General features: G+C 35.2%; 4 protein-coding genes across 8 annotated transcripts; 2 read left to right on the top strand and 2 right to left on the bottom strand.

The window, feature by feature from the left end:
- Positions 1-11979: 11979 nt before the first annotated feature.
- On the top strand, positions 11980-13657 carry LOC132175275 (transcription factor MYB41-like). The gene is made up of 3 exons (XM_059587161.1): positions 11980-12206; positions 12337-12466; positions 12730-13657. Exons 1-3 carry the CDS (start codon positions 12074-12076, stop codon positions 13478-13480), a joined length of 1014 nt encoding a protein of 337 aa, XP_059443144.1. The 5' UTR covers positions 11980-12073; the 3' UTR covers positions 13481-13657.
- Positions 13658-17028: 3371 nt separating this feature from the next.
- Positions 17029-27576, top strand: LOC132173497 (uncharacterized). 5 transcript variants are annotated; one of them, XM_059585011.1, is made up of 6 exons: positions 17031-17368; positions 19037-20375; positions 21215-21484; positions 22176-22331; positions 25473-25595; positions 26152-27576. In XM_059585011.1, the coding sequence occupies exons 1-5, from the start codon at positions 17361-17363 to the stop codon at positions 25590-25592; spliced, it is 1893 nt and encodes a 630-aa protein (XP_059440994.1). In that variant the 5' UTR covers positions 17031-17360; the 3' UTR covers positions 25593-25595; positions 26152-27576. The 5 variants fall into 5 exon arrangements, with proteins under 5 accessions (XP_059440998.1, XP_059440994.1, XP_059440996.1 ...); XM_059585013.1 differs by having other exon boundaries at positions 26173-27576; XM_059585014.1 differs by having other exon boundaries at positions 26454-27576.
- An 84-nt stretch (positions 27577-27660) lies between these two features.
- On the bottom strand, positions 27661-30682 carry LOC132173498 (cytochrome b6-f complex iron-sulfur subunit 2, chloroplastic). The gene is made up of 5 exons (XM_059585016.1): positions 30505-30682; positions 30160-30407; positions 28874-28991; positions 28010-28192; positions 27661-27921 (listed from the first exon to the last, which is right to left on the bottom strand). The coding sequence occupies exons 1-5, from the start codon at positions 30541-30543 to the stop codon at positions 27820-27822; spliced, it is 690 nt and encodes a 229-aa protein (XP_059440999.1). The 5' UTR covers positions 30544-30682; the 3' UTR covers positions 27661-27819.
- Positions 30683-32247: 1565 nt separating this feature from the next.
- Positions 32248-46774, bottom strand: LOC132174742 (ubiquitin carboxyl-terminal hydrolase 14). Its single transcript, XM_059586400.1, has 20 exons — positions 46502-46774; positions 45313-45484; positions 44612-44724; positions 44184-44520; positions 39854-39948; positions 39321-39454; positions 39192-39248; positions 39015-39092; positions 38616-38670; positions 38491-38532; positions 37993-38073; positions 36459-36657; positions 36325-36382; positions 36129-36251; positions 35728-35816; positions 35521-35610; positions 34009-34179; positions 33722-33855; positions 33465-33597; positions 32248-32704 (listed from the first exon to the last, which is right to left on the bottom strand). Exons 1-20 carry the CDS (start codon positions 46607-46609, stop codon positions 32526-32528), a joined length of 2448 nt encoding a protein of 815 aa, XP_059442383.1. The 5' UTR covers positions 46610-46774; the 3' UTR covers positions 32248-32525.
- Positions 46775-51185: the final 4411 nt, after the last annotated feature.

A 51185-nucleotide genomic window follows, 5' to 3' on the forward strand; every position in this document is an offset into this window, starting at 1 on the left:
ATTCTCATAATGCCGGATTGAATATCTTTAATTGGCTTCGAGTTTCAACTCAAAAGTAATATTCAATCTCAATCTAGTAATTTGTACACCAATGATTCTATCATGACATCCAAGAAATGACACAATATGTTGACAGTGAGCATAGAAAATATGCAACCAAGTGGTCCTCTTTTTTCTCTCATGCTATTTAATATTTATGCAATCGTTTTCTCAACCATGTCCTTTTGGACCGAATCAATTCCGTTTATAGGTAACATGTCAAAGTAGTAGTTGTCAAGCCTCGACCTTGTAACAAAATCAAAAGTTACAAAAGGCTTGATAAGGTCAACAATACCCATCCATAGAATTCACATGGTAAGGAAATAGCCAAATAGGGATCTTTTTCCTCATCTACCTAATTTGTTAACAAGCACTTATATAGTATGAACTGCATTTGTCTATGTTGTTGTCCCAATGTGTTGCACAAGTATAGCTTACTAAGGAAGCCAAGAGAGGGTCCAATACTTCGTATCATATATCATATATCCCATATCACGTCACGTTAGGCAATTGGTTAAGCCGAGCCAAAGGAGACCATCGATTCCATTAATGGTACATCGAGAAGCCAATTACCCACAACTTAGGCAGCCAAGGTCAACCATTTGGTAACAACTCTTGTGCAAGGCCGAAGGTCCTATCAACACTTTGTCATCAAATTATGAAACATGAGGGACATGGAGCTTCGTAAAAGGACCCAGCTCTAAATTGGGTGGAAGATCCAAGAGGCCTTAGGGCGATCGGCCACCCGTGTTATGATAATTTTTTTTCCCCATTTTTTGGGTGTAAAAAAAAAAGGGGTTTTTTTTTTGAGAAATAATTTTGGGGGCTTGGGTATTTTAGAAATTTTGATTCAAAATAATCATTTTATTCTAACTTCTTGTATTTTCAATAATACTGATTCCTATTGGGGGCGGGGGAGTATTTTAAGAAAGTTCTAGATTTCTCGTCAAGGACACGTATTAAATTTCTTCTTAATTGTATTGGTATAGATGACCCAACTTTTTTGCCCAACAAAAGTCTAACTTTTGCCTTATTTATTTTTAAAAAATAAAATAAAATAAAAAATGAAAAAAAATGTTTGAAGCAACCCTATTTATTTTTTGTCTTTCTTTTATTTGGTATTTTTTAAAAAATGAAAAATTGTATTTTTTTCATAATAATGTCATTTTTTTTTTAAGAAAATGTCATTATTATGAAGAAAAATACTATTTTTTCATTTTTTAAAAAATACTAAATAAAAGAAAGACCAAAAATAGATAGGGTTGCTTCAGACATTTTTTCCATTTTCCATTTTGGTTTTTTTAGAAAAAAAATAAAAGGCAAAAGTTGGACTTTTGTTGGGGAAAAAAGTTGGGCCTTTAGCATTTCTCTATGAATTAGTAGTAATTAATTCCATGCTATCCACACAACTAGGATATCCTATTCGTGGCAAGCCTTTATAAACAGAAACTAACAAAATCCACCAAACTTGTGTGCATCAGCAAGTCAACTAAGACACGTGGGCAGCTAACTTAATCGGGCGCTTATCAGCGAGATAGTCCTAGATTTCGTGCAGCTAGTTAACTAATTAGCTTTCCCTAATTTAAGTATTTAACGGTAGATTTAGGACGTGGCTTCATATAAACAAAACGCCTAAAAGTTTTTTTTTCTTTGAATTAGTTATCAACTTTTCAACCTGCATGAGTCTTAGTCAAGAACAAGCTAAGGACCATGGGAAAAAGTAGGAGTTGATTAATATATTTAGTGTATTCTTGTTAATTTCCTTTGGCTCCAGAAATGGAGACACCAGGCTTTTCTTAATTCGAAGGTAATTTTATAATTATGTAGATGTAATTAATGATTAAATGTGGGCAAAGAAGGAGCCAGCATAATTTTTAATTAACTACATTTTTTTTTGTTCATAACTGGCCTTACAAAATCGAAAAAAAAAAAAGTGGGTGGATGTAATACCTGTATGATTTTCAAGTGTGCCCGATCATATATATGCAAGTGTTATTAATGTGGTTTAATTAAATATAAATTGAAAGTGTTTAGTGATTTATTCTAATTATAAGAAAATTATTAATAGAATTCTAATTAGAATTAGATTAATTTTATTTTTTTGATGAGAGGAATAATATATAGTCAGTCATATGTTGATCATCTGGAAGGGATAGCTTAGGAGAATCGTACACGTACGTTCGTTGTCATCTGACACGTATAATGTTAAATAATCTCTGCATGATCAGCTTCTGATTTGCGACAATATGTTTTGGTTAACAAACTCTACAGTTTTAGTTTGACTTGATAATATTATCAGTTTCTCTGTCGGTAATACTTTTACTATCGTTTTTTAATTATTAACCTTAAACCCACAATTATCAGTTTGACTTGATAATTATCATTGTCTTTCTTTTTCTTTAATTTTTTTAATCTCATAGTTATAATTAAGATTATGTCAAATTATATTTGTTCTTGTGATGACGTACCACATTTTAGAGGACTACCAAACTAATTAAGCATTCCACTTAACTGGTACATATTAATCATTAATCCCTGCATCAGCTATTGCTTTGCGACATATACTTTGGTTAACAACCTCTGCAGTTTTAGTTTGACTTGATAATTATCAGTTTCTCTGTCGGCACTTTTACTGTTTTTAATTTTTAACCTTAATTATACCCGTAATTATCAATTTGACTTGATAATTATCAATCTTTCTTCTTCTTCTTCTTCTTTTTTTTTTTTTTTTGTTTAAATCTCTTAGTTATTATAAGATTATTGTTCTTGTGATGACCCCATTTAAAGGACTAGCAAACTAACACTTAACTGGTATATATCTCTAAAGGACCTTTTTTTTTTTTTTATTTTTTTTTTTAAGAGCCATATCTTCTCTAGTACGAATGCACGCCAAAGAATTATAAATTAGTTGATCTTCTATATATCGTATGATGCATGCAAACTAGATCAGATAAATAATTGCATGTTAATTATATATATTATAGCCCGTGCCATCATGGATATATATATATATATATAGCAAATAAATATATTTCACGCATGCCACAGAAGAGAAAAGGGCAATTTCTTGTCCACAAAATGAACATGATATCTTATCAATAAAAGAAAAATGAGCATGATATCATGTCCATTAATTATTAACGTTAAAATATATATACAAAGCATGCATGCATGTAACATATTCATGGATATATTAATAATCCTATGGAGAGAGTAAATGAATATATATTTCATGCATGCCACAAAAGAGAAAGGCCGCCTAGGCTTCATTTCTTGTCCACAAATTAAATGACATGATATCGTGTCCATTATTAACATTAAAGTATACAAAGTATGCATATGTAACATATTAGACAATCGTCCATCATATAGATCAACTAGTTGAAGCTATTGCACACATCATATACATAATTAATTATTTGATAATGCATAGGTGGTCAAGATACATTATGTTGGTGAGTCATGCTCAGAATGATCTGGATGTCTGTTATGTTTGAATAATTCTCCACAACGTACAAGCCTTAGGTTTACGCCAATTGCTTACCTTAACGAGTATATATAGGATGTCGGTCTTCGATGATTTTAAGTATATATTGAAACCTCATTAGGAAACCATCATAAAATAATTAATTAGCTAGTATATGACCTAATTAGCTTTCTACTGTTTGAAGTACATCTATATATATATATATATATATTAAGATCTCTTTGCCACCAAACTTAAAGATGTGATGTTATGCGTTAATTAAATAAGTAAATTTACTTTTTCTTATCAAGTTAAACTTTTGAGATAAGTAAAGATAGATTTAGGACTTATTTGGGATTGCGCTTAAGAAATAGAGTTTTTAAGTCAAAAAAACGTTTTTTGACAAAAATTTTATTTTTAACATTTTGCCAAAAGTGCATTTTTGTCATTTTTAAGCTTTTTGAACCCTTAAAAACGCTTTTAATTTATTTACCAAACGACTAATTTTTTCTTCAAAATGATTTTTTTGAGTATTAAACGCATTTTTATGCTCCTCAAATACAATCTCAAACATGCCCTTAACATGATATATGAGGAAATGTCTTAAGTTCAAATTCTGGCTTCACAGTTTACTATCATTTTAATTAAATATTCAACGTGCAGTGTTAGGCTTCACTTGTTAATAAAGAGTTTAACTCCACATATAAGGGAGAGTTTTAATTAAATGATTAAATTTACTCTTTCTTACCACCTTAAACTTTTAAGATATAAGTGATGATTTATCATTAAGGTTAGATACATGTGAGTTCCATAAATTTCATGGTGGATTTGCAAGAATTGAACGGGAAGAGGACCATTGGGGAGGAAAATAATCATTTCTCTTAAGGTTGTACGTGATCCTTGGATCATTGAAACTTTTACAATGTAATGTTTTATAGCTAAGGATATTAATACAAGTTTGTAAGTGTGTGAAAAGCTTCAAAAAGAAAAGAGGGTTTTGTATTTAGTGAAATATTTATTAGTTTAAGGCACTACTTAAAATTAAGAAGAAAAAAAATGTTTAATTGGCCCTTGAGGTATGGGCTTTTATCAAGTCACTCCCTAAGGTTCAAAAGGTATCAATTTACTCCCCATGTGCCACGTTAATAAAAATATAAGAAATATTAAAAAAATATATAAAAACAATATGTGTGTGTGTGTGTTAGAGTAATCTAACTAGTAATATTCCTATTAACTTCAAATAGGGTTTTTTTTTTTTTTTTTTTTTTCTTAATTGAAAGTGTCAGTAGCTAATTATGTGAGTTAATCTCTTTCCACCCTTAAGGTCTATTGAAGGAGATATATATAAAATGAAAGCTGCCGTCGTAAATAAAAACAAAAAAGGTTTTCTGAAAGTCAAAATTATCAATGCCACTAACGAGTTATTTTCCCCCCTTTATATATTAAAACTATATAGGGTTGTTGAGATCACAAGAAAAAGAAAATCCCAGTGCATATCTTAGTTAATCCATAAAATAATATTTGACCAACTCCTTGTCGTATATAGCGATTGAATTATTGCTTCTTAATTGTCAACATAATTACGCTTAAGTATCTAAAGGGAGTACAATTATTAATTACTCACACCTTATCCATATATATATGTACGTTGGAACAAATCTAGAGCATTCAATTACAATGCTAGCTGCCTGAATCATCAACAGATCGGCCTTAACATTTTAGGTGCGCTGGCGATCGATCTCAATCGAGCTACCGGCGGCCGACTTGGTTCAGTTCACTGTACTGCTCCAGTGGTCCATCAAATACATGTGATATTTGTCTGTAACAATTGACCATATGTACCGCGTCACATGTATATATATATATATAATAAATTAATAATTTAATAATTTAATTATTATACTATATATGTATGAGACTGCAAGTCTCATAAGCCAATTAAGGCTTGTGGCCCTTGAGCCGAACCTGTAGGAGCCATGGCCTCAGTTCTTCATTTTTATTTTAAATTAATTTTATTTATTTATAATTATCACTATTACTACGATCTGTTTTTTAATGGATGCTTGGATCCTCGTTGGATTTTGTTCTTAGAAAATTTTTGTACCTAAATTAATAAATTATAGGGTGAGAACTGATCATTATTGTGTTTATTGGTTTTATTCATAGGGAGGAAAAGGGGGATCAAAGGTCATGATATTTGATATTTCTAATGCATAATAATAATAATAATAATAATAATAAAATCTATTTTTACTGAAGAATCAATTGATCGGGTGTGAATGATAAACTTAGAAGATTGTTGAGTGGTGATAAAATAAATGGATAGTCTTGGCTCGTTTTCCTCATGTTATGGGCTCTCTCTTTTCTACACGAGTCCTGACTTCTGCCAGGTCCACCTCTCTTATTGGGTAGCGCTTTGACTAGGCATAATGTTTGTTTACTAACCCTGGCGAATCACATCTTGGACCATACCTCGCCTTTCAGTGCATACGGTTCTGGCGAAGTAGTGGTATTGAATTAAATGTTACTTTCTACTGTTGTAATACCAAGGCGAGACGTCGTCTAATATTCAGCTGAGAATTTAGGAAGTGACTAAGTAACATAGTTATATACTCTTGAGTACACCATCACTCTTTCTCTTTTCTTCTTATTAATTAATTTTTAATAACTACCATCAAGGATGATTGTTTAATGACCCAAGAGAATCTTTAAAGTTGTTTGATAAATACTTGGACATTGGTTTGAATCCTGCAATGAAAATCTCTATGCTTGATTAGTGTAAATCACATTGATTCTCATTGATGGTCGGGTAAGGTTGGGTCAAATTATGATTCAGTCGGACTTCAAAAAATGTATGCGGTTCTCGCTGTTTAGGCCTTTCATGTGCGGCTTCTAGTGAGTATGTGCTATTATAATCACGTCTAGATATTATATATAACTACAATTGATCTCCCCGTTGCCATTATATACGCTTAGAAAAAAGAAAAAGAAAAAGAAAAAAAAAAAAAAATCTAACAACCATTTGATGGGATTGAGGTATATAGAAATGGAATCTGACACGCGGCTTCTTTTACTAAAAGGATGCATTGCATTTTCCACTGTCCACGTGATAAATTGATGCAAGTGCTTGCCACTAATCATCCATTTATGGACGGTCAATAATCATACATTCTAGTCAAGGGATTCATATTGATGATGAGTCAATGATTGAAAAGTAAAACGTGGGCTCCGTCCTAAACGTTAGCTTAGGAAAATTGTGACACTTTCAAATCTAGCTAGATGCATTCACCCTATTACAAAGTGCCAGGATTTTATTAGTAAATAAATAGTACCAAATTTTATTCAAATATTATATCCGCAGTCATTTTCATCATCAATGCTCCCAACAGTTATTTCATCTCATTAATCTTTCAAATTTTCCAAATTTTTAACTTCACTGAATTATCTTAATTAAATAATGGGAAAAAAAAATCATATTTAGTTTCAAAGTTTTTATTTGATTTGAATTTAGTTCTTGAGTTTTTAATTTCAAGAATAAGGATTCTCAGGTTTTGTCCAAATTTTAAATTGGTTCCTCTAACAGTTTTCTATATGTTATGTGTGTCTCATTTAACATGTTATGGTTCATCTCAACGTCTAACATTTTTTTTTTAGCTCTACAAATCTAGAAGATTAGGATGACGAAGACTATTGTTTTTGTTTATGGAAATGGGTCTTTTGTTTTGTTTTGGGTTTTTATTTTTTAATTTTATGGATGACTTAACTCTTACTGATATGTTATTGATATTAAAGGCTGATATGAACGATGGCGTGTCAATTAAAACATATGTTACATATGACAAACCATTCATTTTAGCGGAAAAGTGAACATATTTAAAATTTGGGCAAAATCTAAGGACCATATTCTTAAATTAGAAACTTAATGACTAAATTCAAATTTGATAAAAACTTGAGAGTTAAATATGATTTTTTTTTTTTTTTCCTAAATAATGGCATGATTTTTTGTTTTTAACATTTCCGTACAAGGGGAGGAAAATGGAGGAGAAATATTCAAACTAGTGACTTTCACTTCATAAAATATGGTCTTCAATTGATTGAACTACCTCTTAGAGACGATATGAAAATTATTGAGCTGCTACATATATAAGATCGGAAAATGGGACTTGGGAAAAAGAACCACTTGTATTTTATTTTATTTTTGAATAAGAGACGGCAACTCATGCCCTAGAAAGCAAAAAGACAAAAGAAAAAAAGAGAAAAAAAAAAAGACGGAAACAGCTATATATAGATAATATATATATCATCAGTTATTGCCCGGCCGGGTAATAACTGTCACCACCCCATTAGATTTCATTGCAATGTTTCAAACTTCTCCCAAACTTTTGTTGACGAGAGAAAACATCCAATCCAATGGCATAAACAGTGACAGGGAAAACTAGTGGAACCCAGTAAGAAGAATGTGATAGGACCCAGATATGATTGGTGCTAGCTTTAACAGGTATTAGTGTAAAGGAAACCTGACATTACGGCATATATATAGTTCAGTTTTTTATTTTTTGTTGACTTTCGATCAAGAGTTCGAAATACGTTAGTTTTTATGCCACTGGAGGCTAATCCATTAAAATCACAGATCGTGCAAATTTGTGAAGATGAACAAAAGATATTAGCTAGGCTCTTCTTGAAATTAAAGCATTAATATTGTTACTTTAGGCAACTGGTTTGCACCCGGCCCAGTTCAATGCTGAAAGTGCTACGGTTTTGGCGTTTTAAACGTAGGTCTTAGTGTTAAACCACATAAATCTATGTGTGTGATTGCTTGTTTTTTATTTCTTCTTATGTTTTGCAACTCACAAGCTTTTTGTTTTTTTTTCCTGGAGCATTAAGTAGCTAGAGCGTAAAATTCAGATATAATTTTTAAAATTTATTTATAATAGATAAAGAATTATGACCAAACAACCATGAATGCAAACTGTACTTAATTATTCACTGGATTAATATTGGTCAAACACAAGAAACAAAAAGCACGATTTTTTTATTTTTTTATTTTTTCTGTTCAATGTGGGAGAGGGGAAATGGGGAATACAAAAGGCACGATTGAATTTGATGGTCAGACACTTAATAGTCACATGATTATTAGTTGTGTTAAGGAATCGAGTGGTTGGGGGAATTCGGAAAACTATGGTCACTGTGATGATGATGAAAGCCACTAATTATACCATTCCTTCTCTTCGCTCTAGAATCATCCTTCCTAATAGTCTAAGACTCTCACCTACGATCTGTCCAAATCAATTCCATCTGATAGCCAATATTCATGCTAAAAAAAGGTGGTCTTTTTTTTTTTCTTTTTTCTTTTGTTCTTACTCTTTGAATTTCTTTCGTTTTCTATGCATTAATATCTCATTTTGAACATGACCAATACATAGTGAAAATCTATGACCGACAAGAGCCTTTACATACCGATCCAATGCACGGGGTGAAATATCAGGTAAGGTTTCTTCAATCTTCACGCAAACATCCCATGATTGAAATGGGAACCTAATGTCCATGCCACGTACAACGTTTGCCTCTCGTTAGAACCCTATAGAGTACCAGCATATATACTTTTTGCTTTGGCATTTGTAAATGGACAGAAAAATAGACTCATTATCTTGAAAAGTATATAGATTTTTTATGCGATTAATAATTGTTGGATATCTTTATCAGGAGAAAAGACGGGATTTAATAATGCACGTTAGGACGAGACCCTTGGGTTGACTACAATTTTGTTTGAGGACTGAAATTTTGGATTTTGTAATGGATCCAAAAAACTTTGGGGTTTGTTACTAATTATGGATTAGGGCATGCTTAATTATATAATTAAATTCAGCTGACTGCTCATGCGCTGCTTATTGAATTCCCTCAGCTGATTGACTGAATGTAAGAAAAAGCACTAGGATAAGGTACTTAAAAAAACAAGTAATGCATGAGAGAATAACTTTCATATCCACACATAATCCCACGACATCTAGAATTAATCGATCACTAATCAAAATCAATTTTCTTGCCAATGATTTTCAGTTTAAATGATACTTCCTAGATTTTTTTGTAAGAAAATGATATTGATAGCGAGTATATTAAAGTATTGATTAAATGATTAAATTTATGTCTTCTTATAAGTTTAAACTTTAAGGATAAATGATGATTTAACATGGTATTGGAGCTATAAGTGAAGCCCCACATGTGAAACTCTAATTTAAGTGAAAGGTAAATTGACAAAGTCAGAGTTCGAACGTAATTTTTGGTTCGAAGGTTATCAAAAAGAGTACTATGAGTTGGTTTAATTTTTTTACGATGAGTATACACATGTAAGTGTGAAAAGATTGAGTCTCACATTGAAATGATCGATGACATAAGTACGAGTGATTAATATTGTATAGTTGGCCCAAATTTATAAGCTTAAATTTTTGGGTAAATTAATGTCTCAATATGCTATTTATACTATGATCTCATTAAAAAAAGCTTGATCTCCAAAGTATTCTAATCTCTCTAAGACGTGGTTGTTGGTGGAGTTTCAACAATCTAAGAACGTTTCTTGGATAATCATGTGAATGAAGATGACATTGGAGGTACTGCAATTGCTAAAGCAGCAAACTCATCCGATCATGTTGCTAAATCAAGGCGCATGAGACTCTACAACGGGCATCTACCCTGTCCGGATGCAGTGAATACCTTGAGATAGCAATTTTCTTGTATGAATATTTGTAATTCATTTAAATTTTGTCAGCTGTATAGCAGGAATAGTTCTCCTTATTGTCTCTCCTTAGCTGTACATGTTGGGAACACATTATTTCTCTCATTTTTGTTTGGTCTCTGTGTCAGTTACAAATGACAATACATTTGCTCTGTTTTGGTATAAGTTGACCAAAACAATTTCTTACAAATCGGTTCATTAATGGCACTAGAGTCGATAGTGATGTACAGTATGATGGTGGAGTGACATACGTGTAGACAGGGGCAGACTCAAGATTTATATTATGGGGGGACGAACTTACCTGAATATATAAACACATAGATACATATAGTATCTCTTTATGTGTATTTGTGTATGTTTATCTAAAATAAATATATATAAGCCTTAAATTTAATTTTATAGTAAATTGTAAGTCATTATTGCATACAAAAGTTATGTTTTAAAGTAGACTAAAAACGATCTATAGGATTAAAAATTTTAGAAGGGGGCAAAAAGACAATTTTGGAGGGACAAAACTAAAAGAAAATTTTTAGAAAAGGGAAAAAATATAATTTTGGAGATAAATATATAAAAAATTATATTTTAATAACATTTTCAAAATGTTTGGGAGGACATTCATCATATCCTAACCATATGCCTGCTTCTGCCCTGCGTATTGACAAGAGTTTCTGTAGTAAGTGCGAGTGACTAATATAATATAGTTAGATCCAAACTCATAAACTAAAGTTTTCAAGTTAAATTATGTCTTAACATTTTATATTATATTTTTAATAATTAAAAAAAAAAACTCCTTAAAATGTTAATCTCCCTCAAATCATATATGATTATCTCACTAGTTACGTACCCAACGGTTTGAACTGTCCAAACAAGTCAATTCGCTACGTGCTCACCACAAAAACAATTAATGAAGCGTAGAAGGAGAAAAGAAAAGTAAAAAAAAAAGATGAGAAAGAGAAACAGAACAAGCAAGCCGAATCCACATGTGCACAGTACACAGTGCACATAACTCGGTCAGCTTGGCGGCTTGGAGCCATGCAGTATGGAGTATGGACACGAGAGGTCCCTGTTACGCGGTCTACGGAAGCGTCACTCGGGGATTTACGTGGCGAAATAATATTGGTGCCAGCTAATTCCAAAAGTAAAATAGGGGGACAGCGGCTTGCCACGATTTGTATCATTTGATTTTGATGACAGCGAATTAACACAATTTTTCAAATAATTTTGTATATTTCATATCCACTGTTCAACAATCTGAGACAAATACATGATGGTGCATGCTGAGGAGTGAGGAGTACTGAGGAGGGAAGGGAGACAAGACAGGGAGCTAACATCTGTGGGTCTACGGCTCTTTTTCACTGGATTCCTAGACAACCAATACCATGTTGCCACGTTACACACGTTTGACTGCCACTTTCGGAGATGATTAATTAACAAGCAATTAGACTACCAGATTTATGTATGCATTGATTATGAGGGTTGAAATTGTTATACATTTACAGTCGGACACAGAAAGATAGAGAGAGAGAGAGTGTGTGTGTGTGTTTGTGAGAAATTGACTGTGCCTGTGATTTTTTTTTTCTACACAAGAAGACACGTCTCTTGAGTGTAGCAGGGGCGGTACCGAATCCCATTGACTTAAGCAATTTTTCTTAGCATGCCTTATTTTCTCTACTATTTTTTTATATATATATATACGCACAGCAGTACATGGTTTTCAATAAAAGCTCATCATCCCCTATTTCTCTCTCTCTTTCTTTCTCTCGGTCTCTCTGTCTCAGACAAACACACTCTTCTATATATCAAAGCATTAATAGATCACAAATTTTTGTGAAGATACGATGGGAAAATCTTCTTGTGGTGACAAAGATGGGTTAAAGAAAGGTCCATGGACTGCAGAGGAAGATCAGAAACTGATTGATTATATTCAAAAGCATGGACACGGTAGATGGAGAATCCTTCCTAAGAATGCAGGTGTGTATCTTTTTTTTATACGTATATATATTTCTGCTTGTAACTTGTTTTTTCTCGCTGTCATGTCTGATTTATATAGATTGTGATCAAAATAAAGGCTTTTCATCCTTTCTGTTTTGTTTATTATCAGGTTTGAAAAGGTGTGGAAAGAGTTGCCGGCTTCGCTGGACAAACTATTTGAGACCTGACATCAAGAGAGGGAGGTTCTCGTATGAAGAAGAAGAGACCATAATACAATTACATGGTGTTCTGGGAAATAAGTGAGTACTACTGCATTCATTTGTTTTTTTCTTACTCATTTTCCTTATATTATAAGCAATAAAGGTGCACCATGGATGCTAATTATGCAAAAGTATGTATTGATAATTGAAGTATACCTAATTCATGGACTTCTTTAGATTTGTACAAGTCAATGATGTTACAGGAACGTACCCATTGGTGAATATTTAAAGTTCAATTCCCCACAAATTTAAAGAAAATATTGAATGGTGTATAAATCTTTCTTTTCACTCTGTCTCATCAGGTGGTCAGCTATTGCTGCTCACTTGCCTGGAAGAACAGATAACGAGATCAAGAACTATTGGAACACCCACATCAGAAAGAGGCTATTGAGAATGGGAATTGATCCAGTGACTCACACCCCACGCCTTGATCTTCTCGAACTCTATTCGATTCTGAGCTCATCTCTCAACAACTCATCTCAGCTTAATCTCCCCAGTTTGCTAGGAATCGGGCCTATTGTCAATCCAAATCTCCTAAGTCTAGCCACAGCTCTCTTGTCATCTCAATGCAAAAACCCTGCAGACAGTGGTTCTAATTCTCAGTATCTTCAGCAAAACCAGCTTGACAATATCCCAATTGATCAAAATCAGTTCCAATCCACCCAACCAATTCAGCTAAACACAACTTTTTTCTCCCAAGCAAACCAAGATCAAATTCAACCTTTTCAAGGTGAAACCCAGCTGACAGAAGCCAAAATGGAGCAACTCTCTTCAGACCTTACCAATTTTAGCAGCTGCCAAACTTCTTTGCCAAATTTATGGCAAAATAACGTACATCATCCTGCAGGTTTAGCTATGAGCGATATTCCTTTACCAAATTTCAGTTTTGGCTCTCTTATGTCGACAGCTCCATCAAGTCCCACTCCCTTAAATTCAGCATCTACTATCAGCTATGCCAACTGTAGCACTGAAGATGAGAGGGATAGTTACCGCAGCAATTTTTTGATGTATGATATGCCAAATAGCTTGAATGCCCGTGGATTGCATATGTAAGACAGCAGGCGTACGTCAAGATTCAAGAAGCTGATATTTTCATATAGATTTAAGCTGTGTCCTTGAGTGTTTAACGTTCAGATTTAGCTTGGGATTTTAATTGTATAATCTGCATGACTTCTACGTACGAACTATATTAATCATGCATTAATTGATCTTTCTCCAACATTATGGTTTGTTTCAAATCGTTTTATATTTTATAGACTTTTATATGGATATTCTAGTGGTTGGTGTTTCACCTCGTCCTTCCAAACTCCATGAGCATGCACCTAATTAACTTCGAATGTTTAGGTTGCTTTTCATAGTTAGGAACCTTAAATGGTTAACAACATTATTACTTCATTTTAGTAAAATCCAACGTCCAAAAATAAACTAAAATAGATACAAGGTAAAATTATGAAATTGAAAAAACCAAAAAGACGTGCATACATGTATTTATTGGGAACAATGTTATTTAGTAAACTATTATAAGATCGTCTTATAATTAGGATTACTTGAAAATTAAAATTAGCACTTGATTTTTATTGTCATATATGTTATTCTACTTGTATGACAATCGTATAATAGTTTATTAATTAGTAGTAATTATCTGTATTATTCAATCACCTCATAAGAGATGAAGTTCTAGGAATACATCAAAGCTGGAAGACAAAGAGACAGGAAAAATGAACACCAAGGACACCTTATATAAACACCGAAAAGATAGAAGCGAGAAAATTCATAGTATAGTACATTAAGAGAAAGTAAAAGTGGACCCAATGTAATTAACTGCTAATTAAAACACTGAAAAAGAAGTGTATAGAATACAGGGGAGTTCCGTCTACGGTTTAAACTCTATGCTCGTTCGTTCAACTCATGATATGCTAAAGAATACCCGACAACATTGTTAGTTTCCGCAGGCTATGTAGCCGGAACTACTGGAGCTTACAGTAGCCCGCCACGTGTCCAGCGACGCGAAGGTGGTCCAGGTCATTCCTGAATGATGGTCCATGGCCTAGCATAATGATCAGCAGTGACGACCTCCATTAATGCACTTGGAAGGGTGCTGCCGTGCTGGACTAGCTATGGTTTCCTCATCGTGGTGGTCCTGCTGGTGGAATATATATTAGGATTTCTCTCCTTTTAAAATAAAATGTTTATTTTGTTAAAATAAGTGTTGATAGGGTGTCTAAAAAATTCAAAAAAAAAAAAATGATGTATATCACCAAATGCACCAACTTTAAATTTTGATCGTAAAATAAATACTATCGGATCCTATATATTCTATTTTGATGGCATATATATATATATTGTATGCAAATTAAAAATTGTTTAGACAATCCATGTTTTGCATTTCAAAAAATATAATAAAACAATTTGGAGACTTCATGAATCTTAAATTCGGAGACAATTAAGCTTCTCTTATCTTTTAAAAGTCTCTATCCTTATTGAAATTTTTACTATTGATAAAAGTTTTTTTTTTTTTTTTTTGGTAATCCTCACAAATCTCCCATTCCATTGGTCAAATTCTGAATCTTTTTCCTTAGTAATTAATTGAAGAAATACCATTAAACTACAAGAATTAACATGATGAACATCGGTCTTCGTAGTTGTTGGAAACTTAATTTTATCCAACTAGCTATATCATTTTGACTAATTACCTACAAGATTGTGTTAGTGTAAGGAGTACTACTAACAACAACTTACATCCAGATCTAAGATTTTATTTTTTTTCAAAGAAATAAAAGAAAAGAATATTAATAATATTCTAAAAGCAACCCACATCCTCGATCAACTGATCATGTCTGTGTTACTTTCTTTGGCTCAAAAAGAATTAAAAATTTAAAAATTATGATAATCAACATAAGCAAACAGGATAATTAAAAATCTCAAAATACAACCACCATTATAACAACAAAAACAAGAAGAAATCATAACCAAATACAGGCAAATCAAAATAATAGTTAGCATCTTACTACCCCGGAATGAGACCTCAAAGGTTGAAGACAAATATGAATGCTGCCAATGAAGCTAGTTGTAGCGGGCCTTAATGAAAATTAGGAATACTAACAAGAGAACCCCATAAAACTTAGCTCTTGACCATATTTCAAGGGAACTTGAGAGACTAAAAAATATATTTACAACAGTTGAGGGATCTCTTTCGTAGTGAGCCTGAAGCCCAACCAAATCAAATTTGTTGAAGCTCAGATCCGAATTTGATAAATTCGAAGGACTAAATGGGTTCTTCGAAAAAGAGACAAGAGACCATGGATCTGCTACAAAATAGCATGGTAGCAGTGTCACGTATAGCTTACGCGTGCCATGGAGGCGTGTGTGATATGCCTAATGGGATAAGAGTCATAGGATAGAAGAGAGTAGACTGATGAAGGTAGATAAGAGGTGTGTAGTAGGGCTGAGCAAATTACCGATTAACCGACTTTCGAACGACACCGACCGTTACCGACTAAATGGCGGACAATAGGCGGCATGATTTTTTTTATTCCGAATTTTTCGGTTCGGTAGGTAGAAGAGGTATTTTAACCAAACCGACTTTACCGACCGACGCTCAGCCCTAGTGTGTAGATAAAAGAGGTGATCAATGGATGTAGACTAGTCTAAAGAGGCTAGTGGTGGGGACATAAGGTAGCTAGGGGAAGGAGTTCTTCCCTCCTCCCTAGAACGGAGTACTAGGGGGAGGTTTGTTTCACGGGGAGATTTTTTGTTAGAACATTGGGTACTCACAAATCCCATTAAAAAACTTTAAACATTTGAGTTGTTCTACAACTAAGCACTATCTCAACTGGGATTGAGGAGCATAGTACTTACTAGAGCTAGCAATTTTTAACATGACTCTCAAACCCAACACCAATTAAATATGAAATTAGCATGTTAGAGTCTTGTGTAATTGAGTTCAGGTCAAATTGGGTCGACTCCCTTTAACCTATTTAATAAACGGGTCAACCCACTTAACTAGTGGGTGACCCATTTCACCCATATACTAGTAAAACGGGTTATGTTTGTGCCAACTCAAAACTAAATATTTATTAAATGAATTATGTGACGGAGGTGTGCCGTGTCAAGTTTAAAGAGTCTGACTTTAAATTAGTCGTGTTAGAATTTTTTTTTTTTTTTTTTTGAGCAAAGTCGTGTTAGAATTAACCCTCAAGAGATTGACGGACCAAAAAAGGATCAAACACAAATTAGATGTGTCAATCCCAATTGAGAAGTGCTAGGAAATCAAATAAATGAACCCAAAATTTTTTTTAAACTGATATGGCAGACCGTGAATAGGAGACAATGGAGAGAGAATTACATTTTTTTAATTTAAAAACACTCGTCACATCAATTTAAAATTTTTTTTGAATTTATTTATTTAGCTCCCTAACACTTCCCAGCCCAATTAGCCCATCAAGCTAATTAAGGCAATGGACCCAAAAAATTATTGAGAGGAATTTGTAAACGATAAAAATTGTATCCCTCGGTAAATGTATCCCCATTTTAGTATTTTGTAACCTAATTTTTGAAAAGAAAAAAAAAAAGGGGCCAGAAATAAAAAGGATAAACACTAGTTACACGTTGGCCAAAACTAGTAAACAGAAAAACAAGCACTCAACCAGACGTTGGTGTTCCGGTCAGATCCCAACATTTCAGCCCTCTCTCAGTCACAGCTGCCTCAATCTCTCTCACACACACACTCGCACGCCACCACAAACCACTACAATAGTACCATGCGCCAACTCAGCCCCAGCCGCCAAGGATTGGTTGCGGCGGCGAGGGATGAGACACGTTAGACGCCGATGACGGTGTATGCACTGGCGTCGTCAGAAAAACGCCGCCCAGTCGGTGTGCTGCGCCAGCTGCGTATTCTAGAGCACACCACCGATCCTGTACACCGATCGCCATGGCCAGGTCGGTGGCTTCTAGAACTTTCTCTCATTTCGTTTAATTCTTTTAGAGTTCGAATGATTGCGGTCTGTCTGGGAAAGTTGAGAAACTAGAAAAATGAAAATCTTTGTTGCATTTAAATTTTGAATTGAAATTGCACCTCTAATAGGGCTAATAGTTTCAATTCGGAATACACTTGAAGTAAATAAATGTGTACATGTTGCTGGATAAGGCATGTAAATGTAATGATTTGATGCCAGTAATTTGTGTCGTAGAAGAGTTTGTATAAATTATCTGATCGAAGCGGGCATGTTCTCAATCTGGTAAGATATATCCTCGTATAGATGAGGAAGCCACTGATGCTGTTTATGAATGAACCATTGCTGCTCTAATTTGTGCTTCTTGAACCATAGTTGTGGAGACAGGTTTTTCATTAACATTATGAGATGTATTGCCATAGAAACTCCACTGATCCTTAGTGAAGAGAATCAAAAGTCTATGAAATTCTTATCATGAATAAACTAATTGATGCAAGGAGGCATATATGGCAAGCAAATTGATAACCTTGCTTTAATTATATTTATTCCTTTGCGAATAACGGAAGAAAAGCCTTTTCCAAACCTGTCTATTCTTCCTATAATTGTAACGACTCAAGGAAAAACGCTAGCCACATCTGCTCTATCACCCCAATCATCCCAAAAGGATTAGTCAATTTGGAATTTCTCTAGAATCAATTATAAAATCCAGTTTCACCTAGTAAAGGTTGAAGGCATCAACACTTGTTGATTCCCTAAGAATGCCAAGTGTTGATAAACAAAGAGAAATTCTCTTTCAAAACATTATTCAAAACTCCATGAACTGTTGTGTCTGGCGACTACATATTATTATCCCTAAACAAAACCCTAAGTAGAGCAAATTATGAAGAACCTAAGTAAAATTTGCCAATTCTTGTTTTTGCTCCTAGTTAGGGTTTATTTATTTATTTTGTATACTTTTTGTGTACTTAGAGACGCCTTACGTTTTTAATGATGTATGTCAATTACTTATAAAAAAAATTTGCCGATTCTGATGCACCTTCCAAGCGGCATTTGAATGTTGTTTTGAACATAATCCTTCCCAAAGTCCTAAATCTATTTAGTTCGAATAAGGTTTGAACGGGACTTCAATCGGCATCCATCTTGAGAAGTCAAAATGTTTCGTTCGAATCACATGTGAAACAATGTTGAACTAGATCCATTCCAGGGACTTTAGAGAGCTTTGTTTGAAGTGCATGGGAAACATTTTTGAGCTAGCCTATCTTGCGAGAGCTCAAGGAGCTTCATTCAAAGGGCATGGTAAAAAAGAGTCCAAATGGTCTTGGATAGAGAGCTTCATTCAAAATAAATTGCGTTTGAACATCCTTTCAAACGATATACGTCAGCTTCTTTATTTTAGCATCTTGCACCTGTGGGAAGATATGAGATATTCTGCAATGCAATTGGCACATTTTGCATCATCACGATAAATTTATAGATAAGATTGTTTCTTGATCATTCTACGCTCATCTTCAAACATTAAGATCTCGTAAAATCTGCATAACTTGTATAATAACAGTTATTTAATGTTTATAATTTTTTTTTAAGTTAATGTCCAGGTTTATGCTCTTGTTAGCTTAGTGCATTATGAATTCTAGATACATTTTGTAATGTGCAGATTTTGGACCTGTGGAAATGTGAGGAGGGTTGCACATTCCCTCCACCCAAATCGGAAGAGATGCGGCTTAGAACTAAATGGTGATGGAGCATTGAATGTACTTGGGCCTTGTTACTTCCTACGCAGGAAATTCTCACTGTATAAATTTTCTTTTAGAGAACCTTCCCCTTTTACTTTATATAAAGCAAAAGAGAGCATATCACGCAGTAGTGGTTTCAGAAACTTCTACGGCCTTGCAGCAAGTAAGACAATTTCTCACCAGGTGCAAATTGCTTGGAAAAGGTTTTCTCAGGTATGTTCCTACAGTGGGCCAGCTGCAAAGCCAATATATCAGATTGCATGTGCAGTGAGCCTTGCTTTGACGCGATCAAATGTAGTTGTCCCCGGTGTTATTGCTATCATAATTGGAGAGCTTGCTTGGACACAACAAACATGGGCAGAAGCAGAATACTTGCCAACAAGGGATACATTTTATATGCATGCCCAAGATGGACATGTTTATTTGACCTTGCTTGTGTATTCATTTCTGGAGGGTTTTATCTTGTTTCTTAGGGCTATTTATTTAGCAATTTTGTTCTCACCCTGCATAGCTATGGCTCCATTTGCGGATTCCCTTGGTGTTGAATTTAGGAAAACATGGCTCCACATCGTTCATCTTACACTTGAAAAGGCAGGTCCAGCATTCATAAAATGGGGTCAATGGGCTGCAACCCGACCAGATCTCTTCCCCAGAGATTTGTGTTCCAAACTTGCAAAACTTCATAGCAATGCACCAGCACATGGTTTTGCATTCACCAAAAACAGCATTGAAAGGGCATTTGGTAGAAATCTGCATCAAATCTTTGAAAATTTTGATGAGAAACCTGTGGCATCAGGAAGTGTTGCTCAAGTTCATCGAGCTACACTGAAATACAGATATCCTGGTCAGCCAATCAAACCTGTTGTTGTTGCTGTGAAGGTTCGACATCCAGGTGTTGGTGAAACAATTAGAAGGGATTTTATGATAATTAATTTTGTGGCCAAAGTCTCTAGGCTCATCCCTGCTTTGAAATGGTTGAGATTGGATGAAAGCATACAGCAATTTGGTGTCTTCATGATGTCTCAGGTTGATCTTTCAAGGGAGGCTGCTCATTTAAGTCGTTTTATCTATAATTTCCGAAGATGGAAGGATGTGTCATTCCCAAAGCCTCTGTATCCCCTGGTGCACCCCTCCGTTTTAGTGGAAACTTATGAACAAGGTGAAAGTGTTCTACATTATGTTGAAGAGCTTGAAGGCCATGAACAAATTAAAAGTGCCCTTGCTCGAATTGGAACCCATGCACTTTTAAAGATGCTTTTGGTACCTTACATTCTCTTTGCAACTCTTTTTCCCTTTTCTTTCACAGTCCTTGTCATGGTAACTTGTGATTTTAAATACTGATAGTTGAGTTGGTGCTTAAAAAATTTTGTTGTATTCTTCATCTGTCCTGGAAAAGTTAAAAGTTGTATAATAATCTCTCCATGAGTCGCACTGGAATCCATGATGATAGAATCCAGATCGACTATATGACTAGTTTTGCAAGTGAATTATTAGTTTTGCAAGTGAATGATAATAAGCACATGATACATTCTTTGGAAACTTATTTCCATCGGAATGAGATTTGCATCATCTTGATATCTAGCCAGTTAAGATAATTATTAAATTTATCCAGTCATTTAAGTCATGTATGAGAGGACCTTATTCCTGCACCTTAACTCCTGAACCATGTACCATCCTTCTCTCTCTCTCTCTAATTAAAATGTACAAGTTGTTGTATTGAATGGTGAAGTGTGTCTCTAGAAGGTTTATACTGGTCGATACCTTGAAGCATTGATATTGTTGTCCTTTTACTTTTTTATGTATGTCCGTGTCACAGTTGACAGCTTGAGAAAGATATTCAGTTCCTTGTCCATGATAAGGCGAATGTCTCAAATATTTGTGGCTACAATTTCTATGTAGGTGTATCTTCTACCATGGAGCACGAAAAGTATAAGATTACATGCGTATAATACCCGTGAAGCATTTTGGTTTAACCATGAAGTGACTTGAGAGCAACATGAGTTCTCAAGTTGCCAGTTATCAATTTGGTCTTTATGAAATTCGATGTTTCCTGAGTGAAATAGTTGGTGACTATGCTGATAAATTGCTTTTAACTCCAGGTAGATAACTTTATTCATGCGGACATGCATCCTGGAAATATTCTTGTACGAGCAACACATAGCAAAACATCACATAAGCAGATTTTTAGATCAAGGCCTCACGTCATTCTACTTGACGTAGGCATGACTGCTGAACTTTCTAAGAAAGATCGAGTGAATATACTGGATTTCTTTAAGGCTGTTGCTCTTCGAGATGGCCGCACTGCTGCAGAGTGCACACTTAGATTGTCTAAACAACAAAACTGCCCAAATCCAAGGGATTTCATTGAGGTAATGCATCTGCAACTTAGCTTTTGTGTTCTTGTTATGAAAAAATAGACAATTTTTTATTGCTTGTGGCTGCTTCTGGAAAAGAAATCATGCATTTGCTAATCTGGTTGACATAAGAATCTTGCATACAATTATATCATCATTTACCATACTCTTTATATTTTCATCTAGTGAACTTTTAAATCATAGACAATGCACATGCAGCAGTAATACTGTTATCTATTATGGGGCTCATAAGACAAGATCGAGTTCTGAGGGGGTCATGTTGTAATATGTATAAGTACTAGTGTAAATTTAGCTAAAAAATGATAATCTAAATTGTAACTTTTTGCGGTTGTGCAAGCCATGGTTCCCCACCAACAAACCTCCCGTAGATTATAACTAGTTAATATGTTTTACTGTACCCAAGTTGGCTTTAGTTCATGATGTCTCAGAATTCGACCTGAACCTTGAGTCTGGTTGTCTCTAAAGATCTAGGTTAAACTCATTCTAGATTGAATCTAACAGCTGGTTTTGCTGAAGACTCCAAAGCTCCATTCCTTCCAAATTTTGGAGCCCAGTCGTGCAATATGTGGTGTTATGATTTATTCTTGTTTGGATTCTAATTAATGAATGGCTTAAGATACATCACAGTTCACTATAGTTATTATAAGTTGAGTCTAAAATTTTAGAAGTTTTACTGGTTTAACAGGAAATGGATAAATCTTTCAGTTTCTGGGACTCCCAAGAAGGTAATGTTTTCCATCCTGGTGACTGCATGCAGCAATTGCTTGAGCAAGTTAGGCGTCATAAAGTCAACATTGATGGCAATGTTTGTGCTGTGATGGTAACCACTTTGGTGCTTGAGGTAATTTCTGCCTTTTTTCTGTATCCCCTCGTGTATCACTCTCATTTTTTCACCCTCTGAAAGATAAAGTTGCAGATTTTTTTGGTGGTTACCCCATTTTTACTATCACTTCAATTAAATGAGTCAACTATGGTTATTATAAGTTGCTTGTGTGTTAGTTGTGCCAAATTCCGATTTTGTTGGTTTTTTTTTTTTTTTTGTGAATAGATTCATTGAAATTGTGAGTATTGTTCATAGTAACTAGCCTATGAACCCTAGCTCAAATGGCACCTCACACCCTACCCCCAGGTCATAAGAATGGAGTGGAGGGTGAAGTGTGGGTTTAAGACCTATAGGGTGCATGTATAATTTACCAATAATAGAAAAGGATTATTACTTATCAAAAAAAAGAAAAGGATTATTCATGTCACTTTTAGTTAGAGTAATGCTACACTTCACACCCATGTCACTCTGACATGATCTGTTTTAAGTGGTCGACATCATAACCCACTTAAAACATGCCATGTCAACCGGTGTGACATGGGTGTGATAAATGGTATAAAAAGTAGCATTATTCTTTAGTTATTGTAAATACATATTCTTTGTTTAGAAAGAAAAAAATATATTGAATCACAATACATTTGGTGAATTGGAAGAGGATTTGTGCTCCGATAGAGTTAGGTGGGTTAGGAGTTCGAAATTTGATTCAATTTAATTGAGCTCTTTTGGGAAAATAGTTGTGGCAGTATGCTACAGAGAGAGGCTTTATGGAGATTGGTGATTGCAGCTAAATATGAGAGTATGAGGGGTGGTTGGAGTTCAAAAGAGGTATTGGGAACTTTTGGAGTGGGCATGTGGAAACATATTAGAAGGGGGTTGGATAAGTTTTCCAATTTTGTTTGCTTCGAGGTAAGGGGTGGGTCCAAAGTAAGTTTCTAGCATGACATTTGGTGTGGGGATAGCCTGTTGAACCTTTGTTATCTAGCTTTGTATAGTATTCCTCGACATAAAGACACGTGGGTGGTGGATAACATGCAATATCAAGATGGAGTTATCCAGTGGAACGTCATCTTTACGCGTTTAGCCAGGAGTGGGAGATGGAGATGATAGTCTCCTTCTTTGAGAGGCTGTATTCTTTCCAGGTTCGACATGGCGAGGAGGACAGGTTATTTTGGTGTCCTTCCAAGGGGGGTCAATTTGAAGTAAATTCGTTCTATAATGCGTTAACTAGCCAGGCTAGACATTTATTTCCAGGGAAGAGTATATGACGTGTAAAGGCTCCGTAGAGGGAGGCATTTTTTGTGTGGACAGCAGCCTTCGGGAAAATTTTGACGCACAATAATTTGCCAAAAAGGAATGTTGTGGTGGTAGAATGGTGCTGTAGCATGTTGGCCCGGTCAAAGAGGTAATTGTTTAGTAAAGGAGGTGTGGAGAATGGCCCCATTGTGTCTAATGTGGATTGTTTGGAGAGAGTAGAATGCACGATGCTTTGAAGATCAAGAAAAGACGATGGACGAGCTCAAAAAGATGTTTATCAAAACTCTTTTCCATTGGGCGGGAGCATTTTATGTTTCTCAGTTTTCTACTATGCCTCAATTTGTGGCTTTTTGTTCTTCTTTTCGTCTTCAGTGAGGCTTTTCTTTGTATATTCTTGTGTACTAGGGTTGTACCCCTTTGTGCTTTTCAATGAATTACTTATTTATCAAAAAAAAGAATGGTGTTGTATGTGTAAGAAGAGTGAGGAGTCCATTGATCACCTTTTACTTCATTGCGAAGGCGCACGAGAATTATGGAATTACATTCTTTCTCTGTTTGGGGTAGAATGGGTTATGCCGAGACGGGTGCTGGATTTGTTGACTAGTTAGGGTGTTGTGCGTGGAGGTGGTCTAGCCAAGGAAGTTTGAAGGCTGGTTCCGTTGTGTGTGGAGGTGGTCCAGCCAAGGAAGTTTGGAGGCTGGTTCCGTTGTGTGTAATGTAGTGTATTTGGCATGAGAGGAATGCTCAGCATTTTGAAGACGTAGAGATCTCAATGTTCGAATTGCGGAAGTTTCTGCTTAACACATTATATATATGGATAGCGGATCATCATAGCTTGCATGTTTTTACTTATGCTGATTTTTTGAATTTATGTTCTTTTTTTTCCTGTTAGAGGCTCCCTTTTATACTTCCTATGTACTAAGGGTACACCCTTTGGTGCTTTATTAATGATAGGAAATTAATTTTCACAAAAAAAAAAAAAAAAAATCTTAAAGCATTTTTTGTTAGACCTTTTAACTTTTCGGACTTAGTTTTAAAACCTTTCATCCAGAATTTTTTATTCGTTAAGGTAAAGGCTCTTGGGAATAATTTTGTGAATATGTAAATGTATCATAGTTAGAAGTTAGTCGTCTTTCAAATTGTCATGGATATTTGATCCAGGCAGTTTACAATAAAATTTTGCTTACTTGACAAGCTTAAGAGGTTTTAAGCAATATGATAATTTATTCAGAATTTTTAATCTTCAAAGTTAATAAATCTGGAGAAGGTTATTGCTGGCATGGTTCAACAATTTGTTTTCATGGTGCGTTCCTTAAAAGAGTATTCTTTGATGAATTCATTTGGTAGAAATGCATTTGTGGAAATATTGTTGCAGAACTGAAAATGTTGGAATTGTAATAATTATCAAAGATTATTTTGTTTAGATAATAATTTTGCTTTTTTGATAAGTAGCTCCAATGGAGGGGTAGGGGGCGAGTTGCATGAAGCGTCTGACCATTCTTCCACCCCTTTTATCACCTGCTTTGTGTGTGAGTGTGTGTTTGGAAATGCACTTATTTGCTTGAATAATTTTATGACAACATATTTGTAACCCCTCCACCCAATTCTTTCTAACCCAACATTTTGGCCACAAACACATTCACATACTTTCATGAAGGCTTTTCCTGTGAGCCTTAGGGGCAAAGGACAATGCCATAGGCTGATAGGCTAATATAAGATTTAGAATTATGGAATAGCATATTATTTATTTTCTTTTAGTATTTTGATGTAGTAGATATATCTGATTATATGCATTGTTTACTTATATATTGATGCGGCCTTGAATAACATATGTTTCTATAGATTGTCTAAAGAAACTTTATCAGTTTTATTATACTTTTTTTGTTGCTTTTTTACTCCCTGTAGGGGTGGCAGCGGAAGCTGGATCCAGACTATGATGTGATGCACACATTGCAAACATTGCTATTTAGAGCTGACTGGGCCGAGTCTCTCTTCTACACCATTGAAGGACTCATGGCACCCTAAAAGGTGCCAACCTGTTTACCTTGAATTTTTTTTCTTCTCTAGAAATATAGGCACTGATTGCATAAAAATTTAAAATATAAAAATAAAGGAATGCATATTAGAATCCTGGGAATAACTGTCTTTGTTCCTAGACCTTTATATGATTCTTTGTTTTGGTAGAATCACTAGGAGCCTGTTGTTTTACTCTTCCTTTACTATTACTTTTTTACTTGTTGCTGTAACTCATACCTTCCAACGTAAAGCAAAATCATAAAAAGGAAAAAATAAAGTAGCACATTATTTTTCCTTTTGATATAGCTGTCTTTTTCTTCCATGTGTATACATGAATGGTCGTGATTTATATGATTGGTTGTCGAGCTTCATTTAGCGTTCTAGGTTTATAATTTGATGTTAAAATGAGTAGATTGTTCTGATGATTGGCTTTGTCACTTGCGGTTCTGATTACTACTGAAAATCGCATTTTGTTTCTTAGTTTGTTTTTTTTTTCCTCATCCGCATGCCTGATATTTCCTCTCTTCTCAATGATTCTTTTCGAGAATTTTTATCAACATCATGATAGAGACACTTCATTTGCTTGAAGATGATGTACCGCCCAAATTGAAGATGGCATTTGAAAAAACCAGTTACAAAAAAAAGGGGGAAGGGATGGCTTTGTTTTATTCCTTTTTGCATGGGATAAAAAATTGAATGATGGACCAAACGAAGTAATCTCTTATGAACTGAATTGAGAAAACATCAACGATTGTTGTACTTCATTTCCTGTCAACCTGTGTTGCATCTTTGCTTTTAAGACTCAAAAAATACAGATTCTTCATATACTTGGCTTAGTTTGACATGCTCAGTATCGGGCTTTGCGATCAGTGGAAGGGGATGCTATTGAGTGGGCCATTACATTACACAAAATGAACACCGCTTGATGTCACACCTTTCTGCTTGACAAGGTGCTACCTGTGACACTAGCCATAATGGTATAGTTTCATCGTTATGTTTTTTTTTAGTAAGAAAAATAGAGGGACAACATACTTCTAGTGAAGAGTTTGGAGGTGGCCCATTTTGCTCCAAAGCGGGCGCAGAAGTTTGCACTTCTATGAATTTTCTTAGATTCCCAAGAGGGCAGGGAAGGTGAGGAGTTTACATGAGATGATTGATGAGATCTGCCAGTCAATGGTGTGCTGGGTGGTTGAGGGCAAGGATAACTGAGAGAATTGCCTTCCTAAATGTAAGACTGAAGATTAAGAGAGGCTTCCATTTGGGCAGCACAAAGCTTCACCTATGTTGGGATCACAGGGAGGGCCTATACAAGATTGGGCTTGAATAATTTGCCCGAAACAGTCATGGCACATTGCAGCTTGCATGGAGAATTTGTCACGGATGGCATTGTCAAAGTTAATCTTAAAAACATTGGTCGGAGGAGGGTCCCAGGCTCCCAGCAATGGACAGGGGTGTTGGAGGACTTTTTCTTCCGTGTTGTATGCTCTAGCAATTCTTTATTATTATTATTATTATTATTTTAATTTGGCTAGTCATAGGCTTTTTAAGAGCAAAGGCGTCCAAAGGCCAAAATGATTCCCTCTAAATTACACTAGGCAAAAAAAAACACAGCTAAGAAAGTTGTGCTTGAGAGATTCCTCTTCACTTTTGCAAAGGGCACAAAGAAGATCGGCGCTAGAAGGGGAGATGAGGAAATGAGATGCGAGCGTACCATGGAGAGAAGGATGTTCCAAGAGATTTTCCAGAGGAGTAACTTTAACCTTTCATGTAGGTTAAATGGACCTCTGATCATCTTGGAGGGGGTTGGCAGACTTTGTAAAGAAATCCCCTGTAGAGAAATTCCCAGACGGATTTTGGACCCAGATGAACTTGTCCTAGAGAGCACTAGAAGAGGTTCATGGGTATCGGAAAACTGACTCACACCAATCCAATCAACCCGAGTCACCTAGGTGCTACTTATGGTGGTGGTCACCGTGGTGTGAGATATCGCACAGTACCACTAGTTTTGGCCACAAAAAACTAGGGACAATTAACCTGAAGAGATGGAGTAGGAGTAGGAGTGTGTGTAGCATTACTCAAACATAAAACCTCAATCAAATTACAAATGGGCAATTAGTTAATACTCAAAAACAGGGCTTTTAATGCTTGAAGTTTTTGTAATTTACTATGGCTGTTCATAGCAGCTAACAATGGTTTTAACAATGGAATTTGGTGTGACCCTGTAACATCCTTAAATTTAAGCCCACCAAGGCGCCTCGCCTGTTCTGAAATCCGTTTCGACCCACGGAACAAACACTACCTTCCCATCGTCAATATCTGCATGTGCCAGAGCCAATGACTGCACCAAATGAAGATAACAACTATACTTAGCACGGAGAGAGAGAGAGAGAGAGAGGAAGGAGAAGTCCATTGATTTTGTGACTTACCAGAGGAGCAGGACCCCTGACAACCCTGCCTTGGTTGTTGTACTGGGAACCATGGCAGGGGCATATGAACTTCTTTTCTGCAGTATTCCATGGCACTACACAACCGAGATGTGTGCAGACTGCGTTGATGCCATAGGTTGCTAGACTTCTATCATTCTCCACAACAAGGTAGGTTGGGTCTCCCTGCAGTTTCATTACAATTTCCAAAACATTTACTTAGTGCCCTTGAAAATGTGTATAAAACATATTAAGGGCCTTTTGGGTGTGTTTAAGGGGCTTAAATTTAACACTCAAAAAATTCGTTTGAAGAAAAATATACATTTTGGTAAAAAAATTGAAAACGCTTTTAAGGGTTTAAAAAGCTCAAAAATAGCTAAAAACTACTTTTGACAAAAGCTTAAAATAGAGCTTTTGCCAAAAAGGATTTTTTTTTTTTTTTTTTTACTTAAAAGCTTTATTTTTCAAACACAATTTCAAACATGTTTTAAGAGCCTGTTTGGATGTGCATTTGAGGGGCCTAAAAGTACGTTTAACACTCAAAAAGTCCGTTTGAAAAAAAAGTACCCGTTTAGTAAAAAAAATTGAAAGCGCTTTTAAATGTTCAAAAGCTTAAAAATAGCTTAAACACATTTTTGGCAAAAGCTTAATTTTTTTAACTAAACTCTATTTGTCAAACGCAATTCCAAGTATGTTCTTGAAATAGCTTTTTAGACATTTGTTCTTGAAACGGAGAAATATTTGAATTTGCCGGCTATATAAATAAATATGGTCAAGAATTATAAAGAGATTCAATGTTTGTTTTCTCAATTAATGTGTAAAAAAAAAAAAAAAAAAAAAGCAAAACAAAACAAAAAACGGGAATACCTTCAACCCTTGGGTTAGTGTTCTGTCACCAGGGCCATGGGTCTTAAGCCATTCAGATGCAATGACGTCGTTTCCAATGGCATCCTTTGCTACGGTACCACCACCACCACCACCGGACCTGTTCAGTTGCCAACAAGGAGTACAACAAATCAAGATCCAGGAGTTGCAGGAATCATAGTTAATAGTTTGGTGACAAACCTGAAATGAAGTATAATAGTTACAATTGGATAGAAATAAGTTGATTTACTGGATTCTATCATTTTCACGGGGTGCAAAATCAATGAAGATCTCCTGTGCAAAAATTAACCATGACGGTTGCAAAATTCGAAAAACAAAAACAAAAAAAACCTCAAAAGTTATTTTTTCATTGAAAGCAAGAAGATCTCCAGTGATTTTCATTGTAGGGAGCTGAAAGATTCTTTGGCTAAGAGATTGAATTAATTTAACGACAAGATCATCACTGGTGATCCAGGACAGGGGGAGAGAATTTTTAATTTTGGATACCAATTGAAGAAGCGTACAATAGAACTTGCAACTTTAGACACGACTTACGAACCCAACACAAATTCAACATAAAATCAGCATATTAGAGTTGAGGTGTCTGATTTAAATGGGTTGGGTTAAGAATGACCTATATAGTTTTATACTTATAGCTCGACACTACCTGCAAACTCCATACAAATTTAATACAAAATTAGCAAGTTACAATTAAGAGGTCTGATATGTTTAATTAAATTAGTCAAGATAGAGTTGTCTTGTGCAATCCAATCCTAACTTGTAAACAAAAATTACCACCCCTATTGTAAGGAACTCTCAGAATGCATAACCGATACAAGACTCTGAAAGGAGACTGTAAAATTGACAAACATATCCAATCAAGTCTGAAGCTTTTTCAGCGAAAAAGTAATTAGCAGCAGTATTATCAAATCCAGTACAAAACCCGAATTTCTAGAACATGAAATTTCCATATTCTACCATCTGAAGATGATAGTTCTGTATAAAACTCTTCAAATCCTTTTTTTTTTCCATCGTTGTCACTTACTTTCTCCATCTCCAAATAGATAGGATGTCTTTTTCTTTTTAATTGTTCCAAAATATATAAGAATTTTCAAGAATAAAAACATTTTATCTACCAACTCTCCATATTACTCTTAAATTGGACTCTCAATTTTTCAATTTTAACCCCCACTAAGAAAAATTATTATATTCTTATTTCGTTTATTTGAAATTATTAGAATTAGACCAACAAAAAAAAAAAACGAAAGAAAGAAAGAAACTGAACTTACCCTGGTGGGGCAAAGAAGGTAGCATAAGGAACCAACATGCCAGCCGTGGGGAGAGATAAAGCGCCTAACAAAAGCAGATTCAGGAGCTGCCGCTTGCCCATATCAGGTACGCGGTCGGCCGGAATGCTGGTAGCCTGGCAAGCGATTTTCATACCCTTTTCCTTTTCCTTTCTCGCCAGCTGGGTTCTTGCGGGCTTCAGCATCGACGCTTGGGATGAAGAAAACATCCCGTTCTTACTATAGCATAGCTGAAAACAAACACGAGCAACATGATTGATTGGTTGTAATTGTAGAGTTCCTGATGATGAAGATAATAAGACTGTATATGAAGAATGAGTGATTTACCTGGGAAGTGGTCGAAGGGGAGAGAGTAGAGGCAGCCATGGAAGAGAGCTTGAGAGAAGAGAAGTGGGTCTATTGGATATGTGAAGGAGATGAGAGATATGTAACTCTGAAGTGTTAGCTCGTGGTCGTGGATAAGGCAAGAGATGCGATTGATGGGAGAGAGACGGGGTTGCAGAGCCACATATTGGAGATACGAACATTTATGTTTTTTTTTATGTTTTAAGTGCTTTGTGAATAGTACACATAAACCGCTTTCTGAAAGTGCAATGTGAATGCGCATTTTTCGGGGGAAATTATACAATTCCCCAAAGTTTAGGGTTGATTTCAAATTAAATCCCTAACTTTTTTTATTTTTTCAGCTCAAACTCTTTAACATATTTCCATTAATATTATAAGTTTCACGAGGTAATTTAATTTTGGATCATAACACATTTTGATCATTGAATTATACATCAGATTTCATCTTCATTCCTTTGCTATTAATTGTTTCAACTTAGGCATCGAAGTTCTAAATTAATCTTGAAAAAGAAGTTCTGAATTACCAAAAAATAAATCTAAGAGGCGAAGATAAGGCAATTGGTTATTACATAATGGTTCACCACTAGTTGAGTTAGCTCTCATTTTCTTTCATTTGTAGCTTAAAATTTATCACGACGACTAAATGAAATCTTAGGGTGCAAAATAATGTGGAACGTTTCAATGCAACACACTAAACCCATACTCCCTCATCACTCACACCCTTAATCTACGCCCAATCTTGACCACCAAACTCGTCGTTGCCTCTAGCACCACTACCACTGTCGACCATTTATCCCATCCACACTAAATCAACAAACTCAATGCCCACCATTAAGGTTATTGAAAAGGCGCTAATGTCACTAGAGATCACCTAGTTCTCTTCGTCGTCTAGGTAGAGCCACCCACTCAACAGTGAATACATGGCCAGCAATCTCGACATATTGAATGACTCCCCATCGTTGTTTCATTCTCAAGGTTCATGGTTGTCGAACTGTTGACAATGTCAAGGACGTCACATCTGGATCTGGGTCGCACAACAAGCCGGATAATCCATTTGTTGAGCCTATCTAGGGCATTGAGGTGGGTTTGACTCAAGTCAATCTTGTTGATAAGTATGAACATGAACCCGACCTAGGAGCCTAAATAGAGGAGTTGGAAGTGCGTTGTCACTGCAGGAAAAGACAGCAGCGTTGTAGGTAGAGGTAGAGAGTTGAACGGTGTAGAAATCTTCGAGTCTTTTGGAAACGAGCTAGAGTCTACAATGGTTGACAATTGCAATGGTGCTAGTGGCATGGAATTCAATATGGTTGTTCTACATTATTTTGGACCCCAAAATTTCATTTAACCGACGTAACAAAATCCAAGCTACAAATATGAAGAAATAAGAGTAAGAGCTTACTCAAGTAGAGGTGAACCACCCAGATGTTGTGGGAACAAGGCAGAGGTTTTTAAGAAGAGGCAGGGGACACGAAAACTGGTTCCTGGTAAAAGAACTTTTCTCATTTAAATCCTTAATCGGGATCAGGAATTTTAGGGAGTTAAACAATAATGTCATTGCTGATTGCTCAACCGAAACAAATGCACAAAAGAAGAGTGCTATGTATACTACCAAGTGTTCACTTCTAAGGGTTTAATCTATGACGTGGTAGTAAAAATCACTATTAAATAAAATAACAAATGAAAGTACACGTAGCATTCAATGGTGTAATTTTCCTTGCCGCGTCATGGAGTAAGCACTTGGGAGTATGTATAGCATTTCTTATCTTTAAAAAGAAGCAAGCTCAATGGAGTGCAGGCACAGACAAACATGCAGAATTATTTCAAAGACAAATGAAAATATGAGAAATTCAATATGTTTACAAAAAGAAGAATCCGATATATCCGTCAATGCTGCACTTCAAGGCCGCCTACAGCCCAAAGCACAGTTGGCTGATAGCTCATATTCTGAGATTGCATAGTACCTATTTTCTGCTGATTGGTATTTCCTATCCTTCTGGTGTATCTCAACTGTTGAGCCTTTCAAAGAAATACAAATACCCCATATCTTTGGGGGGGTTAACGGAAGCCCCAACTTTGTCATCATTGAAAATAACCCACCTACCATCTTTAAAGATGTGAGCCACATAGTGACCGCATTGAGTTGAGGTTCCAATGTGGCTTACTATTCCAATCAGTCTGTATCCTGTGAAAGCAAACCCAACAATTCAATCAAAAGTTGTCACAATTACAAGAATAAGCATAAGAACCATATTAATCATTGTTTTAATAGTAGTTAACCAGATATTAAAAAGAAAAAGAACAAAAATAAACTAGAACAATTTTTTTTAACGATCATCAATGATACGTTAATATTAGTACTTCCTACAATTGAAGGAAAATGATAAAGATTCCTGAAGAGCAAATATATTTAACAGCTTAAATTTCAGCCATGTCCAATTGCATTTTGAGATTATTTGGATATAATTTAAAAAGTTTTATCAAGTCAGACTTTGGAACATTTTGAAACAGAATGTGACATAAGCATACATGTAGCATAAATAGTTAAATCCATGCAATTTGCAAAGCAGTAAACAGAAGCATTACCTACAGTACTTAATGGCCTACACCCTAAGATTATAAGTGAAAAGCATCCAAAGAGAACAAATATATTCCAATAGAAACCAAAATAAGCCAAATAAGCCAATAATTTACATTATAAACCACACTGCTTATATAATACCGAGTTTACTTTATGCTGTTGTCACTTGTCAGGCATCAACTTGGACAAAAGGAAGCAGCTAATACAAATGCAAGTATGCAACACTAGTTTTTGGAAGAAAATTTTGTCATTGCCAATCAAGAGGAAAGTAAAAGCAGACACAAACATGTACCAAGAAAAAATCAGTATGAGCTGGTATGAAGTTCCAAAAATAAAAAATAAAACTTATGAAGAAGGAACTCACTCCCTCCTCCATCAGGAAGTTCAGCCCTGGTGGGATCAGATGCAGTGTTCGATGTGGTAGCATCCATATCAGATGAGACAGAAGGTTCAGGATTGTTAAATATCCAATCTGTTGCTTTCTCAATGTCACTACCCTGAAAAAACAATTGTTATATACAACCAACATTCAAATACAAGTTTTCCAGTATTTTGCAACCCAATAGTTAGATGCTTACTGAAGCCTTTTCTCAAAAGATTGAAAAGGTAAAAAATACTTACTGAAGCCTTCAGTGCTTTCCTAGCAATTTCTTCTGTAAAACCAAATGAGATCAAAGTATCAACTTTTGATTGGTCAACGCTTGACAAGAAAGCCTCAGCACCTTGTGCCTCTTGAGAAATTGGAAAATCGATATCTGAAAAGGCCAATGCGTGTTAATATAATTTAGTAGAGTACAATATGACAAATAATTTAGGTCATAGACCTCAAAAGCTGGAAGGAGCTAAAAGTGATTGTTTCCCAAGGTGAAGAACCCTTTTTTACAAGATAACACTATGTTCTAAAGTACCTGGATCATCCATGTGAGAAAGTAACCAATTCATTGCCTCTTCCACGCCAGCATTTGAGGTCTTTATGGCAGCTTTCTGACAATGAAGATGGTTGAATCCCATTGAGACAAGCTGGGAAACAATATCCTCATTTGGTACGGGCATGTTTGATTCTACCTCTCCCCCAGGAACTGTGTTATTAATAGGAAACACAGAAAAATATTAAAATCAATTGCCAATGCAAGCACCAGAGCAAACAATATAAAAGTCTTAACAGCATTAAGAACTTCTATAGTGGTAATTAAGATATCATAAAGGAGTAAAGCAATGTGGTTGGATGGGGCACTGTACCCATAACCATCAGGTTTTGTATTAAAATAACATGAGATGAATGACACATGGTCGTCATTGTTTTAAATCATCATTTGAAACAAATGCCTACACCAACCCCTAGGGGCAAAGAACCACTTTCGTTATTGTAAAAGATTTGTAAATGAAGTAACTATCATCTTCTGCTACAAAAACTATGAAAGTAAAACTTCCCTCAAACCTACCAACTTAAAAAAATACAAAATAAAAAACTGCATCTACTAAATTACCACTCAACAAGCATGGTTTGATGCGTGTCAAGAAATTTTGTCACAGTTGGGCAAAATATATATGCCCCTGAACTTCACAAAAGCCAGGAGAGAGAGAGAGAGAGAGTCAACATCACAATATGCAAATTGACATAAAGATCTAGCAGCTAAGCAGAATTGAGCATTGTCAGCCTGACAGAAGAATTAAGTTCAGAAACATAAAATTTTTCCCAAAAGTAAATTAGAAACATATATAATCCCTTTACAAAAACAAAGAGCCAGAAAAACTCAAAAGGTATAAAAGCAATTGGAGGAAGACAAGTAAACAGTACAAAGGCAAATAATATGAATAACTTATTATAGAGTACCGACTATTAGCAGAAATTTTGAGATGTAAAGTTAGCAAACTAGATTAATCGTGTAATCTTAGTAAATATCAGAGAGAAAACATAATATACAAGAATGCAAAGGATACAGTAACATCAGGAGAGAAAAGATTGTCTCAAAGAAGTAGCTTAGAGATGTAAAATACTTGAATACCAAAACCTCTTTTTGATTGATAAGATCTAATATTTTGATTCATTAGTAACAAGCCGTGGGATCTACAAAAGAGATAATAACTCTTATTTGCAAGCATCACTTACATTGATCTGGTCAAGTGTCAAACAATAAAATAAATGCTTGTGACACAAAAATAAATAAACAAAAAAAAATTTAAAGACAGTATATATGTGTGAGCATATGCAGGTGTGAACTTGAGCGAAGAGATATAAACAAATATAAGTTTTTTTTTTATCAATAATCAAATTATCATTAAAAGCGTTAGGCGCCCCCAAGAACAAAAGAAATAATAAACAAATATAAATATGTATGAACAATTCAAATAAACAAATAAATAAATGCTTGTGGAACAACATTTAAAAGGAACTTCAAAATGCCAGAAATACCACATACCACCGTCTGGTAATAGCTCCTCCCCAAGTTGATGACCCAAGCTGCGCATGTGACTAATATCTATGATATCAGGAACATCTATATAGACATCTGTACGGACAGATACAATAAGCAATAAGAACAGTTTAGACAGTATTAAAAAAAAAAAAAAAAAAAAAAAAAAACCCAAAAAAGGAAAGGCAACAAAAGTAAGCCACAGAAAGATACCAAGCTTTTTTGGCACCCAGCCCTCCTCCATAACAAATTTACGCATGTGCAACACCAGATAATCAGGGAACGAAGTTAGACCCGCAGTCCTGCAGGATAAAAATGAAAGAAAGATATGAACAGCAGTAACCAGACATAAGTACAGTTGTTATCAACAGCTCATCGTTCCCAACTCTAAGAAAAATCAACACTACTGTTTCCTCAAAAGAAAGTGAATAAAAAAAAAAAACTATAAAAGACATGACCAATCAATTCTGGCGTCATGACCGTGTGGATCAGTGAGAAATCTTAGCTCACTTAACTCTTTAAGATATACATGTATAGCCCACTTGATTGCACTCTGGGATAACATATTTTCAAAACAAAAAATATTGATGCCAGTGAAAAATAACAAAGCCTACTTGATTGCCGTTGTCTTAGCCTTCAAGGCAGTGCTGTAAAAATCATGTATCTCCTCTGGAGCTGAAAAGTTTGCAAGGCATGCTTCTAGCGGTACCCTTGGTCGTACAATTTCATTACTGAATCTGCAGGAACTAGATACTCTAAGCAAGAAATCTAAAAGGGGCAAAAACATGATGGTGAACCATTTGAACTTACACTTCCTTTCCTTCTGAAATTTTTTCTGCTTTGAATTTGTGAAATGCTTCTAGTTCTTCTGAATTCTCAAACAAAAAAGTCTTTAGTATATTATGTAAATCGCCCAGAAAGAAAAAATGACTAAAGAAATTTACCTTTATTGGTTGCCTCATGCAGTGGGATAATTAATGAAAGAATGTAGTCAAGCCTTCTATTATAAGTAACTTTTCCAGATGAACATAAGATTCGATCTTCAATACCAAACTTAAAACTCCTTGCAGGATCCAATTCAGGTTTCCCAGCATTAGCCCGTTCAACTTGGTCAACAAAATGCAAGAAGAATTCCAGGGCATCCTACGCATAAATAAGTAACAAGTATTCACATAAGACATTAAACAAGTCAAATAATAATAACATCATGAAAGAGATAAAATAATGGCTACCAGTAAAGAAAGAGTTCCTCAGTATAGATAACTACCTATGACCTAAAACCAGGCCCAAGGTAGCTAACGGAAGCTCTACTTTCTATACAGCCTACATTGGCCATGAATAGGTAATATACAACACCATAACAGCGATAAGTGCTTAGCTACCTAGCATGTTGTTTGTCACAGACTCACATTGACCATAAAAGCACTCTGCTTGCAGTTCACACATGCTACAGATTACTTTTTTTATTCCTTTTTTATCAATCAGATATTTTGCACATTAAAAGCAGTACAGATTCACAATAAAGGTGGAGATTGTCTAATATAATAACCTAGAGAAGGTTCTCCAATCGAGTTTGAGATCATAAATATCATAAACCATTATCAGATTATGCTGCAACACTATCATAATAGAATTTGCCAAATTGTACCATTAACAATTCAAACCATCTGAGCATTAGTGGATCAGAAGATCTATGATCCACTCTTGAACCGTTACGTCCCAAACTTTCTAAAATTGCGAAATACAAAACTCTCGACTATTTGCCTCTAGATTCTTTGAGAGAGAGAGAGAGAGAGAGAATGGGGGGGGGGGGGCAAAGTTTGTAAAAAATCTTATAAATTATATAATTTTTACAAATCATGCTACTCTACACACTCATTTCAACTAACGTAGCATGTTTCAAGTGGTTTTCCTCCACTTCTTTTTTTAAGTGGAGCCACTTAAAACATGCCACATCAACCAATGTGAAATGGGTGTGAAGAGTAGCATTAATCAATTTTAATTGCTTCATGGACATTTGATTTAGTCTTGATATTTTCCATACAAAAGTATCTATACATCTGCTTCCAACTTAACATCCACCAAATCACTATTGTTTCACTGCAATTGTTATATGGTACCATCTACGATTATGTCTATAGTTAATCTTTCTAAATGTTTAATGCTTGTTAGTGACCAAATGCCACATTACAGAGCCATGTAAAAAAGAAAACAGATGGTACATGAGGGAGCATAAATCAAGTTTCATTTGATTGACCTGCTCCAGCAACCCCTAAATGCCGTATGCAGTGTCTATATGCTAATTGACATAGCTCCCTTTTCTACGAGTTAGAGCTACAAGTTATCTTATATCAAAATAAATAAATAATAATCACTTATATTAAAAGAAGCAAATCACAGGTTTGTTCTATCATAAAACGTGCATTTCTCCTTCATATATTCTTGCATAAATTTGGGAGAAAAAGAAATTGAATATACCTGTTGTCTCATTGTAGAGAATTCAGGATGGCTAGCAGCAATAACTGCTTTGAACATACGAGGGGGTACTCCTTCCTGTTTCTATTGTTTACAGTAGATGGCGAAAGGAAACAAACATAGAACAGGTCAATAAACAATCCTATAAAGAAATTAAATAAAATTAAAACTGTGGAGCAACAAATAAAAAAGAATATCCATATGCAAATATAATCTCATTTAGACACAGAAACAGTACACACCTAAACAATTGGACAGGAAAGAAACAAAGAGGTAGAAAAGAATAAGTAAATTCTTGCATAATGGACCTCAAAGTTTTGAGAAAGAACAAACAACATAGATAACTAAAATAAGTTGCTAACAATCCAAGGCCTGTTCAAAAACTTCAAGGTTTAGAAATCTCGGCATATTATTCATCATAAATCCCAAGGTATAATTTAGCAATTTCAAAGCACAAAGCAGACACTTAGAACACAGACAAAATTCAGCCAGAGAGCTTACAGTGCTTGCCGTTGTGGAAGCAGCATTTGCAGGATCATCTTTCTGGATGACAAATAAGAAAATGTGAAACAAACAAGAGAAGAAACCATGGTCTAAAGGAACTCATTTTGTTACAGTTATCATACCTCCAGAGCAGGAATAGAGTATTTACCGGATAGCAAACCATGCGCCAGCTTAGTTCTGCAACAGAACAAAAAAGCCTATGAATATATCTGAGACATGCAAATCTGCACATAAAAAGAGGAAGAAGAGAAAAACTGCTGCAGAAGAGGCACAGAACAGAAACATATTTAAACACATAAGTATTATAACTACATAAAGAATACACACATGTGAACCACACACACATACACATGTATATTAACTTCATACTTTAAAGCATATATACATATGCATAGCCAACCAATTTTTTATCACCAGGAAATGCTTTGATCTCATGTGATTAGCAAGATCAAGGAAACCATAATTATCAGATGACAGACTGCACAAAAAGCATTAACAGCACCAATGTGCTAGTATCTTACAACTGCATATTCAGGTCTACGGTTGGATCAGCAGGAGCCATCTCAAAAGCCTTTTTTAAACTTTGGTTTGTATAATATCTGAAAATGTCATCGCAAAAATAAACAAATAAGCATAAACAATTCAAAAGAGCGTGATTAATATTAGGGGGGAAAAGAAACTAGAAAATTTATACTCACCGTGAATGGAAGGAAAGCGTTGAAAACACCACTTGCATAGTCGCTGCCATGTAGCAGCTGCAAGAAGGAAACAAGATTCATCAAATGAGTAAATATTCCCAAGCAGCCCTGAAGAGGATCAAATATTACCTGTTTCCAAGATTGACAAGTCCCGTATAACCCGGTCCAAAGATTGGCTCCACTTCCTGTCCACTTTCTTGGATTCGGTCCCAATCAAAATTGGTATTCTGGTCAAGTTCTCTCTCAGCAGTTGTCATTTCAGTCTGAAATAAGAAAGTGATAGTACCCCAATCAAACTTTTAATTAATGTAATCATACCAAAAAAAAAATTGAGGTTAATATCCCCACCCTAATTATAGAAAATTGAGCCAATAACCAAAACGCACATAGTTGAAATAGATAAAGAACAATTGAAGCCTGGCTATAACATAAATAACTTAATAAAAAATAAAAAGATGCCCTAGATACCAACTGAAGTTGAAAAGACAACAGTGCGAGACCGAATCAATCATGGTCCAAAGCTAAACAACCATAACCCAACCAAATCATTACACCACATTATGTTGTTGAACACTACATCTGACACATGTTGGGATCAGAAATGCCCTGTGTACACAGGTACTAGCCATAACACTGTTCCCAGAAGAAGAAAAGAAAAGAACCTTTTGCAACGATGAAAAATCAATGCCAAAATGCGACAGATGCTCTGCTAATAGCGGGTCCAGAACACCTTCATCTTCCGGATAAGAGAAAACATCTGAGCTGCCACGGCATGTTACCCATCATTAGCACTCAATACTCTTAAGAATGAATCCTCAGAGAAACACTTGATATCGCATTAAATGTTGACTATTAAACTCTCAAAGGCACATTTGCCTGGTTTGTCAGGCAGCAAAGGCACTTTTCAGTGCCAAGTAGCACATTACTAATTCAAGAATATGCAAGGTTAGTAGCATTTAATAACATATTTGTGATGAAGTACAGAAACCAACTCAAATGGAGACAATCTGCAGACAACATACACAACATTGAAAAGAACACATAAAAGAATAACAGCTCAACTGACTAACAATATTATCCGGCTTTTTATAACTGCCAACTCTCCTAACAATTCTGAGATCCAATTCTCAGAGGGGATAAGTTTTAAAGTGATTAATCAATCATCAAGGTGCACACAGTTCTGGCTTTGCAAAAAGCCCAAACAATAATGAGGGTACAGAGCTTCCATGAATATCAAGCCATAGGATCCCATCCTTTGATCTATCTAGTAGCAAACTGCACATCAAACAAGGGAAAACTCCAATGCCAAATCAACAATGTTTTTCACATTATACATCATAGTCTTTATCCACTAAACAAATATCAAGCATCAAAATCTTACCTGGAGCCCGCCAACAATTAAATAAGTCCTCTACAGAGGACAACTGGAGTCGATTATAATGATGGAAGAGATTCAGATGGCCACAGATGAATCAGACGATTAATATTCAAATACCTACTTCAACCTCAAAACCCCAAACCCAGCATATTTATCTCAAACCAATTATTGCGAAGAAGCTCAAAAAGGAGCAATTCAAATTTAATGCACAGTTTAAAGATTAATAGAACATATAAAATGACATAGAAGAACAAACCATGTCTTCCCATAGCTTATGCACCAATAAACCTTTGGGATAAGTTGGCTTGCTTGCTTAGTTGGTGGAACTTGCCTTGGTGCATTGAGGTGATTTTAATGTCACCCGGCTCTCCAGTGAGAGATCGGGAGTAGGACGCTTATGCCCAGCTATGATGGAGTTCTCAGATTTCATTTTTTATCGGGGCTTGTTGGTGGAACTTATACTTGGTCGAACAATCGGGGATCTCCCTATTAGTCCAAGATTGATAGATTTCTTGTTTCTCCAGCTTGGGAAGTTTAGTTTCCAAGTTTGTCCCAAAGAAGGCTTCCTAGGCTATGCTCGAATCATTTCCCGATTCTCCTTGAGTGCGGTGACTTTCTTAGGGGAAGTAGGTACTTCAAATTTGAGAACATGTGGCTGAAGTTTGAGGGTTTTGTGGATAGGATAAAACTGTGGTGGGACTCTTAACACTTCCAAGGCTCTTCGAGCTTTATTGTGGCCAGCAAATTCAAGGCTTTGAAAGTTGATTTAAGGAACGGCAACAGTTATGTGCATTTGATATCATTGAAGAAGAGAGGACATTAGGCCACGAGGAGAGAAAGAAGTAGGCAGAGAGATCCACTCTCATGGAGAAAGTGAGTTGGAGGCAGAAATCTAGGGCATTGTAGTTAAGGGAGAGTGACAAGTGCACGATTTGTTTTTCACAAAGTGGCCAACTCCAATAGGAGGAAGAACTCCATTGAATCCTTGCTGATTGATGGCACTTTCTTTTTTTTTGATAAGTTTTTTTTTAAAAAAAAAAATTTGAATTTTTATATACAAAAAATATAGTTGTTCAAGTGTTCTTCCAGAGCAAGAGGAAAATGCAAGGAAGATTTTTGAATATTAAACAACACACTCACTTTTGCTTCAAGGGTTGATGGCACTTTCTACTAATGGAAGGGAGATCAACAAGCACATTGTCCAGTTTTATAAAAAGTTGTATCCGAGAAATTCACCTGGCGGCCTTTGTTGGATGGCCTTTCCTTGATTCTATTGGTGAGGCTGAGGCCTTTTGGTTGGAGAGATAATTTGAGGAAAATGGGGTGTTCGAGGTAGTGAAAGCAATGAATTGTGACAAAGCGTCGAGCCCTAATGGCTTCTCTATGGCATTCTTCCAAGCTCGCTGGGATGTGTTAAAATAAGACATTGTGAAGGTTTTTCGTGACTTTCATACTAGACATAAGTTTGAAAGGAGCCTTAATGCAACATTCATCATCCTCATTCCGAGATTCCAGTGGTTGTTGATCCCAAAGACTTTTGCCTGATTAGCCTTGCAAGTAAAATTATTGCTAAGATTTTAATAAACAGGCTAAAGATAGTGTTGGAGAAGATTATTTCTAAGTCACAAAATGCTTTCATCTAGAGTAGACCAATCCTAGATCATGTTCTTATTGCCCATGAATGCCTTCATAGTAGAATGAGATCTGCAAAGCCGAGTGTACTCTGCAAGCTAGACTTAGGCTTGATCATGTTAATTGTGATTTTTTGTTATATATGCAGAGGAGGTGTGGTTTTGGGAGGATGTGGCGCTCTTGGATAGCTCATTATATTTCCACAGTGCAATTCTCGGCTTTGATGAACAGCACTCCTACCGGGTTTTTAGTAGCTCTCATGACTTGAGACAAGGGGACCCTCTATCCCCTCTACTGTTTGTCATTGTGATGAATGCTTTGGGTAAGATGACTTCTGTTGTAGTGAGTGGGGGACAATACTATGGCTTCTTTGTGAGGACAGGGACTAATATCTCTCACCTTTTGTTTACAGATGATAATTTGATTTTCAGTGGGGCTGATCCATATTATCTACGTCATTTGCTTATTTTTATGTTTTGAAGTTGTCTTGGGCTTGAACGTTAATTTGGCCAAGTCGAAATCAGTTCAGGTGGGTGATGTTGCTGATGTGGATGGGTTGGTAGGTAATATGGGTTGTGGGGTTTCCCCGTTGCCTTTGAAGTATCTTGGTCTTCCATTGGAGGCCTCCTATAAGGCCATGTTTGTTTGGAACGACGTTATTAAAAAGATAAGAGTGTTGATTGACTAGTTGGAAAATGATGTATTTGTTTAAGGGTAGTAGGGTTACTCTTATAAAGAGTACACTTTCTAATTTACCTATGTACTTCATGTCCCTCTTTCCCCTTCTCGTTGGTGTTGCAAACCATATTAAGAAGCTTCAATGTAATTTCTTATGGGGCGGGTTAGGTAAAGAGTTCAAATATCACCTGGTAAGCTGGTCCAAGAGTTGCTTTTCGATCTCTAAAGAAGGATTGGGGATCCAAAACTTGTTAATGTTCAATCAACCTCTCTTAGGGAAATGGGTATGGCACTATGTGCATGAGAGAGAGGCTTAGTAGAGAATAGCAGTGGACTCTAAATTTGGCAATTCATGGGGTGGGTGGTGTTCTAATGAGCCTCTTGGGACGTATGTAGTGGGTTTATAGAAGAATATTAGGAGAGGTTGGAGAAAGTTCTCTAGCCATACCAAATTTGAGGTGGGAAATGGCTCCAAGGTTAGTTTCTGCATGATCTGTGGTATGGAGATGTGGCCCTTAAGGAAGCCTTTCTAGCTCAGGGTGGAGGTCCAGAGGATAAGAGTTTATGGTATTTACAGATCCTCAGTAACATGCTTACTTCTGACAACCAATTGGCATTTTGGAAGATGAATAAACCTTTCTAAAGACAAAATATGGTTGCTTCCACTCAATAGCTTATAGCTTCAACTAATTTCTTTTTTTTGTTTTCAGCTAGCTTAATTATCAATCATCAGAAAAAATCTACTGTTATGACTCTTGGGATTGGGATGAGGTGGTATTGAGGCAGAGGTGGATGTAGGGGATGCATGAGGACAGGTATTTGATTTGAATCTTGCCAACCAAATGAAGAAGAGGGAAAAAGCAATGCATTCAGCATTATCATTAATAATATTCAAGAAAATTAATCATATACTGATCAATCAAATTGACAATCACAATTTAGCATACTTTACTACCTATGCCACTATTGATGACCATATGGACGATGCTCAAGATTAGTAAATTACATAGACCAATCAATGAATTCCATTGTCCTAAGCTTGAGGAAAAATAAAGAGAGAGTGAACCATTTCACTTGTGACATTGAGCATGTCAATCCAAAATGCACAACATTGATAAGATCATAAGTATCAACACCACATATTACAAAGAAATAGCATTTCAAATTAGTTCACTTCATCATGCTATTATCAGATGGTTCTACATGGTTTTATCAATAGAATCATAAGTATGTGAATGCACATGTTACAAAGAGAAAATTGTCTTTAGAAAACTTTTCCCATTTCATGGCCAGGGGGGCATTACCTGCTGCTTCCAGATCAGCTGTAACCGTTCCAAGCTTTACAGCAAGAGGGTAGCCAGTCTCCTTGTAGTGTTCAATAGCATGGTTGTTGCCACCAGTACCATCCCAGTTTTTCCTCCCACAAAGGATCGTTCCATCAGTAAGATTTAGCCAAAGATTGTCCCTTTTATCACACTTGGTACATTTCCACCCAGATGGAGGGACAATAACACCATTGTCAATCTGTTGCAAATTCATGGCGTATGCACTTCTCTGTTTCTTATCAGCTATCCAAGCTGCAACTTGCTCTTTCCGCTCAGCACCCTCAGCCATCAAGATAGCATCAACTGCCAACCTGACCTGCAGCATTTTACATTATTGGTAACCAGATCATACTCTTGTTTGAGATAGAAATTTTTTTAACAAAAAGGAAAAAACAAGCAACAAGCACCTTTTCTGGCAACTCCACTGAAGGAAATGGAAGAGTAACATAATCAGGCAATATGACTATATTGTGAGTTTCTTCATATTCAGGTTCATTGTTGTCAAATCCCCCATCAACACCTGCAAATGAAATCATATATCAGATTATATAAGTAAACTCCACTACAGCACAGCAAATAATTAACAAAAGTTAAAACAAAGATTCAGCACTTGTACATCAACAGTCAGAAGATCCTTTCATAAACTACTAATAACAAAATTTTCAGATCAACGTGACCAATAAAAAGTTCACTCTTTACAAAAATGATAACAAGACTAGTAAGAACTGAAGCCAACAAGTTGGCAACAGACCAGAACCCTGAACTTTTGAGCCCGTCTCGTTTGCATGGTATATTTATCAAAGCAATTACAGATTCCACCTGCTTCGAAGATGAAAATATAATTTCCTTTATCACATAAAATGTAATATCCTGGTTGCCTGACCACTCTAAATAAGTTCTATCTGCTTGAGTTTTAGTATTAGAATACTGTATTTTCTTATCCGCGCATTACTTCAATTCCACCTGTAAATGCCTAGCAAAGATAATAGTAATAAAAATAACAAGAAATGTGAGCATACATCAACTGGACTCCACAACAAAAAGATGTATAGTTAAGTACCATGAACATACGTTATAATAAAGACATAGACCACCATAATTCAAGTACCTATAGCCAAGAGAGTCGGTTTCTTCAAAGGCCTATCTTCAGGAACCACTTTTTTTGTTTGTTTTATATGCAAATAAACTGGGTTCCCAGTCTTCTCGTAATTCCACGCCACACTGTCCTTCCCAAAAGCCAGAAACGTATTCATGTCGATAAACAACCCACCTTCTGATCTCTGACATCCCAAAAACAGCACAAAGCATGAATCTCAAAATATATATACACACATTTTATAACAGGGATAACATTAAAATCCCGTTTAGTAGCAAGAAAGCTAAAGAAAGGAAAAGGAAATAAAGATGGAACAGAAAACCTCTGAAGTCAGATTGTAAAATGTACAACGATTGAACCTCTACATGGTTGAACAAAAAAAAAGAGGAAAAGAACCACAACAAATAAAACAAAACAAATTTGAAGCTCTTTTCACAATGACACTCTTTTCATTTTTGACATATAGAAAGCAAATTAACGAAGCTTTGAAATTTTGAATTAATCTAATCTTCTTATCCTATATTCTCTCCAAATCCAAACAATGATAACAGAGGAGGGAAGAAAGAACGAAGGGACAAAGAAAAAAGGAAAAAAGTCAGATAAATTTTATAATAATAATAATAATAATAATAATAATTCACCGTTTGGTTGGCAATAAAATTCATTAAAATTTTGAAAAACAAAAATTAAGTTCAAAGTCTGAAAAGAGAAGTACAAGATGGGCAAATAACAACGCCAAAAAAGAAAAATCCCAGGCAAACTCAGAGTAGAATATTTGAACGTCACTTTCTATATTGTGACTACGCCAAAAATGGTCCTAACATCTTCTTCCATAACCTATACTTTCTCAGCAACCAAGCGGAACATGAACAGACACAAACCATCAAAGGCAGAACCGTCAAGAAATAGAAGAGCTTGAGCATAGTTAAAACTTTGGGAAAACAGAAGCTAAGAAGGCTAAGCTAACAAGAACTGGCATCTTTAACTGCACTTTTTCCTTTCTTTTTCTCGCAAACCAAACAGAGAATAAAATCGTCAAATAGAACTTTTGACAAACAGTAGAGCTTCAAGGGAGTGAAACTTCGGGAAACGAGGCTAACCAACAAGAACTGGCATAACATTTTTCTTTTCCGACTAAACTTTCCTCTCTCTTTTTTCTCGGGAAACAAAGGGAAAATGAGGGAGGAGGAAGAGAGATTACCGGACTGTCGAAAGAGAGGCAGCATTCTTGCTTGTAGATGCGATTCGTGGGTTCCGGGATCCGAACCCGCAAGAGATTGGATCGGAGCAGTTCCATAGGGTCTACCATATCTCTCTGCAAAATCAAAAGGGTTTTGAACAGAGAGAGATTGAATGAGAAAGAGAGAGAGAGAGAAAGAGAGAATAAACGCTTTGCCCTAAGCAAAATGCAGAGTTTTTTGTGAAGGCTACAATAGAACCACGTTTCTTGTGCGTGTTTGAAACAAGCCTTCTCCGTCAGATAACTACCTTTTCACCTTTATTCTTTTCTTTCTAGCTAATTATAAGTATCAGATTACGGAGAGAAAAATAAATAAATATAGAAACCAAACAAATTATAAAACAGAGAAGAAGAAGAGTGAGAATACTTCACTGTAATTGCTGGAAATGGTCCATTTTACTAAATTAAATTGGCACTTTTTTAAATAAAAATGTATTTGATGATGAACTTGATCTCCTAATCTGTAGTACAGCGGCTTAGATTACTGTTTGAGAATCACGGTGATTTTGTCCAAATCTATAATAGATTATTTGGTAGCCCTGACAAAGGATCATTAATTAGGCTTTTGGCTAATTGTGCATGGCTATATCTCATTGTTAAATATGGTAACTCGTATCATGGATAAGGAAATAATACCAATCTCTAGTATAAAGGCTTCGAAGCGTAATGGAACAAGTTAATAATAATTTATAGAGAGAGAGAGAGAGAGAGAGAGAGAGAACATTTTCAACAATTGTAGTCTTCCATAAATTATGGCATATATTCAACAAGATTTTAAAATCCTTGGCATCTAGAGGAATTGGTATGGAAAATCCATCTTGTTGATTGAGTATTTGGTGAACTTTTCTGTTCTGTCTTGTAGTTCATGACTCATACCCATGGTATGTTCTAAGAACTCGAGGCAAGTGAATGTTTAGAATGTTATTTATGGCTTTTCTCTAGTCGAGCATTTACTTTTATACAAGGCTTTACTATATAATATATGTATCATCTTGTGCAAATTAGAACTAACTCGTTCCCTTAAATAATTCTAGCGAAAGTGGGTTTTGATTAACTTATAATCTTCTTCAAGGTTGTTAAGGTGTATTTGTTAATGTGTTTTGAGTGTATTTTTTATTTTTAGTTTGAAAAAAATATTATATTGTAACATACAAGTAAATATTATTTTGATTAACGTCAAATGTATAGTTGAAATAAGCAAAATGCCAATGATTGATTCGATGCAGCTTATTGTCTTTTCAAACCTTTTTTTTTTTTTTTTTCTCTTAATTTTTTGACAATTGATTTTGATAGAACTCCTAACTCTACAATCTTAAGGCTTGTTTGGAAAGACAATTCTTTCCAATTTTTCTCAACTTTTTTTTTCCTCTAATTTTTAATTGATTTGATATAACTAACACTCAACTCAACTCAAATTTTTTTTAACTTTATTAAAAATTTTATATTATTCAAACAACCCAAAAATAATCTTATATATTTTTTACTTCGCCGCTAGTTTGAATCTAGACATTCCATTTAAAGTGGTTACCTATGCGCCAATATTCGTAATTATAATGCGACCTCATTCAATTCATGAATCAAAATTAAATACAGTTAAGACTTAGGCAGTTAAAGTGTAATCTTTTAAATAACACATAGACGATCCAAACTAAGACGAAATAATGTAATTTTCTTTAGAATAATACTACTTTTCATACAAGATTTTCATACCATGTTATACTTATACAAATTGGCTCTAATCACAACCGCTTCACTTAGGTAGTTAGCAGTTATTTTATAATCGGTAATTAGCGGTTATTAAAATAAAAAACCGACGGTTAATAAACCGTTTTTTATATATGAGTTTTTAGGCCCATTGATGGTGTTTTTGGCCTTACTTAAGCCTCTTTTTGGAGCTTATTTTAAATATATATATTTTTTTAAAAGGGTTAAATATTAAAAACCCTTTAGAGTTTGAACACTTTATTTTTTTCTTCCTAAGTTTTGATTTGTATCATAGAAGGTATTTGTGGTTTTGATAAAAACTAAATTGGTCATTCCATCCATTGACCGTTAGTTGACTTAACGGAAGTCCACATCATTGACATATGGACCAATTAAAATTTGAAACTTAGCATAAGTAGACACGTCATCAGTGATGACATGGCCACCTAATTAATTTTTGTATTTAAAAAAAATTAAAAATATATATATTTTCAATAATAATAATAATTTGGGGGTAGACCACCCCTTAATTATTATTTTTTTTAAATATATATATATATATTAATAGTAATATTAAAAATAAAAAATAAAAAATTTAATTAGGTGGGATGACGTGGCCACTTATGCCAGGTGTCGAATTTTAATTGGTCCACATGTCACTGATGTGAAATTCCGTTAAGTCAACCAACGGTCAATAGATAGAATGACCAATTTGGTCTTTATCAAAATCACAGGTATCTCCTGTGATACAAATCAAAACTTATGGGGAAAAAAATAAAGTGTCCAAACTCTATGGAGTTTTTAGTATTTAACCCTTTAAAAAATAATAAGGTTGTACATAATATATAAAGGTAAGTGGTTAGTAGTTATTAACAACCTTTGCCTGCCCCTAAAACCGTTAACCAACCCATCATAGGCTATTAGCAATTATTTATATCCGCCTTTAAAAGTGGTTATGCGTCATGCAGTTAGCAGTTATTTTGGGTGATTATAACCGCCGGTGTGTACACTATTGCTAGCTGCATGTTTGCTGACATGTTTCAAGTGGTTAACATTTTTTTTTTTAAGTGATCAACATGAAAATTACTTAAAGAAAAAAAAAAAAGCTTTATTCATTTCCAAAAACTAAAATAAAAGTATAATTATTTCATATAATTGCACGATATGTAAGAGCTTGTGGATTATTGGGCTGTATTGCTGTTGCAGTTTATGAGATCATATAAACCCCATTAGGCGGCTCATAAACACAGCATGCGAAACACAGGACTAGTTGAATTAAAAACAAGCCCCGATTGTTGGGCTGGATCCAACTGTTCATTACATGTTCTACAAGCCAATTTTGGACCTGGCCCAACACATCCAATTTTTAATTTTGAAAAAAAAAAAAAAAAATTTTTTTTTTTGCTGCGAAGGTCTTACGAGACTAGTGTTTTGGAAGGGTCCAAAATGAGTTCGGTTTGTGGTTGGAAGCTTTGCGAGAAACTTGGTTTTGGGATTTTACTCCAATGGTGGATCCATGGATGGTTCAAGCAACAGAAAATTTTATGGGAGGGGTTCAATCAAATTTTTTTATTATAAAAAATATTTTGGTTGTTTTTTATGAACTAAAGACGACCATAAAAGCCAAAAAGTGAACATTTGAAAATAAGGGCCCGAAAAAAAAAAATTTAATAGATATGGCCCAAAAAAATTAAAAATAGACCCAAAAAATTTTATTAAATAGGACCAAAAAATATTAAAATAGGGCCAAAAATTTGTTTGAGGGCTCAAATGACTAAAATTAAAACTTTATTATTATTTTTTTATACTTTTAATTTTTATTTTTTTTTTCCTTATTTTGGTGGGAGGAGGGGGCATGGCCTACCACAATCCCCCCTCCCTCTGTCACTGCCCAGATGAGTCAATGTAGTTTGTATAAGTGCAAAGAACTCGTAGCGAATTGCATTCAAGTTTTTGTAAGCACAAATGTTGCGGTGTAACATGACAAAATGATGGATATCAAGAGATGTTTAGTCGATTAACCAACCTCAAGAAGACTTTCTAGTTTAGGCATTAGTTCACTAGGTTTAGAATGAATGGGAAAACGGTTTTTGTTAATGGGGACCAAGGTTAGTTTGGTTTACTTAAACATTTTCATCTCTATTTTCTTTGGTATTTTTAGTTAACTTATCAAATTTTCACCAAAGGTTATAAAAGTAAGCACTTACACCATATTCGGATTGAATATGCTCTCTTTTTTTATAATCATCTTAGTGAAAATTGTTATTTAGTTTTTTTTTTTTTGTTTGAAAACCCCCCTTTTAACTGAACTATAATTGCAATAACAATTACTGGAGGAGTAATTGTCAGAATTTATCATATTGGGTCTGACGTGATCTTTAGTATATACTTAGTTCAATATATTTTATCGGGTCTGATGTGATCTTATGTATACTTGTCACAAATTTTACTACAAACCCTATCGACATACATGGATGGAGCAATTTAATAGTAAATCATACATTAATCAGTGATTTAATAAAAAAAATTAACCCTCAAGATTTTTTTTTTTTTTTTTCCCCTTAAATTTTAGTCGTGTCCATGGTCATATTTATACGCGTCTAGCAGCATTAAATTGGGAAAGCTCCACAACGTGTAGCTGGGGTTTGATTCATTCGACAGACACGGAGTCGGTCGATAGCCATAGCATCTCTCTAGGTCGTAGCTTGACACCTGTGCGATGGTTTGTAAACTGGTCCAAAATAATAAAACGAACTACAAAGACTTTGATATTGACGAAGATAAAGTCTAATGGTCAATTGAAGTATGTCCAAGCCAATTTGGTCATCAATTAAATGACAAAATTAACCCCCATCTCGGTTTCAACCATAGCTTTTGTTTCCATAGGAAATGAAGATGATAAATGGCATAGTTTTCCCCTATTCCCCCTGTTTTCCCCGAA

The sequence above is a fragment of the Corylus avellana genome, chromosome ca3 (genome assembly GCF_901000735.1).
Source record: "Corylus avellana chromosome ca3, CavTom2PMs-1.0".
Classification (NCBI taxonomy): Eukaryota; Viridiplantae; Streptophyta; class Magnoliopsida; order Fagales; family Betulaceae; genus Corylus; species Corylus avellana.

Coding starts and splice junctions, on each gene's coding strand:
- LOC132174742 (XM_059586400.1), bottom strand. CDS start 46,609: ATGGTAGACCCTATGGAACTGCTCCGATCCAATCTCTTGCGGGTTCGG. Junction 44,521..44,611: donor CAGTGGAGTTGCCAGAAAAG/GTGCTTGTTGCT, acceptor AAAATGCTGCAG/GTCAGGTTGGCAGTTGATGC. Junction 35,817..36,128: donor GCTAAGACAACGGCAATCAA/GTAGGCTTTGTT, acceptor TTTATCCTGCAG/GACTGCGGGTCTAACTTCGT.
- LOC132173497 (XM_059585011.1), top strand. Junction 20,376..21,214: donor CACTTTTAAAGATGCTTTTG/GTACCTTACATT, acceptor TTTTAACTCCAG/GTAGATAACTTTATTCATGC. Junction 21,485..22,175: donor ATCCAAGGGATTTCATTGAG/GTAATGCATCTG, acceptor CTGGTTTAACAG/GAAATGGATAAATCTTTCAG.
- LOC132173498 (XM_059585016.1), bottom strand. CDS start 30,543: ATGGCTGCCTCTACTCTCTCCCCTTCGACCACTTCCCAG. Junction 30,408..30,504: donor CCCCTTCGACCACTTCCCAG/GTAAATCACTCA, acceptor GTTTGTTTTCAG/CTATGCTATAGTAAGAACGG. Junction 28,992..30,159: donor ACCTTCTTTGCCCCACCAGG/GTAAGTTCAGTT, acceptor GCAACTGAACAG/GTCCGGTGGTGGTGGTGGTG.
- LOC132175275 (XM_059587161.1), top strand. CDS start 12,074: ATGGGAAAATCTTCTTGTGGTGACAAAGATGGGTTAAAGAAAGGTCCA. Junction 12,207..12,336: donor AATCCTTCCTAAGAATGCAG/GTGTGTATCTTT, acceptor GTTTATTATCAG/GTTTGAAAAGGTGTGGAAAG. Junction 12,467..12,729: donor CATGGTGTTCTGGGAAATAA/GTGAGTACTACT, acceptor CTGTCTCATCAG/GTGGTCAGCTATTGCTGCTC.